We start from the raw sequence: 72,089 nt of genomic DNA, 5'->3' as shown, positions 1-72,089 counted from the left end.
TATATATATATATATATATATATATATATATATATATATATATATATATATATATATATATATATATATATATTTAGTAACACTTTACAATAAGATTTCATTTATAAACATTATGTTAACATGAACAATATTTATATAGCATTCATTCATGTCAGTTAATATTCCAAACTTAAACATTAAAACATTGTTTTGTGATTTTTTTCCAAGCACATTTTACCAATTCCAAACCATATCAATCTTAATAACTACCATTATTTTTTATTTAATCATTTATGAGTGTTATACAATAGTCCAGGAAAGCTGGAAGAGAAAAACTCCTTATTTTCATGTGCAGAATTATTAGGCATGTTTTCTTTTACAGATGAAATGCACTAAAAAAGAGATTTAACTCAAACTATTTTAACTCAAAGTCGAAAATTATGAAATACCCATGAGAAATATCAAACACAAATGCAATACAGAAATGGATAAGTTAAGACTTGACCATTGTACAAAAATGCTGACTGGGTCATGAGGTCAGAAAAGAAGAAGAAAAAAAAACAGGTCAAGAAGAACTGACAAAAAGAATTGCAAAATAATTAGGAATTAATGTGAAGATTAATTTTTAGTCAATTCTGCAAGACAGACTTTTCAGGAAAGGAGGTGGAATAAAAATGAGCTCCTAAATCTTAATCCCGGATTCTGGAAGATATATTCCTCAAACCATCGGACAAGAGGAGGTGGTGCTGGTCCTTCACGAGTCACTCTAATCGGTTCAGAAAGCCTATATATAGTCTTATATATATAAGTCTTAATATATAGTATTTCACAATACTTCATGGTATTCTAATTAAATAATTTTTTGGAATCTTAGATCTCTCAGAACCTGACACATTGTAATTCTGAGACTCCAGGAAAGTGGCAGTTCTGTAAAATGTTGGCGCTGGTAGTTTCACACCTAATTCACTTAACACACACACACACACACACACATACACACATTACCCACAGTGACAGAGGGACAGAGTGACATCAGATGTATGATACTTTTTTTAATTTTCTATCATCCATATAGTGTTGTATAGTCATGAAACTATGCATATTTCCTCAGAATGACTTGTCTTCTATGTGTACAATTTTTTTAAGTGTTTAGAAGCTGCACTTTAAAACAATAAAAGACATTTACTGGTTACTTTTTTACTGTTATTTCAAAAAATCACCACGACAAAACCATTCAAGCCATTCAAAATTCATCCGCACCTGTACTGTAAGATACATTCTTTAAACAGTGGTAAAAGAGGATGTGGTGCTGATCCTTCAAGAGTCACTCAAAACATATCTGTCCCTAAGCCTATAAAGAATTATTCTTAATATACAGTTCACAATACTTCAGCTTGATATTCTAATTAAGTGAGGGTCATTTTATCAGTAAAATACATAAAATTCATATTATTTTTCTTTGAAAGATTTCTATAAATGATTTAAATCATTATACTTGTTTCTACAATAATTATTTAAAAGTAATCCTATAGCTCCATCTGGTGGCCATTATTGGTACTAAGAATTGCAAGCTTGATTTATATGTTATGATAATTTTAATTTTATGCTGGCTCTTGAAAATGATAAAGCTATGAAACTTACTGTGCTTCCTTCAAATGATGACTTCTACGTATATAAAAAATTATGAAGAGTTGGAATTAAAAATGTTAAAGATATAGTAAAATAACTATTGTATTTTGTTTATGTTACTTTAATAAAGCGCTATGGCCACACCATTTAAGGTATCCTAAACCCTTTCGAAATTTAACATCTTCAGTATATGGTTTCATGTTAAAACAGTTTGGTGTGAACTACTTATGTCTTCTTAGAGGAGAATTAATTCATTTACAGGCTGATTTTATCATAAATCCACAGTAACATTTCTGAGTTCTGTATCAATCTGTGTTGTTGTTTGTTTATTTTTATTTTTCATAGGAAGATAACTGACCCTTTACTCTCCTTTTTAATAAATGTGCTTATAAACCAAGAACAAGCTATTTATAGCTGTATTTATAAACTGCTTACTACTGACTATTAATATTGGGACAAGGCTTTATGAAGCATGAACTGACTATTTACTAATGAGTGCAGTTATTATAAAGTGTTATCAATGCATTTGCTAATGTTAACAAATTAGACATTATTTTACAGTGTTATTAAATCCTTTCAATGATTTGTAAGTGTTTTGTAATGATTTTATTGACCTACAAGTATTTGTGAAAGTTCTGCTTGCATTACAGCTTAGTCTTGATCTGTGAGCTGAACAGATTTACTGTAACATCCATGAGATTATGTAAATTCAAATAAATATCATGTCACAGGATGTCAGAGGTCAGTATCAAATTAATTTGAAATTATTATTTGCAGCACAAATAAGGTTTTTTAGGATTTTTAAAAATCCCTAAAACTGTCAGAAAAGGATAAGGCCTAAGATGTCTATGTGAGTGGCTAAATTTATTTGTTTTTATAACTAAAATGCATAAACTATGAAATTATACAAAATGTATAAAAATGTACAACAGTTATTCTTTTCCAATGTTTTTTATTTTTTTATTTTTATTTTTTTATTTACATTTAAAAAAATTAGCCTACGCAATTATTCTAAACAGCTTGAATAAAACCTGTTAATATTTATTATAGACCACTATAACTGTGTATAATCTAACAAACGAGTTTATTATGAAAATAAAAGCGTGTACACCAGATAAATTGGAAGATAAAGAAATTGCTAACAATAGTATAATAGAGCATGTTTTAGGTTTTTAGGCGTTTAGATGCAGAAATGGACAAATCAAATGTAAAATAAAATGTAATTGATTTAATTAAATATAGATTAAGTCTTGTTAGAGCAAAATAATAAATAAATACCTACACACATTAAAAAAGCAGCCAAGATGAATGAGTTTAATTTTTTATATAGATTAAAATTGAAGACAGAAGCAGGTATATGCGGTCACTTAATATTAAAATCCAGTAGATCCACTTCAGACTTATTTCTCAACAGTTTATGTTCACGTGGCTGTTTTCGTTTATATTAGCCAAGCTATTATGTATTTTGAAATAATCTTGTCCTTGAAGTGTTCGTTCTTACGACGAAAGGCAGAATCCTGCAGCTCGAGAGATATATGTTATTCTGCCAGTCGCGCTTTCAAGTAGTCTTGCACACTTAAACGGGTCACAAACACCTATATTTAGCTCGTGTTGTGTTATAATGGATGTATTGTGTGCATTTATGGCAATAATTTATTTTAAAAAGCTCTTAAACAAGAATAAATTCGTTAGTTTTGAACTTGTGACACTGTACGCGCTGATCGGAGACAGTGATTTCATATAGGCAGCCGCGAATATTTCATTTTCACACAAACAGTTCAAAAACATCTTAATTTAGCTCTTGGTGTGTTCTAATTGGTGAATTGTGTGATATCGCTGCAATACTTTATTTTTAATAGCTATAAAACAAGAATAAACTCGTGTTTTCTGAGCTCATCATTCCACACGCTCCTGCTCAGAGCGGTGATTCATCTCTCGTGTTTCTCACGTATCACTGACCACAAATCAATTATTAAGCCCTGACCTAATAATAATCATATATGTTGGTTTAGCTTGTCAGTGTGAATTAAATCCAAGTATTTATTTGTATTTTAACCGATTTAAAAGTGAAACCATAAGACAGTCTCCTCCCTTTTTAAGTCCGGTAACTGCACCTGTAGGGGCGCATTTTCTCTCAGACAATGGAAGTCTAAGCACACACACTCAAACAGATGGACAGAGTGATATGAGATGTCTGACAGTTTTTTAATTTTCTGTTATTCATACAGTGTTGTAAAGTCATGAAACTATGCATATTTACTCAGAATAACTTTTTTTTCTGTATGAAAAAAGGTTTTGAAGTGTTTGGAATTTAAAAATGCAGGAAAATTAATAATTCCATCTTTACTGTCATTTAAAAAAATCACCACGACAAAACCATCCAAGCTATCCAAAATCCATTCACAATTTAAGTTCCTCAATGTTTTTTCAACATGTAGACAAAGTTTGGTGTGTATAGTGTTACTCTCCTCTGAGCAGTATGCATTAATTCACAGCTAAATGTAAAAAACAATCCACATTCAAATCAAAATAGCCGACTTCCTGTTGGTCGTAGCTGATGACTGTAAATTAGAAAGTTGTCCGTCTTGATAAGAAAAATTTTTGTACTGAGTTTGGTGTCTGTAGCTAAAACTAACCCCCCCACTTTTGACAAAAGGTGGCGCTATAGAGTGCCTCTTCCACGCCCTCTTATGAACTTTTGCCAGTGTCTAGCTGTCACTAATACTGATATGTGTTCTGAGTTTGATGAAATTCTAAGCATGTTATTTGCCTCAAAATCACCTGAGAAGTATTCCAGTTTGACATGTTGCCACGGCAACAATATTTTTAGATATCCAATTTCCCCCAGCAGATTCATATCGGCTGTGTTTTAACATTATTCTGATGAAGTTTGAAGCAAATCGAATAAAAATAAGATGCTGAATTCAAAGCATTTTGAAAATGACACACTTCCTGCTGCCAGTTGGTAGCGCTATAACTCTGACTCCTAATAGTCACATATATGTGATCGACATCATACAATGAATAATCTGATGAAGTTTGATTGAAATCAGGAAATGTATGTGGATGGTATTAGACACTTCCTGTTTCTCAATTCTCGCCATAATTTCAACGCCTCGCCACGAGCAAACCGTTCGAGATATCAAAAATCCCCTGGCAATTTTTCATCCCCAATGTCTTGATATCATGTTGACCGAGTTTGGTGGTAAACGAGTAAAAAACCTATGACAAGTATATCAAATTCCAGAGCATGCGCTTTTTACATAACTCTAAATAGCTGACTTCCTGTTGGGCGGAGCCTATGACATGCAATACGAAAATTGTTCGGCACAATGAGATCTATATGTGTACTGAGTTTCATATGAATATGTGCAAGTATGTGTGAGCTATACATCAACATTTATGACTGTGTTCCAGGGGGCGCCGTAGAGCCCCTGTGCCACGCCCGGGTCCCAGCCTCTGCAGGCTCCTAAAGGGCACAGATTCCAAAGTGTGTGCAAATTTTCAAGAGTTTTTGAGTATGTTAGGGACCCCAAAAGCCCCCACAACTTTGACCAAAAATATGAATAATAAACCCTAAATAGCCAACTTCCTGTTGGGCGGAGCCTATGACATGCAGTACGAAAGTTGTTTGGTTTAATGAGATCTACATGTGTACCGAGTTTCATGTGTCTACGTGCAAGTATGTATGATATATGGCCCTCAGTATTCCAGGGGGCGCTGTAGAGCCCTTGTGCCACGCCCGTGTATCAGTCTCTGCCCGACCCTAATGGCCGCAGGTTCCAATCTGTGTGCCAATTTTCAAGAGTTTTCGAGCATGTTAAGGACCCCAAAAGCCCCCGTAACGTTAGAAAAAAATAATAATAATAATAATAATAATAAAAAATAATCCTAAGGAAAACAATAGGGCTCTCGCCCTCCAGGCTTGAGCCCTAATAAATAATAATAATAATAATAATAAATATAGCTGCAAGCAGCGATGGCGGGCTCAAGCCACCAATGCCATCGCCACCCCGGTGGCATCAGGTAAACTGTGCCCAGCGGGCACATGCATTCACAATATCCCTCTGGCAGTGAGGTTTTAAAGGATATGGCGGTTAAAGGGTTAATCCGAATCATCTAGACTTTAAAATCACATTCACAGAACAATATATATATATATATATATTCCCCAAACATATATATATATATATATTTAGTAACACTTTACAATAAGATTTCATTTATAAACATTATGTTAACATGAACAATATTTATATAGCATTAATTTATGTCAGTTAATATTCCAAACTTAAACATGAAAACATTGTTTTATTGTGATTTTTTTCCAAGCACATTTTACCAATTCCAAACCATATCAATCTTAATAACTACCATTATTTTTTATTTAATCATTTATGAGTGCTATACAATAGTCCAGGAAAGCTGTAAGAGAAAAACTCCTTATATTCATGTGCAGAATTATTAGGCTGTTTTCTTTTACAGATGAAATGCGCTAAAAAAGAGTTTTAACTCAAACTGTTTTAACTCAAAGTCGAAAATTATGAAATACCCATGAGAAATATCAAACACAAATGCAATACAGAAATGGATAAGTTAAGACTTGACCATTGTACAAAAAATGCTGACTGGGTCATGAGGTCAGAAAAGAAGAAGAAAAAAAAAACAGGTCAAGAAGAACTGACAAAAATAATTGCAAAATAATTAGGAATTAATGTGAAGATTAATTTTTAGTCAATTCTGCAAGACAGACTTTCAGGAAAGGAGGTGGAATAAAAATGAGCTCCTAAATCTTAATCCCAGATTCTGGAAGATATATTCCTCAAACCATCGAACAAGAGGAGGTGGTGCTGGTCCTTCACGAGTCACTCTAATCTGTTCATAAAGCCTATATATAAAGTCTTAATATATAGTATTTCACAATACTTCATGGTATTCTAATCAAATCATTTTTTGGAATCTTAGATCTCTCAGAACCTGACACCGAGTAATTCTGAGACTCCAGGAAAGTGGCAGTTCTGTAAAATGTTGGCGCTGGAGACTAAATGCTCCCTGATAGTTTCACACCTAATTCACTTAACACACACACACACACATACACACACACACACACACACACACACATTACCCACAGTGACAGAGGGACAGAGTGACATCAGATGTATGATAGTTTTTTAATTTTCTATCATCCATATAGTGTTGTATAGTCATGAAACTATGCATATTTCCTCAGAATGACTTGTCTTCTATGTGTACATTTTTTTGAAGTGTTTAGAAGCTGCACTTAAAAAAATAAAAGACATTTACTGGTTACTTTTTTACAGTTATTTCAAAAAATCACCACGACAAAACCATTCAAGCTATTCAAAATTCATCCGCACCTGTACTGTAAGATACATTCTTTAAACAGTACTAAAAGAGGATGTGGTGCTGATCCTTCAAGAGTCTCTGAAAACGTATCTGTCCATAAAGCCTATAAAGAATTATTCTTAATATACAGTTCACAATACTTCAGCTTGATATTCTAATAAAGTGAGGGTCATTTTATCAGTAAAATACATAAAATTCATATTATTTTTCTTTGAAAGATTTCTATAAATGATTTAAATCATACTTGTTTCTTCAATAATTATTTAAAAGTAATCCTATAGCTCCATCTGGTGGCCATTATTGGTACTAAGAATTGCAAGCTTGATTTATATGTTATGATAGTTTTAATTTTATGCTGGCTCTTGAAAATGATAAAGCTATGAAACTTACTGTGCTTCCTTCAAATGATGACTTCTAGGTATATAAAAAATTATGAAGAGTTGGAATTAAAAATTTTAAAGATATAGTAAAATAACTATTGTATTTTTTTATGTTACTTTAATAAATCTCTATGGCCACACCATTTAAGGTATCCTAAACCCATTCGCAATTTAACATCTTCAGTATATGGCTTCATGTTAAAAAAGTTTGGTGTGAACTACTTGTGTCTTCTTGGAGGAGAATGAATTCATTTACAGGCTGAGTTTATCATAAATCCACAATAACATTTCTGAGTTCTGTATCAATCAGTGTTGTTGTTTGTTTATTTTTATTTTTTTATTTTTCATAGGAAGATAACTGACCCTTTACTCTCCTTTTTAATAAATGAGCTATTTATAGCTGTATTTATAAACTGCTTACTACTGACTATTAATATTGGGACAAGGCTTTATGAAGCATGAACTGACTATTTACTAATGAGTGCAGTTATTATAAAGTGTTATCAATGCATTTGCTAATGTTAACAAATTAGACATTATTTTACAGTGTTATCAAATCCCTTAAATGATTTGTAAGTGTTTTGTAATGATTTTATTGACCTAAAAGCATTTGTGAAAGTTCTGCTTACATTACAGCTTAGTCTTGATCTGTGAGCTGAACAGATTTACTGTTACATCCATGAGATTATGTAAATTCAAATAAATATCATGTCACAGGATGTCAGAGGTCAGTATCAAATTAGTTAGAAATTATTATTTGCAGCACAAATAAGGTTTTTTAGGATTTTTAAAAATCCCTAAAACTGTCAGAAAAGGATAAGGCCTAAGATTTCTATGTGAGTGGCTAAATTTGTTTGTTTTTATAACTATAATGCATAAACTATGAAACTATACAAAATGTATAAAAAAGTACAAGTTATTCTTTTCCAATGTTTTTTTATTTATTTACATTTTTTTTTTTTTTTTTTTGGGATTTACATTTTTAAAAATTAGCCTATGGCAATCATTCTAAACAGCTTGAATAAAACCTGTCAATATTTATTATAGACCACTATAACTGTGTATAATCTAACAAACGAGTTTATTATGAAAATAAAAGCGTGTACACCAGATAAATTGGACGATAAAGAAATTGCTAACAATAGTATAATAGAGCATGTTTTAGGTTTTTAGGCGTTTAGATGCAGAAATGGACAAATCAAATGTAAAATCAAATGTAATTGATTTAATTAAATATAGATTAAGTCTTGTTAGAGCAAAATAATAAATAAATACGTACACACATTAAAAAAGCAGCCAAGATGAATGAGTTTAATTTTTTCTATAGATTAAAATTGAAGACAGAAGCAGCTGGTATATGCGTCACTTAATATTAAAATCCAGTAGATCCACTTCTGATTTATTTCTCAACAGTTTATGTTCACGTGGCTGTTTTCGTTTATATTAGCCAAGCTATTATGTATTTCGAAATAATCTTGTCCGTGATGTGTTCGTTCTTACGACGAAAGGCAGAATCCTGCAGCTCGAGAGATATATGTTTCAAATAGTCTTGCACACATAAACGGGTCACAAACACCTGCATTTAGCTCGTGTAGTGTTATAATGGATGTATTGTGTGCATTTATGGCAATAATTTATTTTGAAAAGCTCTTAAACAAGAATAAATTCGTTTGTTTTGAACTTGTGACACTGTGCGCGCTGATCGGAGGCAGTGATTTCATATAGGCAGCCGCGAATATTTCATTTTCACACAAACAGTTCAAAAACATCTTAATTTAGCTCTTGGTGTGCTCTAATTGGTGAATTGTGTGATATCGCTGCAATACTTTATTTTTAATAGCTATAAAAAAAGAATAAACTCGTTTTTTTCTGAGCTCATCATTCCACACGCTCTTGCTCAGAGCGGTGATTCATCTCTCGTGTTTCTCACGTATCACTGACCACACATCAATTATTAATGAGCCCTGACCTTATAATAATCATATATGTTGGTTTAGCTTGTCAGTGTGAATTAAATCCAAGTATTTATTTGTATTTTAACCGATTTAAAATCGAAACCAAAAGACAGTCTCCTCCCTTTTTAATTCCGGTAACTGCACCTGTAGGGGCGCTATTTCTCTCAGACAATGGAAGTCTAAGCACACACACTCAAACAGATGGACAGAGTGAGATGAGATGTCTGACAGTTTTTTAATTTTCTGTTATCCATACAGTGTTGTAAAGTCATGAAACTATGCATATTTACTCAGAATAACTTTTTTTCTTTATGAAAAAAGGTTTTGAAGTGTTTGGAATTTAAAAATGCAGGAAAATTAATAATTCCATCTTTATTGTCATTTTAAAAAATCCCCACGACAAAACCATCCAAGCTATCCAAAACCCATTCACAATTTAAGTTCCTCAATGTTTTTTCAACATGTACACCAAGTTTGGTGTTTATAGTGTTACTCTCCTCTGAGCAGTATGCATTAATTCACAGCGAAATGTAAAAAACAATCCACATTCAAATCAAAATAGCCGACTTCCTGTTGGTCGTAGCTGATGACTGTGAATTAGAAAGTTGTCCGTCTTGATAAGAACAATTTTTGTACTGAGTTTGGTGTCTGTAGCTAAAACTAACCCCCCCACTTTTGACAAAAGGTGGCGCTATAGAGTGCCTCTTCCACGCCCTCTTATGAACTTTTGCCAGTGTCTAGCTGTCACTAATACTGATATGTGTTCTGAGTTTGATGAAATTCTAAGCATGTTATATGCCTCAAAATCACCTGAGAAGTATTACAGTTTGACATGTTGCCACGGCAACAATATTTTTAGATATCAATATCCCCCCAGCAGATTTATATCGGCTGTGTTTTAACATTATTCTGATGAAGTTTGAAGCAAATCGAGTAAAAATAAGATGCTGAATTCAAAGCATTTTGAAAATGACACACTTCCTGCTGCCACTTGGTGGCGCTATAACTTTGACTCCTAATAGTCACATATATGCGATCGACATCATATAATGAATAATCTGATGAAGTTTGATTAAAATTAGGAAATGTATGTGGATGGTATTAGACACTTCCTGTTTCTCATTTCTCGCCATAATTTCAAAGCCTCGCCACGAGCAAACCGTTTGAGATATCAAAAATCCCCTGGCAATTTTTCATCCCCAATGTCTTGAGATCATGTTGACCGAGTTTGGCGGCAATCGAGTAAAAAACCTATGACAAGTATTTCAAATTCCAGAGCATGCGCTTTTTACATAACTCTAAATAGCTGACTTCCTGTTGGGCGGAGCCTATGATATGCAATACGAAAGTTGTTCAGCACGATGAGATCTATATGTGTACTGAGTTTCATATTAATACGTGCAAGTATGTGTGAGCTATACATCAACATTTATGACTGTGTTCCAGGGGGCGCTGTAGAGCCCCTGTGCCACGCCCAGGTCCCAACCTCTGCAGGCTCCTTCAGGCCACAGATTCCAAAGTGTGCGCAAATTTTCAAGAGTTTTTGAGTATGTTAAGGACCCCAAAAGCCCCCACAACTTTGACGACAAATATGAATAATAAACCCCAAATAGCCAACTTCCTGTTGGGCGGAGCCTATGATATGCAATACGAAAGTTGTTTGTATTGATGAGTTCTATATGTGTACCGAGTTTCGTATGTCTATGTGCAAGTATGTATGATATATGGCCCTCCATATTCCAGGGGGCGCTGTAGAGCCCCTGTGCCACGCCCGTGTATCAGTCTCTGCCCGGCCCTAATGGCCGCAGGTTCCAATGTGTGTGCCAATTTTCAAGACTTTTTAAGCATGTTAAGGGCCCCAAAAGCCCCCGAAACCTTGAAGAAAAATAATAATAATAAATAATAATAATAATAATAATAATAATAATAACAAATAATCCTAAGGAAAACAATAGGGCTCTCGCCCTCCAGGCTTGAGCCCTAATAATAATAAACGGAGCAATTCCAAGAGGGTCCTCACACCATCGGTGCTCGGGCCCTAATAATAATAATAATAAATATAGCTGCAAGCAGCGATGGCGGGCTCAAGCCGTCAGTGCAACACCACCCCGGTGGCATCGGGAAAACTGTCATTTACAGTAACCCTCTGGCAATCAAGTTTTAAGGGATACGGCAGTTAAAGGGTTAATCCGACCCATCTAGACTTTGAAATCACATACACAGAACAATATATATAACTTTAGTAACACTTTATTTTAATATATATAAATGTATAAGGTGTGCATTGTAGCTGACACCTAAATGAACACATTACAATTGGTTTATGACTGCAAGTCTTTTTCCTCAAATGCTATTGAGCTTCAAATTAGCTTTTGAGCCCATGTGAAAAAGTAGCATAATGTACATATGACTTACAGTTTGTTTTAATAAATATCAAACATTTAATTTAATGGTGCATTATAGCTGTCACCTAGATGAACAATTACAGTTGTTTTTATGACTGTAAGTCATTCTCTTCAAATGCTACTGACGTTAGAAAAGTGTATAACAATATCACATGTAACTTTAGAGACGGTCCCTAAATTTGAGACTCTCGAATGTCCAATGTTAAGCCAACTTTATGCCTGTTTTTGTTTTGTTTTTTACTTTATTTTTCTTTTCTCTGTGCCGGATTGCTGATGTCTTTTACCCTGGCATAGATGTCCATCCATCAATTACGAACATTCATCCGCAAATGTCCGAGCGGTCGCGAGCGCGGATGGGAGAATGGCGCATGTTTTATTTTTTTTGAGCTACTGGGATGGTGCCCCCTCTGGGAGTTGGTGCCCTACGAAGACTGCGTATTCTGCATATAGGGAGCGGCGGTACTATCTGGAAGATATATTCCTCAAACCGTTGTACAAGAGGAGGTGATGCTAGTACTTCAAGAATCTCTCAAAACTTATCTGTTCATAAAGCCTATATATAAAGTCTTAATATAGTATTCCACAATATGTTGTGCTATTCTAATATTATTGTGGTTTTTTATTGACATTGTTATTTGCTGTTATTTTTTGTTTTAATATTGTTACTGTTGTTACTTGTTGTACGGTGACCTTGAGTGGTTTGAAAGGCGCCTTAAATAAAATGCATTATTATTATTGTTATTATTATTATTATTATTATTAGCTGTACACTTGATAAAAAAATTAAATATAAACTTATTCAATTGTGTGTGTATATATATATATATATATATTTATATATATATATATATATATATATATATATATAGTGTACAGTTTTCTTTTATTGCATCTTGAAATAAATGTTTCTGAGTTCTGTGTTTGTTTATTTTTTTTTATTTTATTTTTTTTATTTTTTTAGGAAGATTACAGCCTTTAATCTCCTCAAAATTAATGTGCATATAAACTATGAACAATTTAATTATAGCTGTATTTATAAAATGCTTACTAATGACTATTAATTTTGGGAGTAGGCTAGCAACAGTTGATGTTGAGGTCTAAGATATTTCTTAAGCTGTAATGATGAAAAAACAACAACAACACCAAATTGCTTTTTTTTCTGCTGGTGATTAAAGAGATGATTAAGTCCACCCCCCCCCCCCCCCTCTCTCTCTCTCTGACACCAAGCCCATCCCCTCTCCCACACATTCACACAAACTCAGCACACACACTTAACACACACACACTTAACACACAAACACACACACATTACCCAGAGGGACAATGACATCAGATGTATGATAGTTTTTTAATTTTCTATCATCCATATAGTGTTGTATAGTCATGAAACTATGCATATTTCCTCAGCATGACTTGTCTTCTATGTGTACATTTTGTTGAAGTGTTTAGAAGCTGCACTTAAAAAAATAAAAGACATTTACTGGTTCCTTTTTTACTGTTATTTCAAAAAATCACCACGACAAAACCATTCAAGCTATCCAAAATTCATTCGCACCTGTTCTGTAAGATAAATTCTTTAAACAGTGGTAAAAGAGGATGTGGTGCTGATCCTTCAAGAGTCACTCCAAACGTATCTGTCCATAAAGCCTATAAAGAATTATTCTTAATACACAGTTTTCACAATACTTCAGCATATTATTCTAATTAAGTGAGGGTCATTTTATCAGTAAAATACATATTATTTTTCTTTGAAAGATTTCTATAAATGATTTAAATCATACTTGTTTCTACAATAATTATTTAAAATTAATCCTATAGCGCCATCTGGTGGCCATTATTGGTACTAAGAATTGCAAGCTTGATTTATATGTTATGATAGTTTTAATTTTATGCTGGCTCTTGAAAATGATAAAGCTATGAAACTTACTGTGCTTCCTTCAAATGATGACTTCTACGTATATAAAAAATTATGAAGAGTTGGAATTAAATTTTTTTTAAAGATATAGTAAAATAACTATTGTATTTTGTTTATGTTACTTTAATAAATCGCTATGGCCACACCATTTAAGGTATCCTAAACCCATTCGAAATTGAACATCTTCAGTATATGGCTTCATGTTAAAACAGTAAAACAGGTGTGAACTACTTGTGTCTTCTTGGGGGAGAATGAATTCATTTACAGGCTGAGTTTATCATAAATCCACAATAACATTTCTGAGTTCTGTATCAATCTGTGTTGTTGTTTGTTTATTTTTATTTTTTTATTTTTCATAGGAAGATAACTGACCCTTTACTCTCCTTTTTAATAAATGTGCTTATAAACCAAGAACAAGCTATTTATAGCTGTATGGATTTACATTTAAAAAAATATCCTATGGCAATCATTCTAAACAGCTTGAATAAAACCTGTTAATATTTATTATAGACCACTGCAACTGTGTATAATCTAACAAAAAAGTTTATTATGAAAATAAAAGTGTGTACACCAGATAAATTGGACGATAAAGAAATTGCTAACAATAATATAATAGAGCATGTTTTAGGTTTTTAGGCGTTTAGATGCAGAAATGGACAAATCAAATGTAAAATAAAATGTAATTGATTTAATTAAATATAGATTAAGTCTTGTTAGAGCAAAATAATAAATAAATACATACACACATTAAAAAAGCAGCCAAGATTAATGAGTTTAATTTTTTATATAGATTAAAATTGAAGACAGAAGCAGCTGGTATATGCGGTCACTTAATATTAAAATCCAGTAGATCCACTTCAGATTTATTTCTCAACAGTTTATGTTCACTTGGCTGTTTTCGTTTATATTAGCCAAGCTATTATGTATTTTGAAATAATCTTGTCCGTGATGTGTTCGTTCTTACGACGAAAGGCAGAATCATGCAGCTCGAGAGATATGTTATTCTGCCAGTCGCGCTTTCAAATAGTCTTGCGGACATAAACGGGTCACAAACACCTGTATTTAGCTCGTGTTGTGTTATAATGGGTGTATAGTGTGCATTTATGGCAATAATTTATTTTAAAAAGCTCTTAAACAAGAATAAATTCGTTTGTTTTGAACTTGTGACACTGTGCGCGCTGATCGGAGGCAGTGATTTCAGATAGGCAGCCGCAAATATTTCATTATCACACAAACAGTTCAAAAACATCTTAATTTAGCTCTTGGTGTGTTCTAATTGGTGAATTGTGTGATATCGCTGCAATACTTTATTTTTAATAGCTATAAAACAAGAATAAACTCGTTTTTTCTGAGCTCATCATTCCACACGCTCTTGCTCAGAGCGGTGATTCATCTCTCGTGTTTCTCACGTATCACTGACCACACATCCATTATTAATGGGCCCTGACCTGATAATAATCATATATGTTGGTTTAGCTTGTCAGTGTGAATTAAATCCAAGTATTATTTTGTATTTTAACCGATTTAAAAGTGAAACCAAAAGAGAGTCTCCTCCCTTTTTTAGTTTAGGATATGCACCTGTAGGGGCGCTATTTCTCTCAGACAATGGAAGTCTAAGCACACACACTCAAACAGAGGGACAGAGTGAGATGAGATGTCTGAGAGTTTTTTAATTTTCTGTTATCCATACAGTGTTGTAAAGTCATGAAACGATGCATATTTACTCAGAATAACGTTCTTTTCTGTATGAAAAAATGTTTTGAAGTGTTTGGAATTTAAAAATGCAGGAAAATTAATAATTCCATTTTTACTGTCATTTAAAAAAATCACCACAACAAAACCATCCAAGCTATCCAAAACCCATTCACAATTTAAGTTCCTCAATGTTTTTTCAACAAAGTTTGGTGTTTATAGTGTTACTCTCCTCTGAGCAGTATGCATTAATTCACAGCTAAATGTAAAAAACAATCCACATTCAAATCAAAATAGCCGACTTCCTGTTGGTCGTAGCTAATGACTGTGAGTTAGAAAGTTGTCCGTCTTGATAAGAACAATTTTTGTACTGAGTTTGGTGTCTGTAGCTAAAACTAACCCCCCCACTTTTGACAAAAGGTGGCGCTATAGAGTGCCTCTTCCACGCCCTCTTATGAACTTTTGCCAGTGTCTAGCTGTCACTAATACTGATATGTGTTCTGAGTTTGATGAAATTCTAAGCATGTTATATGCCTCAAAATCACCTGAGAAGTATTCCAGTTTGACAGGTTGCCACGGCAACAATATTTTTAGATATAAATTTCCCCCCAGCAGATTTATATCGACTGTGTTTTAACATTATTCTGATGAAGTTTGAAGCAAATCGAGTAAAAATAAGATGCTGAATTCAAAGCATTTTGAAAATGACACACTTCCTGCTGCCAGTTGGTGGCGCTATAACTTTGACTCCTAATAGTCACATATATGCGATCGACATCATACAATGAATAATCTGATGAAGTTTTATAACAATTAGGAAATGTATGTGGATGGTATTAGACACTTCCTGTTTCTCAATTCTCGCCATAAATTCAACGCCTCACTACGAGCAAACCGTTTGAGATATCAAAAATCCCCTGGCAATTTTTCATCCCCAGTGTCTTGAGATCATGTTGACCGAGTTTGGTGTCAATCGGCAAAAAACCCTATGACAAGTATTTCAAATTCCAGAGCATGCGCTTTTTACATAACTCTAAATAGCTGACTTCCTGTTGGGCGGAGCCTATGACATGCAATACGAAAGTTGTTCAGCACGATGAGATCTATATGTGTACTGAGTTTGATATTAATATGTGCAAGTATGTGTGAGCTATGCATCAACATTTCTGACTGTGATCCAGGGGGCGCCGTAGAGCCCCTGTGCCACGCCCGGGTCCCAGCCTCTGCAGGCTCCTAAAGGGCACAGATTCTAAAGTGTGCGCAAATTTTCAAGAGTTTTTGAGTATCTTAAGGACCCCAAAAGCCCCCACAACTTTGACGAAAAATATGAATACTAAACGCTAAATATCCAACTTCCTGTTGGGCGGAGCCTATGACATGCAGTACGAAAGTTGTTTGGTTTGATGAGATCTACATGTGTACCGAGTTTCGTGCGTCTACGTGCAAGTATGTATGATATATGGCCCTCAGTATTCCAGGGGGCGCTGTAGAGCCCCTGTGCCACGCCCGTGTATCAGTCTCTGCCTGGCCCTAATGGCCGCAGGTTCCAATGTGTGTGCCAATTTTCAAGACTTTTTAAGCATGTTAAGGGCCCCAAAAGCCTCCGAAACCTTGAAGAAAAATAATAATAATAATAACAAAATATAGCTGCAAGCAGCGATGGCGGGCTCAAGCCACCAGTGCCATCGCCACCCCGGTGGCATCAGGTAAACTGTGCCCAGCGGGCACATGCATTCACAATATCCCTCTGGCAGTGAGGTTTTAAAGGATATGGCAGTTAAAGGGTTAATCCGAATCATCTAGACTTTAAAATCACATTCACAGAACAATATATATGTATAACTTTAGTAACACTTTACAATAAGATTTCATTTATAAACATTATGTTAACATGAACAATATTTATATAGCATTCATTCACGTCAGTTAATATTCCAAACTTAAACATTAAAACATTGTTTTATTGTGATTTTTTTCCAAGCACATTTTACCAATTCCTAACCATATAAATCTTAATAACTACCATTATTTTTTATTTAATCATTTATGAGTGCTATACAATAGTCCAGGAAAGCTGGAAGAGAAAAACTCCTTATATTCATGTGTGCAGAATTATTAGGCATGTTTTCTTTTACAGATGAAATGCGCTAAAATAGACTTTTAACTCAAACTGTAAGGTCGAAAATTATGAAATACCCATGAGAAATATCAAACACAAATGCAATACAGAAATGGATAAGTTAAGACTTGACCATTGTACAAAAAATACTGACTGGGTCATGAGGTCAGAAAAGAAGAAGAAAAAAGCAGGTCAAGAAGAACTGACAAAAAGAATTGCAAAATAATTAGTAATTAATGTGAAGATTAATTTTTAGTCAATTCTGCAAGACAGACTTTTCAGGAAAGGAGGTGGAATAAAAATGAGCTCCTAAATCTTAATCCTGGATTCTGGAAGATATATTCCTCAAACCATCGAACAAGAGGAGGTGGTGCTGGTCCTTCACGAGTCACTCTAATCTGTTCATAAAGCCTATATATAAAGACTTAATATATAGTATTTCACAATACTTCATGGTATTCTAATTAAATCATTTTTTGGAATCTTAAGTCTCTCAGAGCCTGACACCGAGTAATTCTGGAGACTCCAGGAAAGTGGCAGTTCTGTAAAATGTTGGCGCTGGAGACTAAATGCACCCTGATAGTTTCACACCTAATTCACTTAACACACACACACACACACACACACATTACCCACAGTGACAGTGGGACTGAGTGACATCAGATGTATGATAGTTTTTTTTAATTTTCTATCATCCATATAGTGTTGTATAGTCATGAAACTATGGTCATGAGACCTGTCATTCTGAGGAAATATGCCTCAGAATGACTGGTCTTCTATGTGTACATTTTTTTTTTTTTTTAAGTGTTTAGAAGCTGCACTTTAAAAAAATAAAAAGACATTTACTGGTTCCTTTTTTACTATTATTTCAAAAAATCATCACGGCAAAACCATTCAAGCTATCCAAAATTCATTCACACCTGTTCTGTAAGATTAGTTCTTTAAACAGTGGTAAAAGAGGATGTGGTGCTGAACCTTCAAGAGTCACTCAAAACGTATCTGTCCATAAAGCCTATAAAGAATTATTCTTAATATACAGTTCACAATACTTCAGCTTGTTATTCTAATTAAGTGAGGGTCATTTTATCAGTAAAATATATACAATTCATTTTTTTTTGAAAGATTTCTATAAATGATTTAAATCATACTCGTTTCTACAATAATTATTTAAAAGTAATCCTATAGCTCCCTCTGGTGGCCATTATAGGTACTAAGAATTGCAAGCTTGATTTATAAGTTATGATAGTTTAAATTTTATGCTGGCTCTTGAAAGTGATAAAGCTATGAAACTTACTGTGCTTCCTTCAAATGAGGACTTCTACTTATATAAAAAATTATGAAGATTTAGAATGAAAAATTGTAAAGATATAGTAAAATAACTATTGTATTTTTTATGTTACTTTAATAAATCTCTATGGCAACAGCATTTAAGCTATCCTAAACCCATTCACAATTTAACATCTCAGTATATAGGCATAATGTTGAAAAAGGAGTATGGAGTAGTATGAGTAGGAGTATGAATTCATTTGCAGGCTTTATCATAAATCCACAATAAAATTTCTGAGTTCTGTATCAATCTGTGTTGTTGTTTGTTTATTTTTATCTTTTATTTTTCATAGGAAGATAACTTACTCTCATTTTTAATAAATGTGCTTATAAACCAAGGACAAGCTATTTATAGCTGTATTTATAAACTGCTTACTACTGACTATTGATATTGGGACAAGGCTTTATAAAGCATGAACTGACTATTTACTAATGAGTGCAGTTATTATAAAGTGTTATCAATGAATTTGCTAATGTTAACAAATTAGACATTATTTTACAGTGTTATCAAATCCTTAAATGACTCATAAGCATTTGTGAAAGTTCTGCTTGCATTACAGCTTAGTATTGATCTGTGAGCTGAACAGATTTACTGTTACATCCATGAGATTATGTAAATTCAAATAAATATAATGTCACAGGATGTCATAGGTCAGTATCAAATGAGTTTGAAATTATTATTTGCAGCACAAATAAGGTTTTTTTAGGATTTTTAAAAATCCCTAAAACTGTCAGAAAAAGGTTAAGGCCTAAGCTATTTCTATGTGAGTGGCTAATTTTATTTTTGTTTTTATAATTGTAATACACAAACTATGAAATTATACAAAATGTATAAAAAGATAAATAAATAAATACGCACACATTAAAAAAGCAGCCAAGTCGAATGAGTTTCCTTTTTTATATAGATTAAAATTGAAGACAGAAACAAGTGGTAAATGTGGTCACTTTAATATTCAAACCCAGTAGATTCAGTTTATGTTCACGTGGCTGTTTTCGTTTATATTCGCCAAGCTATTATGTATTTTGAAATAATCTTGTCCGTTATGTGTTCGTTCGTACGACGAAAGGCAGAATCCTGCAGCTCGAGAGATATGTTATTCTGCCAGTCGCGCTTTCAAATAGTCTTGCACACTTAAACAGGTCACAAACACCTGCATTTAGCTCTTGTTGTGTTACAATGGGTTTATTGTGTGCATTTGTGGTAATATTTTATTTAAAAAAGCTCTTAAACAAGAATAAATTCGTTTGTTTTGAGCTCGACACTGTACGCGCTGATCGGAGGCGGTGATTTCAGATAGGCAGCCACAAATATTTCATTTTCACACAAACAGTTCAAAAACATCTGAATTTAGCTCTTGGTGTGTTCTAATTGGTTGATTGTGTGATATCGCTGTAATAATTTATTTTTAAAAGCTTTAAAACAGGAATAAATTCGTTTTCTCTGAGCTCTTTACTCCAGACGCTCGTGATCACAGCGGTGATTAATCTCTCCTATTTCTCACATATATCTGGCCAGAAATAATTTATCCATGAGCCCTGAACCGGTAATAATCAGATATGTTGGTTTAGCTTGTCAGTGTGAATTAAATCTAAGTATTTGTTTGTATTTTTAACCGATTTAAAAGTGAAAGTAAAAGTCCGGTAATTGCACCTGTAGGGGCGCTATTTCTCTCAGACAATGGAAGTCTGAAGCACATATACTCAAACAGAGGGACAGAGTGAGATGAGATGTCTGACAGTTTTTTAATTTTCTGTTATCCATACAGTGTTGTAAAGTCGTTAAACTATGCATATTTCCTCAGAATGACTTTTTCATCTGTATGAAAAAAATTCTTTGACGTGTTTGGAAGCTGCAATTTAAAAATACAATAATGATTCCCTTTGTAAGGTCATTTAAAAAAATCACCACGGCAAAACCATTCAAGCTATCCAAAATCCATTCACAATTTAAGTTCCTATCAGAAATACTGATGTGTGTTCAGAGTTTTGTGAAATTCTAAGTATGTTATTTGCCTCAAAATCACCTGAGAAGTATTCCAGTTTGACATGTTGCCACGCCAACAATTTTTTAGATATCAATATCCCCCTTGCAGATTTATATCGGCTGTGTTTTAACATTATTCTGATGAAGTTTGAAGCAAATCGAGTAATAATAAGATGCTGAATTCAAATCATTTTGAAAATGACACACTTCCTTCTGCCAGTTGGTGGCGCTATAACTTTGACTCCTAATAGTCACATATATGCGATCGACATCATACAACGAATAATCTGATGAAGTTTGATTAAAATCAGGAAATGTATGTGGACGGTATTAGACACTTCCTGTTTCTCATTTCTCGCCATAATTTCAACGCCTCGCCACGAGCAAACCTTTCGAGATATCAAAAATCCCCTGGCAATTTTTCATCCCCAGTGTCTTGAGATCATGTTGACCGAGTTTGGCGGCAATCGAGAAAAAATCCTATGACAAGTATTTCAAATTCCAGAGCATGCGCTTTTTACATAACTCTAAATAGCTGACTTCCTGTTGGGTGGAGCCTATGACATGCAATACGAAAGTTGTTTGGCACGATGAGATCTATATGTGTACTGAGTTTCATATGAATATGTGCAAGTATGTGTGAGCTATACATCAAAATTTTTGACTGTGTTCCAGGGGGCGCCGTAGAGCCCCTGTGCCACGCCCGGGTCCCAGCCTCTGCAGGCTCCTAAAGGCCACAGATTCCAAAGTGTGCGCAAATTTTCAAGAGTTTTTGAGTATGTTAAGGACCCCAAAAGCCCCCACAACTTTGACGAAAAATTTGAATACTAAACCCTAAATAGCCAACTTCCTGTTGGGCGGAGCCTATGATATGCAATACAAAAGTTGTTTGGATTGATGAGATTTATATGTGTACCGAGTTTCATACGTCTACGAGCAAGAATGTATGATATATGGCCCTCCATATTCCAGGGGGCGCTGTAGAGCCCCTGTGCCACGCCCGTGTATCAGTCTCTGCCCGGCCCTAATGGCCGCAGGTTCCAATCTGTGTGCCAATTTTCAAGACTTTTTAAGCACGTTAAGGGCCCCAAAAGCCCCCGAGACGTTGGAAAAAAATAATAATAATAATAATAATAATAATAATAATAATAATAATAAATATAGCTGCAAGCAGCGATGGCGGGCTCAAGCCACCAATGCCATCACCACCCCGGTGGCATCAGGTAAACTGTGCCCAGCAGGGCACATGCATTCACAATATCCCTCTGGCAGTGAGGTTTTAAAGGATAGAGGGGAGCGTAGAGGGGAGCGTGCATTTGCAGTGGCTGGGCCACGACTCTGGAATACCCTGCCTGTAGAGATCAGACTGGCCCCTTCCTTGTCTATTTTTAAATCTTTGCTAAAAACTTTTTTATTTTCCTTAGTGTACTGACTACTGTGTTATGCTACATTTTGAAATGGGTGGTTTTAAATTTTTTGTCTGGTCTATTTTTATGTATGTGTAATATTCTTGCTCTTATGTTAAAGCACTTTGGTCAGCCAGGAGGCTGTTGTAAATGCGCTATACAAATAAATTGAACTTGAACTAGAACTTGAACTTGATATGGCAGTTAAAGGGTTAATCCGAATCATCTAGACTTTAAAATCACATTCACAGAACAATATATATATATATATATATATAACTTTAGTAACACTTTACAATAAGATTTCATTTATAAACATTATGTTAACATGAACAATATTTATATAGCATTCATTCATGTCAGTTAATATTCCAAACTTAAACATTAAAACATTGTTTTATTGTGATTTTTTTCCAAGCACATTTTACCAATTCCAAACCATATCAATCTTAATAACTACCATTATTTTTTATTTAATCATTTATGAGTGCTATACAATAGTCCAGGAAAGCTGGAAGAGAAAAACAGGTCAAGAAGAACTGACAAAAGAATTGCAAAAGAATTAGGAATTAATGTGAAGATTAATTTTTAGTCAATTCTGCAAGACAGACTTTCAGGAAAGGAGGTGGAATAAAAATGAGCTCCTAAATCTTAATCCCAGATTCTGAAAGATATATTCCTCAAACCATCGGACAAGAGAAGGTGGTGCTGGTCCTTCACGAGTCACTCTAATCTGTTCATAAAGCCTATATATAAAGTCTTAATATATAGTATTTCACAATACTTCATGGTATTCTAATTAAATCATTTTTTGGAATCTTAGATCTCTCAGAACCTGACACATTGTAATTCTGAGACTCCAGGAAAGTGGCAGTTCTGTAAAATGTTGGCGCTGGAGACTAAATGCTCACTGATAGTTTCACACCTAATTCACTTAAAACACACACAAACACACACACACAGTGACAGAGGGACAGAGTGACATCAGATGTATGTTTTTTAATTTTCTGTCATCCATATAATGTTGTATAGTCATGAAACTATGCATATTTCCTCAGAATGACTTGTCTTCTATGTGTACATTTTTTTGAAGTGTTTAGAAGCTGCACTTTTTTTACTGGTTCCTTTTTTACTATTATTTCAAAAAATCACCACGACAAAACCATTCAAGCTATCCAAAATTCATTCACACCTGTTCTGTAAGATTAATTCTTTAAACAGTGGTAAAAGAGGATGTGGTGCTGAACCTTCAAGAGTCACTTAAAACGTATCTGTCCATAAAGCCTATTAAGAATTATTCTTAATATACAGTTCACAATACTTCAGCTTGTTATTCTAATTAAGTGAGGGTCATTTTATCAGTAAAATTCCTAAAATACATATTATTTTATTTGAAAGATTTCTATAAATTATTTAAATCATACTCGTTTCTACAATAATTATTTAAAAGTAATCCTATAGCTCCCTCTGGTGGCCATTATAGGTACTAAGAATTGCAAGCTTGATTTATAAGTTATGATAGTTTTAATTTTATGCTGGCTCTTGAAAATGATAAAGCTATGAAACTTACTGTGCTTCCTTCAAATGAGGACTTCTACTTATATAAAAAATTATTAAGAGTTAGAATGAAAAATTTTAAAGATATAGTAAAATAAATATTGTATTTTTTATGTTACTTTAATAAATCTCTATGGCAACACCATTTAAGCTATCCTAAACCCATTCACAATTTAACATCTCAGTATATAGGCATAATGTTGAAAAAGGAGTATGGAGTAGTATGAGGAGGAGTATGAATTCATTTACAGGCTGATTTTATCATAAATCCACAATAAAATTTCTGAGTTCTGTATCAATCTGTGTTGTTGTTTGTTTATTTTTATCTTTTATTTTTCATAGGAAGATAACTGATCCTTTACTCTCCTTTTTAATAAATGTGCTTATAAACCAAGGACAAGCTATTTATAGCTGTATTTATAAACTGCTTACTACTGACTATTAATATTGGGACAAGGCTTTATAAAGCATGAACTGACTATTTACTAATGAGTGCAGTTATTATAAAGTGTTATCAATGAATTTGCTAATGTTAACAAATTAGACATTATTTTACAGTGTTATCAAATCCTTAAATGACTCATAAGCATTTGTGAAAGTTCTGCTTGCATTACAGCTTAGTATTGATCTGTGAGCTGAACAGATTTACTGTTACATCTATGAGATTATGTAAATTCAAATAAATATAATGTCACAGGATGTCATAGGTCAGTATCAAATGAGTTTGAAATTATTATTTGCAGCACAAATAAGTTTTTTTTAGGATTTTTAAAAATCCCTAAAACTGACAGAAAAAGGTTAAGGCCTAAGCTATTTCTATGTGAGTGGCTAAATTTATTTTTGTTTTCATAATTGTAATACACAAACTATGAAATTATACAAAATGTATAAAAAGGTAAATAAATAAATACACACACATTAAAAAAGCAGCCAAGTCGAATGAGTTTCCTTTTTTATATAGATTAAAATTGAAGACAGAAGCAAGTGGTAAATGTGGTCACTTTAATATTCAAATCCAGTAGATCCAGTTTATGTTCACGTGGCTGTTTTCGTTTATATTCGCCAAGCTATTATGTATTTTGAAATAATCTTGTCTGTGATGTGTTCGTTCGTACGACGAAAGCCAGAATCCTGCAGCTCGAGAGATATGTTATTCTGCCAGTCGCGCTTTCAAATAGTCTTGCACACTTAAACTGGTCACAAACACCTGCATTTAGCTCTTGTAGTGTTACAGTGGGTTTATTGTGTGCATTTGTGGTAATATTTTATTTAAAAAAGCTCTTAAACAAGAATAAATTCGTTTGTTTTGAGCTCGACACTGTACGCGCTGATCGGAGCGGTGATTTCAGATAGGCAGCTGCAAATATTTCATTTTCACACAAACAGTTCAAAAACATCTTAATTTAGCTCTTGGTGTGTTCTAATTGGTTGATTGTGTGATATCGCTGTAATAATTTATTTTTAAAAGCTTTAAAACAGGAATAAATTCGTTTTCTCTGAGCTCTTTACTCCAGACGCTCGTGATCACAGCGGTGATTCATCTCTCCTATTTCTCACGTATCTCTGGCCAGAAATAATTTATCCATGAGCCCTGAACCGGTAATAATCAGATATGTTGGTTTAGCTTGTCAGTGTGAATTAAATCTAAGTATTTGTTTGTATTTTTAACCGATTTAAAAGTGAAAGTAAAAGTCCGGTAATTGCACCTGTAGGGGCGCAATTTCTCTCAGACAATGGAAGTCTAAGCACACACACTCAAACAGAGGGACAGAGTGAGATGAGATGTCTGACAGTTTTTTAATTCTCTGTTATCCATACAGTGTTGTAAAGTCATGAAACTATGCATATTTACTCAGAATAACTTTTTTTCTGTATGAAAAAAGGTTTTGAAGTGTTTGGAATTTAAAAATGCAGGAAAATTAATAATTCCATCTTTATTGTCATTTAAAAAAATCACCACGACAAAACCATTCAAGCTATCCAAAATCCATTCACAATTTAAGTTCCTATCAGAAATACTGATGTGTGTTCAGAGTTTTGTGAAATTCTAAGTATGTTATTTGCCTCAAAATCACCTGAGAAGTATTCCAGTTTGACATGTTGCCACGCCAACAATTTTTTAGATATCAATATCCCCCTTGCAGATTTATATCGGCTGTGTTTTAACATTATTCTGATGAAGTTTGAAGCAAATCGAGTAATAATAAGATGCTGAATTCAAATCATTTTGAAAATGACACACTTCCTTCTGCCAGTTGGTGGCGCTATAACTTTGACTCCTAATAGTCACATATATGCGATCAACATCATACAACGAATAATCTGATGAAGTTTGATTAAAATCAGGAAATGTATGTGGATGGTATTAGACACTTCCTGTTTCTCTTTTCTCGCCATAATTTCAACGCCTCGCCACGAGCAAACCGTTCGAGATATCAAAAATCCCCTGGCAATTTTTCATCCCCAGTGTCTTGAGATCATGTTGACCGAGTTTGGCGGCAATCGAGAAAAAAACCTATGACAAGTATTTCAAATTCCAGAGCATGCGCTTTTTACATAACTCTAAATAGCTGACTTCCTGTTGGGTGGAGCCTATGACATGCAATACGAAAGTTGCTCGGCACGATGAGATCTATATGTGTACTGAGTTTCATATGAATATGTGCAAGTATGTGTGAGCTATACATCAACATTTCTGACTGTGTTCCAGGGGGCGCCGTAGAGCCCCTGTGCCACGCCCGGGTCCCAGCCTCTGCAGGCTCCTAAAGGCCACAGATTCCAAAGTGTGCGCAAATTTTCAAGAGTTTTTGAGTATGTTAAGGACCCCAAAAGCCCCCACAACTTTGATGAAAAATTTGAATACTAAACCCTAAATAGCCAACTTCCTGTTGGGCGGAGCCTATGATATGCAATACAAAAGTTGTTTGGATTGATGAGATTTATATGTGTACCAAGTTTCATACGTCTACGAGCAAGAATGTATGATATATGGCCCTCCATATTCCAGGGGGCGCTGTAGAGCCCCTGTGCCACGCCCGTGTATCAGTCTCTGCCCGGCCCTAATGGCCGCAGGTTCCAATCTGTGTGCCAATTTTCAAGACTTTTTAAGCACGTTAAGGGCCCCAAAAGCCCCCGAGACGTTGGAAAATAATAATAATAATAATAATAATAATAATAAATATAGCTGCAAGCAGCGATGTCGGGCTCAAGCCACCAATGCCATCGCCACCCCGGTGGCATCAGGTAAACTGTGCCCAGCGGGCACATGCATTCACAATATCCCTCTGGCAGTGAGGTTTTAAAGGATATGGCAATTAAAGGGTTAATCCGAATCATCTAGACTTTAAAATCACATTCACAGAACAATATATATGTATAACTTTAGTAACACTTTACAATAAGATTCCATTCATAAACATTATGTTAACATGAACAATATTTATATAGCATTCATTCACGTCAGTTAATATTCCAAACTTAAACATTAAAACATTGTTTTATTGTGATTTTTTTCCAAGCACATTTTACCAATTCCTAACCATATCAATCTTAATAACTACCATTATTTTTTTATTTAATCATTTATGAGTGCTATACAATAGTCCAGGAAAGCTGGAAGAGAAAAACAGGTCAAGAAGAACTGACAAAAAGAATTGCAAAATAATTAGGAAATAATGTGAAGATTAATGTTTAGTCAATTCTGCAAGACAGACTTTCAGGAAAGGAGGTGGAATAAAAATGAGCTCCTAAATCTTAATCCTGGATTCTGGAAGATATACTCCTCAAACCATCGAACAAGAGGAGGTGGTGCTGGTCCTTCACGAGTCACTCTAATCTGTTCATAAAGCATATATATAAAGACTTAATATATAGTATTTCACAATACTTCATGGTATTCTAATTAAATCATTTTTTGGAATCTTAAGTCTCTGAGAGCCTGACACCGAGTAATTCTGGAGACTCCAGGAAAGTGGCAGTTCTGTAAAATGTTGGCGCTGGAGACTAAATGCTCTCTGATAGTTTCACACCTAATTCACTTAACACACACACACACACACACACACACATTACCCACAGTGACAGTGGGACTGAGTGACATCAGATGTATGATAGTTTTTTAATTTTCTATCATCCATATAGTGTTGTATAGTCATGAAACTATTGTCATGAGACCAGTCATTCTGAGGAAATATGCCTCAGAATGACTTGTCTTTTATGTGTACATTTTTTTTTAAGTGTTTAGAAGCTGCACTTTAAAAAAATAAAAATACATTTACTGGTTCCTTTTTTACTATTATTTAAAAAAATCACCACGACAAAACCCTTCAAGCTATCCAAAATTCATTCACACCTGTTCTGTAAGATTAATTCTTTAAACAGTGGTAAAAGAGGATGTGGGGCTGAACCTTCAAGAGTCACTCCAAACGTATCTGTCCATAAAGCCTATAAAGAATTATTCTTAATATACAGTTCACAATACTTCAGCTTGTTATTCTAATTATGTGAGGGTCATTTTATCAGTAAAATACATAAAATACATATTATTTTATTTGAAAGATTTCTATAAATTATTTAAATCATACTCGTTTCTCCAATAATTATTTAAAAGTAATCCTATAGCTCCCTCAGGTGGCCATTATAGGTACTAAGAATTGCAAGCTTGATTTATAAGTTATGATAGTTTAAATTTTATGCTGGCTCTTGAAAATGATAAAGCTATGAAACTTACTGTGCTTCCTTCAAATGAGGACTTCTACTTATATAAAAAATTATGAAGAGTTAGAATGAAAAATTGTAAAGATATAGTAAAATAACTATTGTATTTTTTTATGTTACTTTAATAAATCTCTGTGGCAACACCATTTAAGCTATCCTAAACCCATTCACAATTTAACATCTCAGTATTTTGGCATAATGTTGAAAAAGGAGTATGGAGTAGTATGAGGAGGAGTATGAATTCATTTACAGGCTGATTTTATCATAAATCCACAATAAAATTTCTGAGTTCTGTATCAATCTGTGTTGTTGTTAGTTTATTTTTATCTTTTATTTTTCATAGGAAGATAACTTACTCTCCTTTTTAATAAATGTGCTTATAAACCAAGGACAAGCTATTTATAGCTGTATTTATAAACTGCTTACTACTGACTATTCATATTGGGACAAGGCTTTATAAAGCATGAACTGACTATTTACTAATGAGTGCAGTTATTATAAAGTGTTATCAATGCATTTGCTAATGTTAACAAATTAGACATTATTTTACAGTGTTATCAAATCCTTAAATGACTCATAAGCATTTGTGAAAGTTCTGCTTGCATTACAGCTTAGTATTTGATCTGTGAGCTGAACAGATTTACTGTTACATCCATGAGATTATGTAAGTTAAAATAAATATAATGTCACAGGATGTCATAGGTCAGTATCAAATGAGTTTGAAATTATTATTTGCAGCACAAATAAGGTTTTTTTAGGATTTTTAAAAATCCCTAAAACTGTCAGAAAAAGGTTAAGGCCTAAGCTATTTCTATGTGAGTGGCTAAATTTATTTTTGTTTTTATAATTGTAATACACAAACTATGAAATTATACAAAATGTATAAAAAGGTAAATAAATAAATACGCACACATTAAAAAAGCAGCCAAGTCGAATGAGTTTCCTTTTTTATATAGATTAAAATTGAAGACAGAAGCAAGTGGTAAATGTGGTCACTTTAATATTCAAATCCAGTAGATCCAGTTTATGTTCACGTGGCTGTTTTCGTTTATATTAGCCAAGCTATTATGTGTTTTGAAATAATCTTGTCCGTTATGTGTTCGTTCGTACGACGAAAGGCAGAATCCTGCAGCTCGAGAGATACGTTATTCTGCCAGTCGCGCTTTCAAATAGTCTTGCACACTTAAACAGGTCACAAACACCTGCATTTACCTCTTGTTGTGTTACAGTGGGTTTATTGTGTGCATTTGTGGTAATATTTTATTTAAAAAAGCTCTTAAACAAGAATAAATTCGTTTGTTTTGAGCTCGACACTGTACGCGCTGATCGGAGGCGGTGATTTCAGTTAGGCAGCCACAAATATTTCATTTTCACACAAACAGTTCAAAAACATCTTAATTTAGCTCTTGGTGTGTTCTAATTGGTTGATAGTGTGATATCGCTGTAATAATTTATTTTTAAAAGCTTTAAAACAGGAATAAATTCGTTTTCTCTGAGCTCTTTACTCCAGACGCTCGTGATCACAGCGGTGATTCATCTCTCCTATTTCTCACATATCTCTGGCCAGAAATAATTTATCCATGAGCCCTGAACCGGTAATAATCAGATATGTTGGTTTAGCTTGTCAGTGTGAATTAAATCTAAGTATTTATTTGTATTTTTAACGGATTTAAAAGTGAAAGTAAAAGTTCGGGAATTGAACCTGTAGGGGCGCAATTTCTCTCAGACAATGGAAGTCTAAGCACACACACTCAAACAGAGGGACAGAGTGAGATGAGATGTCTGACAGTTTTTTAATTTTCTGTTATCCATACAGTGTTGTAAAGTCGTGAAACTATGCATATTTCCTCAGAATGACTTTTTCATCTGTATGAAAAAATTATTTGACGTCTTTGGAAGCTGCAACTTAAAAATACAATAATGATTCCCTTTGTAAGGTCATTTAAAAAAATCACCACGGCAAAACCATTCAAGCTATCCAAAATCCATTCACAATTTAAGTTCCTATCAGAAATACTGATGTGTGTTCAGAGTTTTGTGAAATTCTAAGTATGTTATTTGCCTCAAAATCACCTGAGAAGTATTCCAGTTTGACATGTTGCCACGGCAACAATTTTTTAGATATCAATATCCCCCTTGCAGATTTATATCGGCTGTGTTTTAACATTATTCTGATGAAGTTTGAAGCAAATCGAGTAATAATAAGATGCTGAATTCAAATCATTTTGAAAATGACACACTTCCTTCTGCCAGTTGGTGGCGCTATAACTTTGACTCCTAATAGTCACATATATGCGATCGACATCATACAACGAATAATCTGATGAAGTTTGATTAAAATCAGGAAATGTATGTGGACGGTATTAGACACTTCCTGTTTCTCATTTCTCGCCATAATTTCAACGCCTCGCCACGAGCAAACCGTTCGAGATATCAAAAATCCCCTGGCAATTTTTCATCCCCAGTGTCTTGAGATCATGTTGACCGAGTTTGGCGACAATCGAGAAAAAAACCTATGACAAGTATTTCAAATTCCAGAGCATGCGCTTTTTACATAACTCTAAATAGCTGACTTCCTGTTGGGTGGAGCCTATGACATGCAATACGAAAGTTGTTCGGCACGATGAGATCTATATGTGTACTGAGTTTCTTATGAATATGTGCATGTATGTGTGAGCTATACATCAACATTTCTGACTGTGTTCCAGGGGGCGCCGTAGAGCCCCTGTGCCACGCCCGGGTCCCAGCCTCTGCAGGCTCCTAAAGGCCACCAATTCCAAAGTGTGCGCAAATTTTCAAGAGTTTTTGAGTATGTTAAGGACCCCAAAAGCCCCCACAACTTTGACGAAAAATTTGAATACTAAACCCTAAATAGCCAACTTCCTGTTGGGCGGAGCCTATGATATGCAATACAAAAGTTGTTTGGATTGATGAGATTTATATGTGTACCGAGTTTCATACGTCTATGAGCAAGAATGTATGATATATGGCCCTCCATATTCCAGGGGGCGCTGTAGAGCCCCTGTGCCACGCCCGTGTATCAGTCTCTGCCCGGCCCTAATGGCCGCAGGTTCCAATCTGTGTGCCAATTTTCAAGACTTTTTAAGCACGTTAAGGGCCCCAAAAGCCCCCGAGACGTTGGAAAAAAATAATAATAATAATAATAATAATAATAATAATAATAATAAAAAATAATCCTAAGGAAAACAATAGGCCTCTCGCCCTTTGGGCTTGAGCCCTAATAATAATAATAATAATAAAAAATAATCCTAAGGAAAACAATAGGCCTCTCGCCCTTTGGGCTTGAGCCCTAATAATCCTAAGGAAAACAATAGGGCTCTCGCCCTCCAGGCTTGAGCCCTAATAATAACAAATAATCCTAAGGAAAACAATAGGGCTCTCGCCCTCCAGGCTTGAGCCCTAATAATAACAAATAATCCTAAGGAAAACAATAGGGCTCTCGCCCTCCAGGCTTGAGCCCTAAATAATCCTAAGGAAAACAATAGGGCTCTCGCCCTCCAGGCTTGAGCCCTAATAATCCTAAGGAAAACAATAGGGCTCTCGCCCTCCAGGCTTGAGCCCTAATAATAATAATAATAATAATAAAAAATAATCCTAAGGAAAACAATAGGCCTCTCGCCCTTTGGGCTTGAGCCCTAAAAATAATCCTAAGGAAAACAATAGGGCTCTCGCCCTCCAGGCTTGAGCCCTAAAAATAATCCTAAGTAAAACAATAGGGCTCTCGCCCTAATAATAATAAAAAATAATCCTAAGGAAAACAATAGGGCTCTCGCCCTCCAGGCTTGAGCCCTAATAATAAAAAATAATTCTAAGGAAAACAATAGGGCTCTCGCCCTCCAGGCTTGAGCCCTAATAAACAAAGCAGATACAAGAGGGTCCTCGCACCTCGGTGCTCGGGCCCTAATAATACTTTTAACCAGAAATTACGCGTCAAGCCTTCCTCAGCTCTATCTGAGTTGACGCTTCCCCCCTGCTTTTCTCAAACTTCGGTGCTCGCGGGCCCGCTGCGCTTTACTGCGCGCTGATTGCTCAAGTGCCTTGTTCTTCTGCTTTCTCATTGGCTGTCAAAATGGGTTTCTGTGAACCAATGCGCGCAGACAGGGGCTTGATATTGTGCCGGAACGATCTTGGCTTTTGCAGTACAGCTGGACAGCGAAGGGGGCGTGCCGCTGCAAGCACGGTTCGTCAGTGGGTTTTTAGTTATCATGGTCGACAAGTTAAGTGAAGTTTAAAAGCAAGAAGGAAAAAAAAACTATACTTGTTCGAACTATAATAGAGCAAACTGTGTCTGCCGTTTAGGAAGCAAACCTCTGGTTTCAATGAATTGCACCAGGTAGGAATACAGAGTGCGTCACAGTGCATCGAGTGGGTTTGTCACTGCTAACTACATGCTGGAAAAGTGTAAAGATGACTTTTGAACATGACTAATGATTAAGATTCTATTTAAAACAATACTGGCATGTTTATAGTATTGTTTGAACACTGGGACTGTCAAGCTGTTTAAACTTCTATTAGTGTATCTGTTTATGTTACTAGTAGCCTACTCACTTTTCTATAGCTGGTTAATTAGTCCAAACTGCGACAGTTGGTTGACATTTAATTCAATGTTTGTTTATTTGTTGTTTTTTGCCAATGTAATCTATAGGGGCCTGTGGTTTAGATTTAGCTATAGTACATACTCCAGTTTTACTGGTACTATTCATTGAAATAATCTAGTTACTTGTCTCTGTTATAGATTTGCTGTTATTCTTGTATTAGATAATAGTTTCTATTTTTGAGACGCTACTATGCTGTTATTAGTAATATTGCATATCTCACTAGTTACAATAACATTTTTACATTTAACAACACTGTATGTTTGTAATGACTAGTAAGGCATTACATAGTCTATATACGTACTGCCTACTTTAAAGGTAAAATCTTAAAAGTAGTAACTACTGTTACTACAAAATTTTTAAAAAAAAATAAATACTAGGAAGAACTGAAATGCACAGTAGTGTCTAATGACACAGTATTATGCTAAAAGACTGAAATAGATATTTTATCAATTTATATTTTATAATGTGTTGCTTTTGGACTTATCACGGTCCTTAATTCTGTCATGTATTAAAGTAATAATAAATATAGTATGGAAGTATAAATATTCCTTATAAAAACTGATTATTATTCTATTGTGAAAAACTTAAATCATCAGCTTTTGGTCTATAATTGTATTGTAAAATAGCTCAAACTAGCTGCAAATATAGTTTTGTTCACCACTTTAATCTCTTAATTCTGAGGAAATTATTTCACATCTCTTGCTTAATTGGTCACTGCAGTGTTCTTCATTATTGTCTTCATGACAGGGTTCTGCAGATACTGAACCCCAGGCCAATGCCAAGTCCAATTATGCCTGTGGATGTAGCAATGAGAATTTGTCTGGCACATTCACCGCCTCTTTGCAGTTTCCTCAGTTCATATGAGGACTGCAAGTCCAGGATCCTAGTCAACCAGTACAAACCTCTGAGATCCTGCATCAGTAACAAGACAGATGTCGACACAGATAACATAGGATGGAAGAGACCTGAGATCAAAAACAAAAAGAAAGTAGTTTTTGCTGACTCCAGAGGCATGTCTCTGACAGCAGTCCATGTATTCAAGGAACTTGAGGAAGACCCCATGTTAGACCTGCAGTTCGAATTATCAGACTTGGAGGATGCCATTGTGGGCCTGAGAGGGGAGAAGGAGAATAATTTGATTTTGGATTTCACTCAGCCTGCTGCAGACTATTTGGACTTTCGGAACCGTCTAAAGAAGAGTCTGGTATGCTTGGAAAACTGTATAATTCAAGAGAGATCCCTCACCGGCACAGTCAAAGTGAGCAGCGTAAGCTTTGAGAAAATGGTCCATGTGCGAATAACATTTAATTCATGGAAAAGTTATGCTGATATTCCTTGTACATACATGAATAATGTTTATGGTTGTGAGGACGTTGACACTTTCTCGTTTTCCATCGAACTTCCGAGTTTTGTGCCCCCACATGAGCAGGTAGAGTTCTGCATATCCTACAAAACTAATGATACCACATACTGGGACAATAACGATGGAAAAAATTACAAGCTGGGCCATGCAGAGAACGACCTCAATCAGACCAGTGTAACCCAACAGAGGGCAACAGATTTCAAGAATCAAGGGAAACGTCCAGAGATGGAATTTGATCAATTTGGGAGCCCGAGAACGTCTAGTGGATTCTTCCCCGAGTGGCAGAGTTGGGGTCATATTGAGAACAACACCCCCTACTGGTGAAAGTTCAAGAACCCAGATAAACTTGAAGTAAATGTTGTAACAAGGACAAATGCAAATGGTTTTAGAATTGACTTTTGAAAAATCTGAATAATTGATATTAGCAATGATTTCCTCAAAAGAAAACCTTTTGGCCATGTGTGACCATCTTTCATACTTTCCAAAATAATTCAATGTTGGTTCTGAGATGCACATTTAGTTTAAAATGAGAAGTTTGGACTCTATGCAAGTTTGAGACTAACCACGTTAACCAAATGGCAGTTACTGAGAATGAAAAATGTTGGTTTATGTAATTTTCAAATTTTTTAGCACACTATATACACTATTTTGTAGATCTTACATGGGGTAAACCAATAATTTTCATGACATAGATGCCTTCCTTTGTGTTATTCTGTGATTAGTAATAATCTGTTTTACTACAAGCAACAACACCAATAAATACAGTAAAGATAAAAGATACAAATACAATAAACAGTGATTTTCAGGTTTTTTTTAAGTTAGGTCTAACCGTTTTAGGTACATAAATGTAATAAAGTAGTCAAATGTAAAATAGCATTGAATATTTTACTGTATAAATTAAAGATTAATCTGTATTAATGTTATAAAAGCTATTCGATCATGAGCAGTGAGTGATTTCCTTGTTTTTGCTGTATGATTAATATTAAGAAAGTGCTGTCATTTTAAGATAATGCACTAATCCAGTGCACTGAAACAGTACGTTCAGCTGGTTATGTCTGCTATAGTATATTTTCCAAGACGTGCATTTTGGCATATTTTTTGTGTGAATTTGTCTATTCAAACACAATACTTTAGAGAGAGATTAATATTTGCACACGTTCTAAGTGCACTTACAAATCTTCTCTTCTGGCTCTTAAATGTTTAAACTGGCAAAGTTTAAATGAGTTTAGTTTAAACACAGATAGCAACGTGTGCTGTTCAGGTCTCACCTGTGCACGTGCGCTATCAGCACGATGGAATACATGACTGCTCCTCATATTCCAGCATACGGCACTCGCGTTGAACAAGAGTGAATGGCTTGTCCGCAGTTTGTTGTTTTTTTTATCACTTTTGTTTTAATGTACTGGGAAGCCACAATGCACATCCATTAACAGAAACATACATTAGCTGAACACTGTTTTATGCGTTGTTGTCAGATTCAAGTTAAACCGCGTTCCTAGTGTGTGCCGAACCATGTGAGGAAAACCGCACGGCTCAATTTTTTACAGAGAACTGCTCCATCCCTATCATTCTATCTAAAGTCATTGAATTTTTGGAAGTCCTCTTTAAAGAGACAGTTTAACCCAAAATGAAAGTTTTGTAATTGATTCAACCTCCAAACGTATGCATTTATTTTATGTTAACACAAAATGTATCAGTGTTTTTATTTATTTATTTTATTTTATTTTTTGCCATATAATGAAAGTAAATGTTGTTAAGGACCCCACTGACTTTCATTGTATGGACAAAACAATTATTCAAATGATGTTCTCTAGTGTTCCACTGAATAATAAGTTGTTTAAGTTTAATACCGTGTGAAGGTGATTAAAAGATAACAGAATTTTCCATTTTGAGTGAATTGTCCCATTAACAGTAGTGAACAAAGCGTGTGTAATTTTAATATTATGGAAAAATCTGGTACAATGTGAGATTGCTTCATATTGAAGTTTTTGCATCTCATTTGATAGTACCAGTGTATCTGTCACTTTCTAGTGAATGCACTAAGCAAGCATGACGCATTATAAAGAAGTCCATGAGAGATAATAATGTCCATTAAGTGCTAAATATCTGCTGTTGCACTTCCCTTTTTTCCTACGCCTGTTCTACTTTTTTAAAGATGCACTTTCCTAAAACAATGCTGCATTGTGATTTATTACCCATGTGTGGAAACTCTCCAGTGTTATTTGGAGGAAAGAAGATGAGGGATTTGGATGCAACTTTATGAAGGTCATAGTCAGTAAAGGAGAGTTGCTAAGAGTGATAATATTGAATGAGATTGTTGCTTTTTTTCCTGATTGTTTTTTTCCTCTTCAATTTCAATAGAAAAACAAGTTGAGGCCTTGAAAATGGTGGTTGTGGACTGTGATGAACCGCGAGCTGCTGTAATTGCGAAGAGGGATCATGTTTGAATGTAAAAAGGAGCCTACACAAGCCATAGTGTATGCCTACATATTTTTCTACTGCAAAGAAAGATGTTTGTTTGAAAGAATCTTGTACTATACTCTTTCTTCCTGGTATAAATAAAGCCTAATGTTTCTATGATTAGTGGACTTGTGTTTTATTATGTATGAATGTCATGTTTTACGTCAGCTGGTTCTCATTAATGTCATGACTTCAATATCAGAGTGCACAATGAGATGACCCCAGGCCTCTGTTATGTACTAATTAAGGAAAATGAATGTTTTGCTTAAGAAGATGTATCTACTTGTTTACAAGCTTTCATCGAGAAGAAAAATACCTGTTAAAAGATAAAAATGTGTCTAGTGTGCAGACAACCAACAAGCATAAATGTTTAAAACAAAAGAGTGTATTTCTAATAACAGAATGAGTGCTGTTAAGATTGCTGACAAATATTTATTCCCAGAGGAAGCTCAGTTGGAAATAAACACATTTACCAGATGTTTTATAAGTTAGTGATGTGTTTTTGTGGGAAAATTTTGTCAGAATATCCTATGTTTAGCTGAATGTTTTTGTTCAGTTTTGCTGTTAGTGTCCACTACCTCGATTTGCTTACTAATTTGTTTACTAACTGAAACCTGTGAAGTTTTTAGGCTTGTCCTCATCCTGAACATTTAAAAATGATATACAAAATGGACATTTATTGCTAACTTATCAAATAAGTGAATTTGTGATATTTATTAGGTTAATCTTTGTACAGACGGTCAGATGTTCTTCTGAAGCTGAAACTTTGGGTCATTCTCGAGTCATGCTGAAGAAAATAATCATCTGGTTTTACACAATTTTTGGAGTACAGCTTGGGTGCTGCTGTCATAAATGCAAAAGAGGGATAATACAAATAACAGTTTAACATTTCACCTAAATTGTAATCCAGAAAATATAATTTCTAATATATACACACACACACACACACACACACACACACACACATATATATATATATATATATATATATATATATATATATATGTTTTAAATTGGAAATGAGCAAAATCTTCCACATGCATCACCTCTAGCAAATATATAAGCACAGTCTAAGATGTCAGAATGTATACTCACTCTGATAAGAATTATTGTCAATTGTATTATCATTCTTGGAATCCAAAAAAGGTTGCAGAGTTTTATAATCAGAGTGTAATTCAAAATGATGTGAAGTCGCATTCCTAAAGGGTTATGGTTCCAAAACTGGATTGAACCAAATTGCAAACGAGCAGGAAAACATTTTTCCACAATCATAGTATTGTGTTCAGAGTAATGAAGGTGATGCAGTAATTCAAATCGTGTTTTACAAGGAAAAGAACATTAAAGAGAGGCAGTCTGTGTGGAAAAAGGGCTGGCGCTGTGCTGGATTACAGGCTTCTTCCATAAGAAAAACCAGAGCAAACCAGTCTTCAGCCATTAATCCAGAGCAGCTGAATCTCCTTGTGCAAAATCATGACATTTTTTTCACAAGGTGGAACAATAATATTTCTCTTATAATGTACACAAATAGTGGGTATAAATTATTAACATTTAAACGGTATTGTGGTGTGGTGGTTAAAGCACAGGGCTAATAACCAAAAGGTTACTAGTCATGAACCCTTGGGCAGGATTATCCTCATAATAAGTCTATTGTAAAATGCTTTAGATAAAAGCGACTGCTAAATGCTAGGGATCACTACTGCATAAACTAAAGTCACAATTGTTTCTAAAAAAAAAATTCACTGCAGCCGCTATGTTGTTTGTAATTACTTTTACACAAAAGGCACTAATCAAATGATTGATGTGAACTGTGACTGTGATTAATAATTCGCTCTCCACATTATCTTGATACCCTTATATAATCTTCTTGCCAATTTGCAGAGCACTTCAGATCAGTCAGATGGTTAAATAGTGATAGCGAGATAACATTATTAGCATCTATATGTAGCTGAGCCTCTATAACGCATGTTTGGTTTATAAGTGCAATAACAATTCATATAATGTATGACAAATAATGCTATGGTACATTAACATGCTAATATGTGTCTGTAGTCAAACTAACTAAAGTGTCAACCTCTTTCACAGTCTCTTCTATCTGTAATAGTTTTTCAACTTAACATAGCAAGCTTTCAGAAGTATGCCTGCAAAACCAACAGCACTGTGACTCTGATTAGACAAGACACACTAGCAAACAAGTGGCTGATTAAAATTCAGGCTTTTCATCATACTGTTTACCACAAATAATTTTGAAGTAAACATGTCCATTTTTTCACTGAATGCATAAAAATGATCATTAGAGACAGCTTTTCTTCTTCTTTTTTTTTTTTTTTTTTTTTGGTCAGGAGCAATGCACAACGTCTAGCCATTTTGCTACTTTTGATGAGTTCATTACAGCTATGCTAATGTTACATGGTAACTGAGAATAATATGAAATGAGGCTGAATAAATTTCGACCAAAAAAATAAAACAGAAGCATAATTGCAAAAGCAATGAAAAAAAAGTTTTCTGCCATTTTATCTTTTTTCCCCCTTCATGTAATATTCCTCCATGGTTCAGTACTAGTAAATAAATTAATAAAAACCAAGAGGAAATGGGCACATTTAGCACCAAATAGGCAAGTTAGTCAAGTACAGTAATTGGCTGAATCTTGAGTAATCTTGCATATTCTAGTCTTAAGTGTTGCACTGAACATCATCAACATTAGGTAATATACAACATTTTGGGAGTGCTCCAGAATTTTCCTCTCCCCTTTATGACATCAAGGGTCAAGCTCAGGCTTAAAAGACCAGTTGAGGACACTGAACCCAATTTTACTCAGCACTTGAAATACCAAGCATATTGTGTCACTGATTGGCCTGCTGGGCAAGTGTTTGTGTATGAAGAGCTGGAAACCATTGCTCTCTGTATGTATTTTTAGCTCCTAAGCTCATACCTCTTAGTCTTGACATGCTGGCAACTGAGCTAAATGTCAAACATCTTTCATGATATACTACAGTATATCATTTAAACAGAAATATTTTCAATGAATGCAGGTCTCTATATATACCAACCAAATGAATTAAAGGTTGGGAGGTGACATACATGTCCTAGATTTTTCTATGGAACTCAGGTGGTACAAGATTTGTAAAAATTTCAAAGAAAAGAGGGCACATTGTTTACCCAATAGTAGATGCTGAGATTTAACACACATCCAAAAGCAAAATTTGATTTTGTGTCTAAAAAAATGATTACCTTGTTTATCTAATAATAATCTTTGCTTAAGCTGATTTAAAATGAACTCAAATAGAAGATGTTTGAGACAAATTATATTTTTAAACTTCTTAAAAAATAATACCATATTGCTATGTAAATATATGTAATGTGTAACAAGGACAATGTAAAAAAATAAAAGGGTATTGCCAACTTTTGTAATTTATTATATATTAAGTATTTCTAGTTCAAACATTACAGATGCTAAATGCATTAACATACATCTCTGAATTTTTATGGTCAGCGCATGCGCTGAAAAATTGGTATATTTAGCTATAAATATATTCAATTCATTTTGTAGTTATTTAAAGATGATTGAAGTGAATAAAGGGAGGTGCTGACCATAGTGGAATATGCCATAACTATTAATGTACTTGACTTTAAAAGAGATGACAGGCATGAACTGACATGTCTGCTTGAATACAGAGTCAGACATTTCTACATACACATACCAATAATTTCAAACATACAACACATTAGCTGGAATTCTCTTTCTCAAAAAAAAAAAAAAGTTTTATTTAATGAGATTAGAAATTAATATTTTAAATTCTAAAGTTGATTTAGATGTTTTAGCAAATTTCTGTGTTTTAAGATTTGTCAGTATTAAATGCAATTTTGAAAATAACCTTTCTGACACCTCATCATTTGTAATCATAAAAGGTTACTCTAGAGTAAAAAATATAAAGTGAAGTGAAGTGAAGTGACATTCAGCCAAGTATGGTGACCCATACTCAGAATTTGTGCTCTGCATTTAACCCATCCGAAATGCACACACCCAGAGCAGTGAACACACACACACACACTGTGAGCACACACCCAGAGCAGTGGGCAGCCATTTATGCTGCGGCGCCCGGGGAGCAGTTTGGGGTTCGATGCCTTGCTCAAGGGCACCTAAGTCGTGGTATTGAAGGTGGAGAGAGAGCTGTTCATGCACTACCCCCACCCACAATTCCGTCCGGCCCGAGACTAGAACCCACAACCCTTCAATTGGGAGTCCAACCCTCTAACCATTAGGCCACGACTTAAATCAAATGCCAGCCAATGTTTTTTATTTAATCAGTGATGATCCACATTTAAATCAATTAAATCAACATAACAGCATATATTTCTTGCATTTTATAATTACAAAAGGAGAATCTGTTCTTGTGAAATCAGTGTTAATTTCGTTGACGAAGACTATGACGAAAAATATTCGTCAACTAACCTTTTTCACGGACGAAAACTAAATAAAAACTAAATAAAAAGTCAGATATGATGACGAAAAACGTGACGAAATATAACTGACACTTTAGTCAACGAATAAAAATGAGACGAAAATATATGGGAGGGACGAATGGAGAAGAGATCCAATCAGAGCGAATCTTTGAGGGTAGGTTGATCTATGCAGAAGCAGCCGAGCCATTTTAAAAAGCCGCGGCAAATGCAAGCGCCACAGCTAAACAAACGCAGCAGCAGTTACACAGAAAAGAGAACAAAGATGAGTTTGCAGAAATTCACAGTTTCGAGGACGTTTTCATAACAGTTAAGTTGTTTACACAGGGAACTACACTGCGACCTTTTGAAATGCCATTTGGACCCAAATTTTTATGGGGTCGTAAATGTATCACTGATTATTTTTGTACCTACTTATGTGTAATGCTATGTTTTAATATGAGCATTTATTAAAACAGAAATGTGTATTTTAAGAATACGTTTTATAACGTGCTCCGAGCATTCAACGCATCAAGTTGGCTTCAGCCCCGCGCTGCGGGAACGCTGAACTGAGCAGATGGTTACGCGCAACACTGAACCGAGATCTCCTTCAGGACATTTGCGTCCTCCTGCACCTGAACGAACAAATACAAATCGCATTTTAAATAAACATAAGAAAAAGAGCGAAAAGTGAAAGAGCTCAATTCAGCAGCGCGGTGTTCTGGTGTTCAGGGAGCAAGCAGAGACGCGTCTCAAAGTCTTCTTGCTTTTGTACCGACAACAAATACATACTAAATATGTCGAAATACCCGTCTTGGAAAGTGTGTTCGAAAAAGTCTGTAGTTATGTCTTCAGTGAAAGTAAAGAGTTGGAAAGAAATCGGATGCGTATCTTTATAATGGATGCATTTGTCTCTTAAAGTGACCGCGCCTAATTTACTAGCTCTGCTGTCAGTGTCTTTAATGTATGAAAATGAAAGTAAATCACTCACTGCTCTTGATTTAATTACTTTGTAGTTTTAACAAGAATTTATCCAAAGTCAATCCAAAAATCAGATAGAATAGATTATATTGTTTTACTAGTGACTAAAAAATAAAAATAATAGGGACCTGACCATGTTTTGCTTAAGTGTTTCTTTCTTTAATTGCTAATGCAACCTTTTCACACCACAGACTGAACCAAATTAAGCATTGCATCCGACATTATCAAGATGAATTTGTTGTTCTGACACAGTTTAATCCTGAGTTATTGTCATATTTTATTACCAATTTCTAAACTACAGCAAATAAACTGTGATATTGTAAGAAACGTTGAAGGTGTCTGAATACATTTTGGTTTGATTGTGTATTTTATTTTACAGTGAAGACTATGCAGTGCTATTTTAAATGAACAAAAACAAACTTAAAAAAAATGTAAACTTTGTGTAAATAGCACAAATAAAGAAATTGAATGAACAAACAATACAAATATAATATATGTGGTTGTCTATTTCAATAATACTGTACTTCATCTTGAAAGAATGTCATATGCATTGCATATCATTCAGGACGAATGCATATCTTTTTCAGAGAGCATGTATATTTTTCATTGAGAGCAGGCCTTATGTTTATTTTATAAATACCATTCCATAACAGACTGATGGAAACATTTAGTCAAGTCAACTAAGTTGACTTTGTTCTACTAAAAAAAAAAACTAGACTAAGACTAAAAGACTTAAGACTAGACTAAGACTAAAACTCTTATGATATTTAGTCGACTAAAACTAGACTAAGACTAAAACATTTCAGATGACTAAAATGTGACTAAAACTAAATGGTGTGTTATTCAAAAGACTAAGACTAAGACTAAATCCGAATTCGCTGTCAAAATTAACACTGTGTGAAATCAAGAGATCATCTGCCCTCCTGTATAGGAAGAGATTAAATATAACACATGACAGTGGCCGGGCCTCTAAAGTAGGACACATGGATTATTATGGCCAATTTTTATCTCCCTAGTTTATCTCCCTTTATGCTCTGACCACCGTCACAGACAATATACTATTTTAACATATACAGTATATGTTTTGTTTTTTTCAACATTTAATATAGACTGACCTAAAGGATTATTAGGAACACCATACTAATACTGTGTTTGGCCCCATTTCGCCTTCAGAACTGCCTTAATTCTACGTGGCATTGATTCAACAAGGTGCTGAAAGCATTCTTTAGAAATGTTGGCCCATATTGATCAGATAGCATATTGGTGGGCTATGGAGATTTGTGGGATGCACATCCAGGGCACGAAGCTCCCGTTCAACCACATCCCAAAGATGCTCTAATTGGGTTGAGATCTGGTGGCTGTGGGGGCCAATTTAGTACAGTTATCATGTTCAAGAAACCAATGTGAAATTATTCAAGCTTTGTGACATGGTGAATTATCCCGCTGGAAGTAGCCATCAGAGGATGGGTACATGGTGGTCATAAAGGGATGGACATGGTCAGAAACAATGCTCAGGTAGGCTGTGGCATTTAAACGATGCCCAATTGGCACTAAGGGGCCTAAAGTGTGTCAAGAAAGCATCCCCACACCATTACACCTCCATCACCAGCCTGCACAGTGGTAACAAGGCAAGATGGATCCATGTTCTCATTCTGTTTACAACAAATTCTGACTCTTCCATCTGATTGTCTCAACAGAAATCGAGACTCATCAGACCAGGCAACATTTTCCCAGTCTTCAACTGTCCAATTTTGGTGAGCTTGTGCAAATTGTAGCTTCTTTTTCCTATTTGTAGTGGAGATGAGTGGTACCCAGTAGGGTCTTCTGCTGTTGTAGCCCATCCGCCTCAAGGTTGTGCGTGTTGTGGCTTCACAAATGCTTTGCTGCATAGCTCGGTTGTAACGAGTGGTTATTTCAGTCAAAGTTCCTCTTCTATCAGCTTGAATCAGTCGGCCCATTCTCATGTGACCTCTAGCATCAACAAGGCATTTTCGCCCACAGGACTGCCGCATATTGGATGTTTTTCCTTTTTCACACCATTCTTTGTAAACCCTAGAAATGGTTGTGCGTGAAAATCCCAGTAACTGAGCAGATTGTGAAATACTCGACCAGCCCGACACCAACAACCATGCCGTGCTCAAAATTGCTTAATCACCTTTCTTTCCCATTCTGACATTCAGTTTGGAGTTCAGGAGATTGTATTGACCAGGACCACACCCCTAAATGCATTGAAGCAACTGCCATGTGATTGGTTGATTAGATAATTGCATTAATGAGAAATTAAACAGGTGTTCCTAATAATCCTTTAGGTGAGTGTATATATATACCTTTGAAGTAAATGTATTTTCCTTACACCAATGGTAAAAAAATCTATATATAAATAACATTTATTAAAATTGTAAGGGTAGACCTTACTATATTTTATTACATTTGTGATTAAAACAAGAAGAAAAAAGCAAATGTGGCAAGAAAAATAAATAAGTAATTTTTCATAAATAATTTACTGAATAAATTCCTGTAAAGTATTTATTTTACAAATAATATACTATATACTATCTATAAACCATTAATACACATTGTTTCTGAAATTATTTTACATTTAACTGGAAAACAAAACAAAATAGCTTAATACCTTTGTATGTACATTATAATCTGCAATGCATTTTTGTTATAGAATTTGAGACTAGGATATTAAAACTATTCATTTTACACACTGCACTTCATTACCTCATGTGCTCTTTGATCTTGTATGTGACTGAGATTCAATTAAAACCAGTATATATCTGCACTTGCAGTGAAGACCCCCTCAGGGTTGATCTTATACCACAAAATACTGTGCAACCAAACTATGGTGATACAATCAGAGAGCAATGAGAAGAACAAATCCCTGAAACTTAACATGCATTACTTGCTTTTGAAAGATCTAGCGAAACCTGCATGAAATTGGACTTCAACAGAATGAAATGCTCTGAGCGTTTATATATATATATATATATATATATATATATATATATATATATATATATATATATATATATATATATATATATATATATATACTTTCCCTATTGGATCCTTTCTAGTGTGTTTCAAATGTAATATACTTTTCTACTTTAACACTGAGGTTACTCCAGCATCCAACCAAAGTTCATAACAATAACAGCATGGACTTTATAAGAAAACACATAATTCCTATACAAACACAAACTTTTGAAGATCTTGAAAATAGCCAGCCACTGTAATCTTTTGGAGATGAGACGGAAATTGAAAAGTTCAGCAGTGAAAGTCTTTCCTGAATTCTTGTCTTTTTAGTGGCACGCTCCACAGAGGCTTCCAAAATCCTTACTTTAAGGTATAATTTCCCTCCATCACCCTTAGTATTTTACACACAGGGCAACACAAAGCCGTGCCAAAGAAAAGCACCTGATGATGGCAGGGCATACAGAGGTCAAAACTTTCAACACCTGCCCCGAATTTTGTTGTGATTGTAAACTAACCAAAAAATTTGATAACTGAAACCTGTCTCAAAACATACTCCACAAAGAGCATTCTACAATATCCTTTTGTTTTCTCAAGCAAACCAAGGACACTGTGATCTAGCCAGGACTTGACCAAAACAAAATAAAAGCTTCTTTATTTTGAACTGGAGCACAAGGCAAACTCTCTTTTCATACCTCCTTAATATAGCACAGGGATGGTGTTGAAAAGCAGACCTGTATCACATGACACATGCCATGTTTTGACATCTGGATGATTTGTCTGATCACGCTTGTCCTGTGTTTTCAGAGGTGTCAAGTCCACCCAAAAGGTCAGGGTATTTTTTTCCAGGACAACATATTTTAGCCCAGCAACTAGCACTCACTATACCAGACTTTCTAAGATTTAAACAAAAGAAAGAATGTTACATTGCAGATTAACTAAGCATGCACTGTATTATTCTTATATATATACTGTATTTTTTTTTTTTACAATAACTTATAGCTGCACATGGTTTTAATTCCTGCACATAGTATTCCATCCATCAGACACATCCTGACATGAAGAGTGTTATTTATAAAGTGTAATTCAAGATTTGCATTCATTTAAATGTATGACAAATTCTGCCCCCATACTCATGCCATTGGTTTTTTGGCTGTGTTGAGCAGTTTAAACCCCTAGGTGTGTTCATGGGAGAATTACTAATTAATTAAGATATTCTGACTTCTTTAAATTATTTACATCCTCACAATTATATCTTGTAAACTCATAACTGGAGTTTTCTGAGAACTCTGAGTACCTGGACATACAACGTAGTTTGATGCAGAGTTGACCTAATAAACAAACTGTATAAACTTTAACTTTAATAAAGCATTTGCACAAGTATTGTTATTTGTCTTATAGTTTTGTCTAGTGATTGCTCAAGTAACACAAATTAATAGTGGTGCCACAGAAACACATAATTTATAAACTAAAGATGGCAAACAGTTCTGAGGCCAGGGTTGTATATAAGGAGCATGAAGCAACCTATTTTTGGGAAGGTTTGGCCTGCTGCACTGGCACGGCCAAAATGTGCTGCTCCATCAAGCACCAGTACATGATCGATTCTGACTGTAGCACTGAACTCAAAAGAGCTGATGAATGAGGAATGACAACACCATCAACACAGATACCTCCTGACAAATCGGTTTGTTTACAAGACACGGTACATAAGAATAAAATAATGTTTTACAGAACCAGGGTAAGTTAAATAATCACGAGACAATGTCCATCTGCCCCGGTATATATATCATAGTTTAACATGCAGCATTAACCTAGTTTTCAGGTTATTATCATACCGTGAGAACTATGCTTTGGGAATCATTGTTGTCTAAAGCATGAAACACACGATAAGGATGCAAACTTATGAAATGGCTTTGTTCCAGCGCTTAGAGTCTTAAGGTCTGTATGTACTTTAACTTGACACTAACCTCTCAAAACCTCGACCCTAAGTTCTTTACCCTGCACTATATTTGATATACACTATACATGTTACAGTCACTGATCATGAAGCAAGAATGAGTAACAATAATGCATTTACAAACTTGCTGTTAGCGGTTTGCATCTTTCAGTCCTGTTGATTTTACCAATGTAAAGCTTTTGGACAAATTTCATATGATCTCACAGGAAATCATTCACCCTACCACAGGCAAATGACAAAGATGTTTTGTGAAGAATGCTTTGAAGGAATTCATAGTTAATGCATGAATTTATTTTGAAACGCATCTATTATAGTATGGATCATGGCTTTCAAAGCATTTGCTGATCTAACGCTAACCATGTGAAAAAGAAGTTTGCAAAATTTGACTGAATGTGCATGTGTAATGTAATTTAAATCAGAACTTTATAAAAATAAATGTACCTGCACATAATATAATATAAATTAAATTAAAGACCATTTAAGTGTATTTAGAGTACATAGTAATTCCAGATTATAAATCTTGTGGAGTTGATCATTTGGATGATAATTTGCTGAAAATAGTAGCTAATCAGATCTCTCAACCAATCTGTCACACATTTAATAGATGTTTCATTAGTGGTGTATAGCCGAATCTTTGGAAATAATCTAAAATTATAATGTTTCTATTTCTAACTGTAGGCCAATTAATATACTTCATATTCTGAGCAAGCTCTTGGAGAAGATCATTTAAAAGGAAATTTGACAGTATTTTACAGTTAATGGATTACTTAGTAACGCACAGCATTCTTAGGCCAGACACTCTAAAAGTACCGCTCTTACACACATGACAGATGAATGGTAGGCATGTCTAGATTGAAATTGATAAGTGCTGTTTTAATAGACTATACAGCAGCTTTTGATGTTATTGACCATGATATTCGTTGCTAAACTAAAATGTTATGGCTTTTTACTCACAGCTCTTGACTGGATCGAAAGTTGTCTTTCTCATAGAAGACAGAGAGTGTTTTATAATGGATCATTCTTAGAGGCTAAAAATACCTACATATTGTGGTGTTCCACAAGGTAGCTGTTTAGGTAAATTATTGTTCTCTATTTTTATAAACGATTTATCATATGTTGTTGATAAAGCAAATATAGTTATGTATGCTGATGATTCTACAATATTTTCTTAGGCACATACATTAACTGTGCTTTAGGAAAATTTAATTGATTGGCTGTTCACATTTATGAAGTGGGTTCAAATTAAAAAACTAATTTTAAATTGAAATAATAATAATAATAATGATAATAAAAATAATAATAATAATAATGTATTGTTATTAGTTATGCAAATAATAGGACTAAGGCTGCTGATTTAAATTTATTTATCAATGTTAAGTTGCTGGGTGTGACACTAGACATTGTCCTGGTCCAAACATATAAATTATACAGTAAGCATGGGAAAAGGTACAGCGGTACTGCCCAATTGTATGGTCAAGTGCATCTGAGAAATATCTAAATAAAAATTTCAGATGGTTCAGAATAGAGCTGCCAGACTAGTGCTCCATTATCCATTTCGGGCTAATGTTTGTGACGTGCATAGAAAGTAATCATGGCTGCCGTGAATGTTAAATTACATTTACGATTGTTGGTATATTATCATAAGGTAATCAAGTATCATAAGCCTTTTTTTTTTTTTTTTGAAATGCTTGTTTATGTGGGACTTAGACATGATTATAAAACATGGCAAATGAGTAAGTCTCAACTTTTTTTACTGTGTCCACAAACTAATTTGATGAAAAAGACTTTATCTTATCGAAGCTTTGTTGCTCTTGCTGCGTCCTCTAAGAGTCGCTATGGAGGATGCCTCGTCATGACCCCTAGTCTTATGTCAGACAGCCCATGACATCACTATAGTATAAATAGGAGTTAAGGAGTGCATGTTTCTCATAAGGCTTTGCTCTGATATCTGCCGTTCACACGGCTCGCGTGCTGTGAGTGTAGTGAAGAGCAAGCGCATTCAGCTCTCGAGGGAGTTGGATGCTCTCTGTTGCACTCATTGTGATGCATTCGCCAGACTACTAAAGGGGATGTGAGTATTTCACCCGAGTTTGTAGACAATGTTTGCATGAGTGCATTCGCCTCTCGCATGAATAGCGATGCATTTTTGCCAGCAGTTTTACTTGCGCTTGATTTCTGTGGTAATCTAGGTTGGAAAGAGCGTGTTTAGCTTCCGTGGAAGCTGAATGCATGCTGTGAGTTGCGTCGCGGTGAGAACATGGAAAATATCTGACGAGAAATTTCTCTCTAGCAGTAATTTCCTTCTCAGAAAACCTCATTATGCTGCACTCCGGCTTGAAAAAATAAAAATATTTTTTTAAAAATAAAATCCATTCTCATCCTGCATCCACAGATTCAAGCATAATAGTTATGCCAACATTGAGGGCATGCGTGAGAATGGTTATGAAAAGACGCCACCTGTTGAAGAGAAGCTGCCCTGCTACCTTTTCATGGGGGAGGTATCTTCTCTAAGGATTGTGAGCCTTTTAAGATACATCTCGCTTTTCAAACTTTTCGATACCTCTGTTAAGACAGAAGTTCAGGGTGTTGAAGGCATGCTCAGCAGCCTTCAAATCCTTTATTCCACGAATGTCCAGGTCTAAGCCCGTACAATCCAGGGGTCCTGGCCCATTTCGATCTGACAATCAGAAACAGGCACAGAAGGCTAGTGTCACGGCTCGCACTCTTCCCCCACATGCGGGTCAAAGGAAGGTAGGCAAGACCTATGCATACCTATAAATACCTATACATACCTACAAGACCTACAATATATATATATATATACACACAGTACAGACCAAAAGTTTGGAAACATTACTATTTTTAATGTTTTTGAAAGAAGTTTCTTCTGCTCATCAAGCCTGCATTTATTTGCTCAAAAATACAGAAAAAAACTGTAATATTGTGAAATATTATTACAACTTAAAATAATTGTTTTTAAATTTATTATACTTGGTAACACTTTAGAATACTGTTTCTTACTTACGCAACTAATAAGGAATTATTGAAGAACTGACAGGTGTTAACTTCTAAGGAAGATGTGTTAATTAATTAGCAACTTTGTTACAGCCCACTTATTAGCCTATAATGGAAATTAAATGTGGATTTTGTTTGCTTCTAAATGTGTAACTTTTGATTATGAAATGTTTGTTAAATTAATTAAAATGTGGGCAGTATACATGTTAAAATGGAATACAATATGCTGTATTAAGAAATGTTCTCATCTGAAATAAACAGATGAGAGTATTTTACAAAGTTTATGATTACTTTTATAGGTTGTTTTTAGTCAAAATGATGTAGTTTATTATTATTTACAAATAGGTTCACTTTAGAATTCTGTAAGTCCTGCAAAATTATCTGATAATTCTTAATTAATGACTTCCCTATGTTTTCACTTTAGAATACTGTTTCAGATTCTAGATAATTCTTGAGGAATTGTCTAATAATTCAGCCTGATCTCACAATCAAAACGTACAAATTTAGACATAAATTAAAACTGTCCAATACGTATGTGCCTTTACATATTTAGAGTGTCGTTTACGTATTATCTGGACTTAATTACAGGTTCGATACGTAACTAAATTTATGTAAAAACAACCTCAAATACATACAGATAGAACGTGTTCTCTGACCAGTCAGTTATCCATAGAAATTTGCTCATGAAGCTGCTTTTCAATGCGTATCGGATTATTTTATATATATATATATATATGTATATGTATGTGTGTATTTTCCCTTTTTATATATTTTTTTTTGATAAATGTAAGATCCCTAAACCCCACCCGAACCTAAACCTAAACCTACCCATTTTATACAAAATGTTAAAAGAATAAAACATAATAAAACACAATTTTAGTAAAAATATAACATTAAAACGTTATTTTGAGCCACTAACGTTAATCCTACACCTACCCCTAGACCTACCCATACCCATTTCTTAAAACTACAAAACGTTACTGTTATAAATAAACAAATAACAGACAAACAAACGTAACATTAATCATTTATTTTTTGCGAAAATATCAAAAGTGGTACCAAAAGTAGTTCAAATGATAATGAGTTCCAGTCGCAGTCCTCTCTGGAGGTAATAATTTTTATAAGGCGCACTGGCGCAGTACTACAGATTTCAAATGTCTATCAACTGAAACACGGCATGTCGCAATCTGTGACGAATTAGGTGAGAACCAATGAGCGTTCGATATCAGTGTCGTAAACCATGTCGGAACGTTTCTCGGGGGTGGCGCACTGGCGCTATTTTCAAATTCGAATCATAACAAGCGCGGGCTTTGACTGTGACGGTTGCTGTTGCTGAGAATGAAGATGAAGATCGATTGATAAAGGGCTGAATATGGATATGTTCCTTGCAAACATCTGGATTCCAAAGATATGGAGTACAGCAAACAAATAAAATGGATGTGATTTGTAATTTTATGCTGTGCTTTTGTGTATCTCTGGTTGTAATGCCAGTCATTGGATAGGAGAAAATCGCACAGCAAAATATTACAAAATGGTTAAACAATTACATAAATTTTATTCATTTTAAGGTTTCAAAGTGTAGTCTCGTTTAACATTATGAAATCCCCGAAACGAGTTTGCAGCATGCACAGAAATGTTATTTCGTATTAAGTAGAGTATTGAACTGCTTTCAATAAATTCACTAAAAACATGTATTGATATGACAAATACAACAGATTTAAATAATTAAAGCAACAATTTTATATTTATAAATATATATAGATATTTGATAATTAATTATTAATTACTAATGGGTTCCCTATGTTTTCACTTTAGAATACTGTTTCAGATTCTAAGTAATTCTTCAGGAATTATCTAATAATTTTTTTATTAATTACTAATGGGTTCCCAACATTTCCACTTTAGAATAGGCTTAATGTTTCAGGTTCAAAATAAGTCCTGCAGAATTAATTGATAATTAATTATTAATTACTAATGGGTTCCCTATGTTTTCACTTTAGAATACTGTTTCAGATTCTAAGTAATTCTTCAGGAATTATCTAATAATTCTTTATTAATTACTTATGGGTTCCCAATATTTTCACTTTAGAATAGGCCTAATGTTTCAGGTTCAAAATAAGTCCTGCATAATTATTTTATAATTCTTTATTATTTACAAATTGGATACCTGTATTTTCACTTTTCCTCAGTTTTTTACGGAAGTTCTAAGCGGCCATGCATTATAATTTTTTTTCCTTTTTGTTTTCTCGTTATAACGACTTAATTTTCTCGTTATCTCGATATAACGAAAGTCGTTTTCTCGTTATAACGACTTATTTTTCTTGTTATCTCAACATAACGAAGTTCGTTTTCTCGTTATAACGACTTATTTTTCTCGTTATCTCAACATAACGAAAGTTTATTTTATGACACAGAACACGTTGGTGAAACTCATGCATCTAGCAGGAACTTAATACACAAAATATTCATATTGATTCAAGCATTTAACATTTATGAATTAATTAAATGTCAGTAATTATAGCGATCATGAGGAAGGTCCGCGTACAGTAAAGTGGATAGTGTACAACGCCCCATCAGTTATATTCAGGTCTATAGTGCCACCTGCTGGCGCAGTTTTGTAACTTCTTAGAGAAAATTAATTAGTTATAACGAGAAAACGAACTTCGTTATGTCGAGAAAACGAGAAAATGAAGTCATTATAACGAGAAAACGAACTACGTTATGTCGAGAAAACGAGAAAATTAAGTCGTTGTAACGAGAAAACAAGAAGAAAAAATATTATAATGCATGGCCGCTTAGAACTTCCGTAGTTTTTGCCTTACATACCAAAATTTCATTAATGATAATGTGGTATATGCTGAGGAGGCACACATACAGTACTGTATATAAAATATAAAAACTAAGGTAAGTTATCACAAGGCACTGGAGTCATAGTGGGGTTCCTATTGGAAGCTGATTTCTTACAAAACACACTCACAAAACAATTTACTACATAGGCAAAACCTCTATAAAATGTATTGCATTTATTAATATTGCATTTTCATACTACTACTACTATTGCTAATAACATTTATATGAAAGGGTCACAATTCAATGTAATTGTGTAAAACTGTTCATTAGTAGTTACTTCATAGTTATTTTTCTTGAACCTTAACTAGTAGATAATTAATAGTAGTTCTTCAGGAGGTATGACAGAATACATTAATTATTGATTAGTTAACTGGATGGGAAAAGTCACCCTGAGGGGCTTTCTGGTCATCAGGATATTCCCTCTTGCTGAAACATCGAGCGAGCGGCATATAAGATATGAGTGGCATTTGTGAGAATCTTCTTGTGTAATGCTGTCTCGGGCAGTGCTCCCCTCACCTTAGAGGGTTGTATTGAGCTTTGGTTTTGGTTTTTGGGTAGCTCGCAGTACGTTTAACCTTCTGATTCTAATGATCATGCTGTAGGTCAAGCCCCCTCTCTCATTGAGAGCTGGTTTTATGCTCTCTCAGCTATGTCTGACCTTAACAGGTAAGTTTGGGTATGTAGCATAGGCCTTTGGGGCTACAAGGGATAATATCACGAACAGCCGTCTAACATCCCAGGGGCAACTGGAAATGGTAGAGCTGGTACTTAGTGCTCGCCATGGTTCTGGCCTGCACTCCCCTCAGAATGGTGGCATGGATATTCCACTCCCCATAGCCACCCCTAGAGGATGCAGTTCGAAGTTCCCTTGAAGGGAACATCTCAGGTTACATATGTAACCATGGTTGTCTGAGTATGTTTCTTGCCATGCTTCGGACGCAAGCTTCAGATGAAGAAGTGAATGATGTGTTATCCCAGTGCCTATTTATACTATAGTATACAGGTAGTGACATCATGGGCTGTAGCAGGCCAACATTTTGTTTGTGTTTTTTCAATATATGCTACAGACACAGGTCACGATGAGTTGTCCCCCATAGCAACCCCTAGAGGACACAGTGTCTCGTTCCCTACTCAGGGAACGTCTCGGTTACATACATAACCCTCATTCCCTGATGGAGGGAGCGGAGACGTTATGTCGAACAACATATGGGGTCTCACTTGGGAAACCAAGTTTAGGAGTTTAGGAGTCTCTGAGTTTAGGAGAAAATGCCAATGAAAATTGGCTAGTGGATTTAACATACCTGAGCCACTCCCCATGCCAACAGGTATAAATAGGGCAACAGGTGCATCCACTCATTATGTTTTATGCTGAGGAGCCGAGAACGGGATTTCAACCTTCGGAGAAAGATTGCTTCAAATCTTACCCTATTTGTTCTTACAGCTTGGCAAGACGATGGGGAAGCGAGCCTTAGGAAAAGGTCGCTACGGAGACCACATCCTACCTGTAGGGAGGTGACATGTGGAGATACTGATATGGACTGGCCCGGGGGGCAATACTACATATGGAATGGGTCTCTGAGGCAGGTCTTACCTTAGAGTAGGGATGGAACAGCTGCCAGAAGAGACTAACAGAGCGGGTCTGTCAAGGGAAGACATGGGTTTGCTCCAGGGGCAGCACTTACAGGCACATATCCCGGCAGGGGTCTCAGGACAACATGAGAGTAGGCCAGCCCGAACACAAGGTACTCTTCAATTACCGAAAATGCTTGGAGGTCCCGACCCTTTTGATGGAAGTAATCTTTCCCCGGGAAAGGTGGAAGTTGTGAGAGCACGTCGGCTGCACGATTGAGCTCCCCCGGGATATGGATAGCGCGCAGCGACTTGAGCCGCGTCTGACTCCAGAGACCAAATGACCAAGATGGTGGTGCGTACACATCGCGAGGCTCAGCGTCTCTCCAGTTTTTGCAATTTTGCAGTTTTATTCCTGCTCATCTCGGGTCTGTTCGTACTGAACAGTTTTGCTTTAACATCCTACACCCGACAGGAGCTTTTGGATATAGGTGAGGACTTTTCCAACAGTTGTATCACCAATATTCAACTCATCCCTGAGATCGTCAGAACACCTGAGGCTAAGCACTCTACCCGGCCGGGCGGAAGTGCTCGCAGGCGGCGTCGAGATCGTAAACAAAGGCGGGGGAAGCGCGGAGGTCTAAGAGCTAAGCTAAAGCTAACACTGCTCTGGCTCTCTTTACCCAGCATTTTCCTTGCTAATGTGCAGTCACTGGTGAACAAAATGGATGAGTTACGACTTCGCATCACCAACAGTAAGAGACTTTTGGACTGCAATGTCATGGTTTTCACAGAAACATGGCTACACAGCGACGTACCCAATAATGCTATTGAGCTAGCCGGGCGCTACACGCTCTGGGCAGATAGAACGGCAGATGACTCCGGTAAGACAAGAGGTGGTGGATTGTGCATTTAAGTCAACAAAGCTTGGTGTACGAACACTGATATTGTTGGGAGACACTGCTCAGCTAACCTAGAGTTTCTCATGGTTAAATGTAGACCTTTTTATCTGCCGCGGGAGTTCACTTCCACCATAATAACCGCAGTTTATATTCCACCGGATGCTAATGCCAAGCTTGCTTTGAACGAACTTCATGCAGCCATTAGTAAACAACAGACTGCTCACCCAGAAGCTGATTTTATTGTCGCGGGTGATTTTAATCACTGCAAATTAAAGACAGTGCTCAGTCCCCAAATTCCACCAGCATGTTTCCTGCCACACCAGAGGAGACAAAACTTTGGATCATGTATACACAAACATTAATGGAGCTTACATCGCGACCCCCCTCCCCCACCTCGGACAGTCTGATCACCTTTCTTTGTTTTTCACCCCTAAGTATTCACCCCTCATCAATCGTGTGAAGCCATCAGTGAGGACCATCAAAGTGTGGCCAACTGGAGCAGACTCTTTACTTCAGGACAGGTTTCAACACACTGACTGGAGTATGTTTGCTTCTCAGGCTGCCTGCTTCCTGGGAACCACCATCTCGGAGGAACTGTCCTGGACCACAAACACGTCCAGCCTGGTCAAGAAGGCTCAACAGCGCCTCTTCTTCCTCAGGACACTGAAGAAGAACCAGCTATCTTCAGCCATCCTGGTGAACTTCTACTGGTGTGCGATTGTGAGCATCCTGACCAGTTGCATCAAAGTCTGGTATGGAAACTGCTCAGTGGCTGACCGAAAAGCACTGCAGAGGGTGGTGAAAACTGCCCAGCGCATCACAGGGACACCACTTCCTGCTATTGAGGACATCCACAGGAAACGCTGTCTACGTCGAGCTCGCAGCATTCTTAAGGACTCCTCTCACCCTGACCATAGACTGTTTAACCCCCTGCCCTGTGGGAGGCGCTTCAGGAGCCTCCGGACAAGGACCACAAGATTCAGGAACAGCTTTTTCCCTACAGCTGTCTCCTGAATGAACTCTGCCCTCTGACACCACCACACACACAGACTCCTCCCCCACATCACCACTGCGTCTGACTGATTTATTTATTTATTTACAACAAGCAAAAAACAGTAAACTTGTTATTACTTGCACTGCTGTCTGTTCATCCAGAAACACTGAGTAATCAATTTGCACACTGTAATATTTTCTATGCACTGTACTGTCCATTGCACTAGTGTAAATTATGTTCATATGTTCATAGTTCTGCCTATAGTGTACATACACTTTTACATAATCCATCTGTATAGTGTGTTCATAGTACACCTACCTCTATATCATGCTTATAGTATTTATAATCTGTAAATTATGTCCATAATACTTATCTGTATAGTTAGTGTACATATTATAGACCTTGTATATTATGTACTTACTGCTTATTGCACTTCTGGTTAGATGCTAACTGCATTTCGTTGCCTTGTACCTTACATGTGCAGTGACAATAAAGTTGAATCTAATCTAATCTAATGCGACGTGACCTTAGACTGCCCAGTCGGTTGATGTACGAAACAGCCGCAGTGTTGTCCGAAACTGCTGTAAGGCTAGATGCACTGCCAGGAACTCCAGACAGTTGATGTGTCAAAGCAGTCGAGGTCCTGTCCAGGACCCTGAAGCTGCCTGCCCATTGCATGTCGCGCCCCAGCCCGTGTTGGAGGCATCTGTTGTGACAACAACATGCCGGGACACTTGTTCTAAGGGTAGAAAGGCAAGGTCTGACCAGGCGCTGAATTGGCAGCGACACATCAGTGTGATTGTGACACAATGTGTACCGCGGCGCCATGCCAATCTCGGGACCCGGGAGTGCAACCAGTGCTGAAGTGGCCTCATATGGAGCAACCCGAGCAGCGTGGGTGCGGCTGAGGATGCCATATGCCCCAGGAGCCTCTGACTGGGCACGCTCGCTGGTGAGCCATGCCATCATACTCACCGAGTCTAACTCCATACCGAGATAAGAGATTCTCTGCACAGGTGAGAGCTTGCTCTTCTCTCGGTTGACCTGAAGCCCCAACTGACTGAGGTGCCGGAGCACCAAGTCCCTGTGATCACACAACTGCTCTCGGGACCGGGCCATAATGATCCAGTCGTTGAGATAGTTGAGGATCCTGATGAGTGGGGCAAGGGCACCCCCCCAGAGTGGGGCAAGGGCACCCTCCGCGACCTTCGTGAAGACACGGGGGGACAGGGAGAGCCCGAAGGGGAGGACCTTGTACTGCCATCAGTGATGCGCGGGTCAATTTATTAATAACCCGCACCCGACCAACGTTTTCAACTAACCTGCCCGCAACTCGGACCGCAAACAAATAACAATAAAATATTGTAACCAACCCGCTTCCTGACCCGCATTTTTGAAAAAAAAAAAAAAAAATGCTCATCGCAAGCGTCATTGGGCCATAGGAACGTAGGCAAAACTAACTAGGCAAAAAAAAAAAAAAAAAAATTTAGCTAATATAATTGTCAAGAATTATAAAAAATCGTCAGTAAGCTCATAATTTGTACTAAAATAGTCTAGTCTGGCTATGTCTATTTTTATGTTTCTGCAAGGTCAGCAGACATTAAGGCCTTGAGACATTTCAAGCTGTCTGTAATATAAAGCCTATATTTCTCAAATCTGTGAGGCACACGCCGAGTTTCGTTCACATGCAATGCAAGTGATCGTGCCGGCGCCTTATTACATTATCTGCGAGGCTATATATTTGCTTCTTATTTATTAAATACGGGCAACTGATTGATAAAACATTGATCAAAATTAAGATACAATTTATAAAAAACTAAAATCTTTTAAAAATAGTTTTCTATAAAACAAAACGTAATGAAGTCGTCAAATTCATGTTTTACCAAAAACAGTGACGTTGCTCCCCATGCAGTCTTCTTTGCCGCCTCCATCTCTACGTGCAGACTGAGCCTGTGCGTCATCTTCATGCCAGTTTTTCAGCCAATAAAGTGTAGGCCTATGTATTTCAAAAATGCTAGTACTAGGACCCGGCCGACCGCGACCCGAATATCATTAAAAATATTTTTGAATGACTCATAACCGCGGGTAACCGCGGGCGACCGCAGGCACCTAGGGGCGTAGCACCAAATTCTGGGCCCTGTATACTCTCAATGTCAGTGGGCCCCCTACACATGCCATTGTACTATGCGGGTTAGCAAAATGAAAATTCAATTTTTTATGATTTTTTTTTTTTCAATCAATTATTTGAATATAAACAAGTATAAATAGTGTTTAAATCTATTTGGCATACTTGTGCTCAAATACCTTTAAACCTTAGGCTACATTGGGTTTCTGTACTAACATTTTGATCCATGATACTGATGAACGTTTTAAATTATAAAAAAACTATTATTGCTGAACAGGAGAACAAGAGACAACTTTACCCTCAGAAACCAATATTTAAGTTCCTTGTTAAAGGAATAACCTTTCAGTTTTGTAAATTCCCATTAATTCCCTTATATTCCTGTAAACTCCAACTTTTCAAAGTTTGTTTCCAACTTGGAAAATTCCCAGAATTTTGCAGCCCTATTCATTGGCTTTGATAACATCATGAATTTATTGAGCATTGACTATAGCTTTTAAGCACAGCACTGTGCTGCAATTTTAGGGCTTTTCACCAAACAAAAATGATAATTGGCTTTATTGCTCAAATCAATATTACCTGTGTGCACTTGAGAACACAGTGATATTGGTAGGCACATCTACATGTGCAGAAATATATGCAGATAATTTATTAAGGAGTTTGAGAATATATCTCACATTATAAGCAATAGTAGGGCTAGTAACTTTACACTGTGCTGCCACTCTTTCCACCACTCCAATAGCACTAGGCAATAGCACACACATTGAATCAAAAGGCTTACTTATTTAAGGTAAATAAGCATACATTAGCATACATACATTAGCAGCAGCTGTCTGGAGTTGACTATGTTAACTTTAATTGGATGTAGGTGCATAACAAGCAAACTCAGTTCACCTTTTGGAAAGAAAGCAGTCATCAGCTGCTTCCCCTCATTCTGCCTCCTTTCTTTTTCCTTCCTGTTTTTTCTTTTTTTGAAAGCCCAATTTGGGCTTTTTGCACAGCATGATCAGGCTCCAAGGCTCTAGACTCACTGCGTTACTTGTTTGCCACCGGCTGCCGTCTGTGGGCGGGCTAAACCATTTTTGGGGGGGGAGTTGGGTCCAGAGTGTCTTGCACTGAGTTAATTCTCTCAGTTGGTGTTATCAGTATATTTTAAAATGAATAATGACATCAATTGGAGGGCCCAATTAATTCAATTTAGGCAAAAAAAATAAAAAATTACAAAAAAAAAAATTGATGGGATTTCTAAGGGCCCTCTCTCTAGACGGGGCCCTGGGTAGTCAGGTCCACTTTTGCCCCCACTACCACGCCCATCCGCTCATTTTGGATCAACCCGCGCATCACTGACTGCCATGCCTGACCCTCGAATGCAAACCACAGAAACGGTCTGTGGCGAGGGAGGATCGAGACATGAAAGTACGCGTCTTTCAGGTCGATCGCTGCAAATCAGTCCTGGGGCTGAATGCATTTGAGAATGCGTTCGGCTGGAGGAACCGGCTTGATTGCATCCTTCGCCAGCAGGACAGCAATCTCCTCGCGCAAGACAGAGGCATCCCGGGCTTAAATTAATAACATTTTGTTGTTCAGCTTCATGACGTGAAGTTTACTTCCGATGGAGAGCTTCTGGGACATTGACAGACGTCCCAGCAAATTCATTTGGAGTTCTTAACTTTTTTTTCATTAATTTATTTAGTCAAACTTGCATTCACTAATGCTGGAGTAAGATTTTAGAAGAACATTTTCAGTCCTGTTTAATGTTGGTGCTAGTAAAGGTTTGAGAACTAATGGCCTGGTTTCACATTAATTAAATTTAAGTCATTTTCCTTAACATGCGTTAGAAAAAACATTACTGGTGTGCATCTTGAGAAAAAACAAAGACACTGGTATTTTTAAAGATCAGTAAGTGCAAGTTTCTATCAGCTGAAACAGCTCAGAATTATATTTTAGTCTTGGGCTGGTCTTAAGCCTTGTCTGTGTGGCGGAGGGGAATATGCCACCGCCTTGTGGGGGAAATATTCAGCACTATACTAAGGATGACTGAGTGAGCAACAGGATCCTAGTCCCCCCACCCAATGCTTTTAGTCTTTGTACAACTGTTAGACTAGTTGTATGTAGTGTCTATCGTGTTGCAATGTGTAATGCTCAAGAATCAGCGAGGTGGGCTTCAGGATTTACTCAATACACGGCAGCCACCTGAAGTGTGTGTATGTAGAAAACTCAGGAGGTAAACCTAGTTAACTGCAAAACCCGCCCTCCCCTGAATCTAACAGGATAGGTAAGACGCCCCCACTCCTTAGTATAAGTGACTCAAAATTAGCATAAACAGTTTTCAGTTAACAAACAAATTTTACATTTATTTGTACTGCAAGATTTTAAATGATTACGTTTTCCTTGTTTTCACAAAGTTTACAAAACAATTTCAAGTGTAAACAAATCAAAGTGAAATAAAAGAAATGTGGAAAATAATAGAGATGAAAAATCAACAGATTTGTGTCATTTACAGTTCAATCTGAGGAAAGTAAGAATCAGTGTCACTTATTGTAAGTAACCTTAAACAAAACGTTTCACAGTTAACTCAACCTTTCAAACAAAGTACACTTTGAAGTTCACTTCAATTCGGCTCAAAAATCCAAGATCCAATTCAAAAATCCAGGAAAAAAAAGGTGAAAAGTTATACTCTATCCATATATGGAGTTCACAGTCCCAAAAAGTTCAGTTATGTACACAAAAGAAAGACTATGAATCCCTTCGCAGGAAAATTCACTGATCACAGTTCCATCAAAATATCTGTATGATTTAACAGTTCAGATGACTCACTTACAGAAAATGGCAGTTTGCTTACCAGTTTTCAGAAGGAAAAGAGGAAAATAATTTTTATCACCACTCTTGGTTCATGAATGAGGTGCTGAAAGATGTCCAATGGATGGCAGGGTACTGTTTCTTCACTCACTAACCCTCAGCGATTGTCCTCGCGATCCTGACGACGGCAGCTTGATTCAACGAGGCCGCAATCCCAGCTGATGGAGGCACAATGAGAAGACAAACAACGCACGACCCTATCCGATGACTCAGCGAACCTTAATTCACACGATCAGTAACAGCAATCACTGTTTCTAGTTCGTTTGAACAAATGAAACAAAAACAGTTTGAAGCAAAGAAAACACGAGACTGTTTAACTCCTACGTGACTGAGACTTAATAGCCGTGTTTCCACTATCGAGCTAGGACCGGGCGTGCTAGTGCGTGCCAGGGCCAGTCGCGTTTCCACTGTCACTTCCGGGGCTTGATCGTGCCTCGCCGGGGCTTCCTCGGGGCCAACGGCCAGGTTTTTCGGCCCGACGAAAACCTTGGGCCAAAGCGGGCCAGCTGGGGCTAGAGGAGGGGTTACGAACAAAGGCGGAGTTTCTCAGCGTCTGGAGAGCGTCAGCGCGGATCATTTGAGAAAGATAACAGCTTTAACACCAGCATTAAAGACGTTTTAAAATAAGTTGAGCTTAAAACTCACTCTTAGTAAGCAGCAAGTGTTTGAAATAACTTCATCCGATGTGGATTATAATCATTAAACAAGGCAAAAATATTTATAAGCGATGTAAAAGACTATGCACGCCAAACATTAACGTTATATAGTAAACATGTTAAATGACCGCTTGAATAAATCAGACGTCAGCATCTTATTCTCTATCACATTTATTAAGTAACATTGTATCTGTCGTTTCGTGAGTTTAGCTCTACGTTGCATATCATCAAAATATAATAATGATTTTTGTTTGGGAGCTTTTATAAAAATAGAGAGTCTGCGCTGAGGATCATTTCAAAAAGATAACCGCTTTAACATCAGCATTTAACACTTTTTTTAAATAAGTCGAGCTCAAAACTCTCTTTCAGTCAGCAGTGAGTGTTTGAAATAACTTGATCCAATGTGGATTACAATCACTAAACAAGGCAGAAATATTTATAAGTGATGAAAAAGATATGCACGCTAAACATGTTACCATAGTAAACATTTTAAAATATGACCGCTTGAAGAAATTAGACGTCAGCTTCTTATTCTCTATCACAATCGTGTATTTATTAAGTAACTTATATTATCTGTCACAAGCCTCGTCTCGAGAGTTTTTCTCACGTTGCCTATCATAAAAGAATATAGCCAAACAATGTGTTTTTTTCGGGAGCTTCATTCTAAATGTGACGGCTGTGGCTAATAAGCAGAAACAGACTCGACTGAATAAGCAGGCTATTTTCATGAGCGTTAAAAATAAATAAATAAAATAGAAATAAGTGTATTTATGTGTGAATTATTTTGAGTCCTGATAAATTAAAACAATATGATCAATGTATCACTTATTCTATAGTTAAAACATCGATGCTTTTGAATTTGAATATATAACAAAGCATTCAAACAAACTGCCGCTTTTATCATCTTCGTTTTGTGATCGCGCATGTTCCAGTGACTTATTTCTTAGTTTTCTGATAACTTCTCTTTGTTGGTGAAATAATGAGGTTGCATGACGTTGTTCTGAGAGGCGTGTAAAGGGCGTGTTTTAGTGACGTGCAGCGGTGCTTCAAGCTCCACTGTGGAAACCCTGCGCTATTCTGGCCTCGGTGCTACTGGCCCGGGGCTATGAGCCCCGCCCGGCCCGCTTTAAGCCCTGGCTCGCACTGGCCCGACAGTGGAAATGCGGCTAATGAAACTAACAGGCCTTTTGTCCAGCTTCATGCATGAACACGGCAGAAAACTCATTTTAACGCTTACTTCGTTAAACTTGTTCATATACACGAAGACTCAGAAGCAACGTCATGCAGCTCTTATATATGTCGCGAATCTAAACGGGACTTTTTCCCGCGATTGACTACCCGAGATCAACATTCAATTTCAGCTCACCGCTGCTCTTCTCCGCTCTCTCGCTCTCTCCGCGCAACTCGTCAAAACCTACAAAATGGCGGCGCCCACGACAAACATCAAAATAAAAGTCTCCACATATTAGAAAAATGTAAATCCCCTACATTCCCCCCTGCTAAACCCTGCCATGCCACCGGATTTCCATTCAGCAACTCAGTCCTGAAAAATAAATGACAGAGAATAGCAGGTAAATATTCTTTCCACACAAGAAAACATCAAGTACAGCAATTAAACACTTTCAATTAGCAAGATTGAAAAACCTTCATATTAAAAGAAACATACAAACCTTCAGGTTGACATAAGCTTATTTCAAGACATAGTCAGTCCTATACCTAACGGGTAAAGTACCTCTGTTCAAACGCTGTGAACGTCTAGGTTCAGTAATACTTTCATTTTCACTTTCAGCTTCGGAGCCACCTGAACTCATAGACTCAAGTACAGACTGTTCTACTGAATCATCAGCTGACATTTCATCGACATGGTCCCTGATACCTATCTCTGATTCATCCCCACCTGCCCTTCTACCTTGTGTGTCTGTGAGTGTAGCGGGTGCAAATGTAACAACAGGGACTGGAAGAACATCAGAATCTTCTGAATCAGTGTGTGCCTGACCTATGTGTGCTCTAGATTCACGTCTAGATGTGCAAGGTGGTAGTGATGACTGAAAAGTGCAAGGCTTGAGTTGATCCCTATGTACAACTTTACATGGGCCCCCTTTCTCTGGGCGAATGGTGTAAACTGGAGTGTCTGCGTGATTCTGTTTCACTACAGTGTAAGGCAAGGGTTCCCAATGGTCTTGTATCTTATTCCTTCCCCTATGTGAATGATTCCGTAACAGAACACGGTCACCAGGTCTCATAAGTGCGGCATGCGATTTCCGATCATAAGCTCTTTTTCTTCGCCTTGAAGCTTCCTGTGCTGCTGAGTTGGCTACTTCAACAGCGGTCTTTAATCTATCATGATGGTTTTTCACCCAATCATCAAGATTGTCAGCTCTACTGTCCTCCAAGTCTCTCCCATTAAGGATATCCATCGGCATTCTGGCATCCCTCCCAAACATTAAATAGAATGGCGAATAGCCAGTTGAAGTGTGGATTCGGCTATTGTATGCCATCGCCAACTCGGGCAGATACTGTTTCCAATTCCTTTTCTTTTCCGGGGGTAACGTCCTTAGCATATCATGCATGGTTCTATTAAATCTTTCGCACTGGGAGTTACCCTGTGGATGATACGGAGTGGTGCGACTCTTTCCGATTCCATAGACTTTACACAGTTCTTTGATGACATTTGCTTCAAAACATCGACCTTGGTCGGAATGTAGTCGTGCAGGACAGCCGTAGTGGACAAACCAATGCTGCACAAGGGCTTTTGCAGTGGTATGAGCGGTCTGATTTCTGGTTGGCACTGCTACCGTGAAACGAGTAAACATGTCAGTTAGGACGAGGACATTTTCATATCCTCCCAAAGATTCCTCCAAGACTGTATAATCCATAGCAAGGACTTCCAGCGGGGCAGATACATTAGTACATGTCATTGGGGCTCGTATTTTAGGAAAAACGTCTTTAGCAAGGGCACATCTCTTGCATTCCTGAATCCAGTTTTGAATATCCTTACTCATTGTCGGCCAGTAATAGCTCCGCCTCATGCGCTCCAGCGTGCTTCTTTCTCCAAAATGGCCACAATGATCATGCTGACTCTCGTACACTTTGTAACGCAAGGGTTCTGGAACCACTAATTGACAAATTTCTTCTCCGTCCCGGGGATCAAAGATGGAACGGAACATCACTCCTTTTTTAAGCTTGAGTCGTGTGAATTGTCTAGAAAGCTTTTTTAACTCAACATCCATATTGCGTTGCTCAACTGGACTCAGGTTCTTGTTGGTTAGTACAGCACGGTATATAGGAGCTATATGAGGGTCGATCTTTTGTTGCTCTTCTATATCACTCCAGCTATATCCGGGGACTTTCCTTGTCACTGATACCTGAACCGATGCTTGTACTATCTGATGCTTGTTGGCAACTGGCCATAAACATGCACGCACTTCATCTGAATTCATCCTAATGAAGTCTTTAGCAGAGTCCTCTTGCTCAGGCTCCTCACTGGATGGAATCCGTGATAACACATCGGCATTTGTGTTTTGCCGTCCTGGTTTGTAGTAGACTTCAAAATCAAATTCTGACAACTGAGCTATCCACCGTTGTTCAACAGCTCCTAAATTAGCGGTCGCCAAGTAGCGCAAAGGGTTGTGATCAGTTATCACAGAGAACTTGGAGTAGATCAAGTATTCTTTGAACTTTTCAGTTACAGCCCATTTCAAGGCAAGTAGCTCTAGCTTGAAAGCACTGTAATTTCTATCATTCTTTTCTGATCCACGAAGACCCCGACTTGCATACGCAATCACACGCTCAACCCCTCCTTGTCGTTGACTTAACACAGCTCCAAGACCATGCAGGCTTCCATCAGTTGTGAGTACAAAAGACTGACTGAAATCTGGGTACGCGAGAACTGGCGGAGACATTAAACACTGCTTGAGTTTGTCAAATGCAGTTTGACATTCTGTTGTCCAGTTAAGGGGTTCAATGATTTTCTCTTTCCCTCCTTTACCAACCAGGGCATGAAGGGGCCGGGCTAACTGAGCAAAACCAGGAACAAACCTCCTGTAGTAACTCATGAATCCAAGGATCTGTCTTAACTCTCTGACATTCGTGGGTGCAGGCCAGGATTCCAAAACCTGAGTTTTCTCTCCATCCACCTTTATTCCCTGGGAAGAAATAAGGTGACCCAAGAATTTCACTTCGGGTTTCAAAAGGAAACACTTGCTGGGTTTCAGTTTCAAACCATGCTGTCTCAATCGATTGAATACTATTTCCAGTCTTTGACAATGGGTTTCGAAGTCTTTCGAAAAAACAATGATGTCATCAAGGTAGATGAGCAGTATGTCAAACGTTAGATCACCGAGCACCACCCCCATCAGACGCTGGAATGTTGCAGGTGCATTGCAAAGTCCAAATGGCATCCTGGTCCATTCAAACAGTCCAAAGGGAGTGGTGACCGCCGTCTTTGTTCTATCCTCCTCACTCATCGCTACTTGGAAATACCCGGAGGTAAGATCAAGTGTGGAGAACAGCTGTGCATTTCCCAAGGCATCCAACGATTCCTCCACACGAGGGAGAGGATAAGCATCTTTGCAGGTCACTTTATTCAACCTTCTGTAATCACAGCAAAAGCGTACGCTGCCATCCTTCTTGATCACAATCACAGCTGGAGATGCCCATGGGCTACAGCTTTCTCTGAGAATACCTTGAGATACTAAATCTTGAACATGTTTTTTCACTTCCTGAAAAACCTGAGGTGGGATTCTGCGATGTCTTTGCTTAATGGGAGGAGCATCTCCTGTTGGAACACTATGTGTGACAGCAGTTGTATAACCGAAGTCACAATCGTTCTTTGAAAACACATCACTGTGCTTAGCCAGTAAGTTTTGGAGTTTGCAACGTTGTGTTTCTGTGAGGTTCTCTAGATTAATTTGCACTGGAACTGGCAGCTGTTCTGAAGTGCTTATCTCTGCCTTCACCTTATGTTGCTGCACAGCTTTAACATGCAAAGCATTCTCTTTTTCCTCAAACTCGACGAGCACCCTTGGCACAACTTCCTGGGGCTTGGACAGTGCTGCGATCCTACATCGTGGTGGGAGCTTTACAGGCTTTTCACTAGAATTTAACACTCTGACTGGAACTTTACCATCGGCAGTCTTAGCAAGCACATTAGCAATCAGAACACTCTTAGGCAAACTGACATTTGACGAGGCCTCAACCAACACTTGACAGCTCACTTTCGGTGGTATCCTGCAGCGGCCTTCTAAAACACGTTCACTGAATGGTGGAATAGTTACTGATTGCTTCCCAGCAACCTTCACAAAGCCAATCTTGTCACCACAACTCAGTGCCTCAGTCTGCATCTTTATGTTAGCTAAAACTCGCTGGACTTTTGCCTCCCTAAAACCATGGCTATACCTGTCCATCTTCTTCATGTCTTTAGTAGTCATGAATAGATCATTAACTTCACTCAACACATTCATCCCAATAATGCCAGGCAATCCTTTCAATTCTGTCCCATTAGAATCGCTCTCTTTGATCACAAACACGCACTTTTCATGCAACGTCTTCCCAAAACACTCTATGTCTGCTTCCAGACATCCAATGATGGGAATGTCTAGGCCATTTGCTGCTGTAAGTCGGACCCAGTTGGCAGACGACAGAACAACTTCTCCAAAGTGATTCTTAAAATGTGACTCGGTGATAGTAGTCACTTCTGACCCTGTGTCCAAGAGACAGATTGTTCTGATTCCCGCAATTTTCACCTCAATGGTTATACAATCACCAAAAGCACTTTCACAAAGTGACTTGGAAACGTTCTCTGTATCACAGTCTGCAGTATGACTTCTTATAACGGATGGACCTGGACTCTCTAGCACTGAAGTGTCTCTGTCAGCTGTCTTTTCTATCTCTGCTGTGTTAGGTTGCACTCTACTAGAGTTTTCTCTGCTCTGAAGACAACGTCGGCTTGTGTGTCCTGGCTTACCACACGTATAACAGATGTACCTTCCTTCACTATCTTTCAAAGGTGCACTTTTTGCCTTGTTTTCCTTCACTGCAGGTTTCAATTTTTCTTTGCTGTTTACCATCTGAAACAGTTCTTCTTGTCGGGCAGCTATCTGTTGAATGGCTTCATGGAGTGACTCCAGGGTGAGAGGGGCTGAAGAGCTCTCTGTTGCAGTGGTAGCATGAACGACACCACGTGGACGAGTACTCGTTCTCGGATTGCTTGGAACCTGCACCTCCTCTTCTTCAGACCAAGTAATAGCTTCCTGCATAAGCTGGATGAATGTCAGGTCCTTCTCAGTTTTAACTCTCCTCTTCATTTCACGCCGTAGCAAATCGTCTTTCAGGCCCAACACAAGCTGTTCCTTCAAAACTCCATCAGCATCAGGAACTCTAGACGGCTCTCGACTCTGGATGATACTTAGCTTCTCCTGCAAGTCATAAGCATAAGAACGGATTGTTTCTCCAGGCATTTGTTTGCGGTCATAAAACTCTTTCAGTCTGCTGCCAATGGGAAGTTTGTCCCCATAAGTCTGATCCAAAGCATCGAAAATCTCATCCACTGACTTCTCCTTTCCGTTGAGTGTGATCTTGACTGTCATCTTAGCCTCATCTTTTAAATACTGCTTAACAAACTCAATTCTGTCTTCTTCAGGAATTTTCATCACCTTGAAGGCGGACTTCATTGAACTTATCCATTCTTCTATACTCAACTCACCAGGCTTGGAACGACATCCGGTGAACTCTGGAAGCTTACGATCCCTAGGGATGTAAACAGTAGATGGTGCTCTCTGAGCGGCAGCCTGTTGTTCAATAACAGTTTTAGCGAGGGAAAGCGCCTCTCTCTGTTCGGCTCTGGCTTGCTCTAACATGCATGTCTGCTCACCGAAACGCCTTTGCATCTCTTCAAACTGTTTCTTTAACTCGTCCAGTTCAGCCATAGTGTCGGCTCTAGGACCATGAACTTACACTGAATCAGGAACCAGGAATTGATCCTGTTCGTGACGCCAATATGTGGCGGAGGGGAATATGCCACCGCCTTGTGGGGGAAATATTCAGCACTATACTAAGGATGACTGAGTGAGCAACAGGATCCTAGTCCCCCCACCCAATGCTTTTAGTCTTTGTACAACTGTTAGACTAGTTGTATGTAGTGTCTATCGTGTTGCAATGTGTAATGCTCAAGAATCAGCGAGGTGGGCTTCAGGATTTACTCAATACACGGCAGCCACCTGAAGTGTGTGTATGTAGAAAACTCAGGAGGTAAACCTAGTTAACTGCAAAACCCGCCCTCCCCTGAATCTAACAGGATAGGTAAGACGCCCCCACTCCTTAGTATAAGTGACTCAAAATTAGCATAAACAGTTTTCAGTTAACAAACAAATTTTACTGCAAGATTTTAAATGATTACGTTTTCCTTGTTTTCACAAAGTTTTACAAAACAATTTCAAGTGTAAACAAATCAAAGTGAAATAAAAGAAATGTGGAAAATAATAGAGATGAAAAATCAACAGATTTGTGTCAGTTACAGTTCAATCTGAGGAAAGTAAGAATCAGTGTCACTTATTGTAAGTAACCTTAAACAAAACGTTTCACAGTTAACTCAACCTTTCAAACAAAGTACACTTTGAAGTTCACTTCAATCCGGCTCAAAAATCCAAGATCCAATTCAAAAATCCAGGAAAAAAAAGGTGAAAAGTTATACTCTATCCATATATGGAGTTCACAGTCCCAAAAAGTTCAGTTATGTACACAAAAGAAAGACTATGAATCCCTTCGCAGGAAAATTCACTGATCACAGTTCCATCAAAATATCTGTATGATTTCACAGTTCAGATGACTCACTTACAGAAAATGGCAGTTTGCTTACCAGTTTTCAGAAGGAAAAGAGGAAAATAATTTTTATCACCACTCTTGGTTCATGAATGAGGTGCTGAAAGATGTCCAATGGATGGCAGGGTACTGTTTCTTCACTCACTAACCCTCAGCGATTGTCCTCGCGATCCTGACGACGGCAGCTTGATTCAACGAGGCCGCAATCCCAGCTGATGGAGGCACAATGAGAAGACAAACAACGCACGACCCTATCCGATGACTCAGCGAACCTTAATTCACACGATCAGTAACAGAATCAGAATCAGAATCAGAATCAGAAAGAATCAGAATCAGAAAGAGCTTTATTGCCAAGTATGTTTGCGCATACAAGGAATTTGTTTTAGTGACATAAGCTTCCAGTACACAGAGACACCAACACACAGACAAAAAAAAAAAAAAAAAAAAAAAAAAAAAAAAAAAAAAAAAAAAAAAAAAAAAAGGTAGTCAAATAAATAAGTGTATAAACAATTGTGCTATAAATGATAATGGAATAGGATTGAAAAAGATGCAGGGATGTACTAGGATGGAGGGGTAACAAATAAATATAAGGATGTTGCACTTTTGTTTGCATAAGCATAAGTGGGGAACATTTAACTGTTCATGAGGTAGATTGCCTGGGGGAAGAAACTGTTTTTGTGCCTTGCTGTTCTGGTATTTGCGGCTCTGAGACGCCGACCAGATGGCAAAAGTTCAAAAATGGGGTGACTTGGATGTGAGGGATCCAGAGTGATTTTATGAGCCCTTTTCCTCACTCTGGATGTATACAGTTCTTGAAGGGTGGGCAGGGGAGCACCAATAATCCTTTCAGCAGTCCGAACAGTTCTCTGTAGTCTTCTGATGTCTGATTTTGTTGCTGAGCCAAACCAGACAGTTATAGAAGTACACAGTACAGACTCAATGATGGCTGAGTAGAACTGTTTCAGCAGCTCCTGTGGCAAGTTAAACTTCCTCAGCTGGCGAAGGAAATACAACCTTTGTTGGGCCTTTTTTACAATGGAGTCAATGTGATTGTCCCACTTCAGGTCCTGAGAGATGGTGGTTCCCAGGAATCTGAATGACTCCACTGCAGCCACAGGGCTGTTCATGATGGTGAGTGGGGAAAGTGCAGGGGGGTTTCTCCTGAAGTCCACGATCATCTCCACTGTTTTGAGCGTGTTCAGCTCCAGGTTGTTAAGACTGCACCAGACAGCCAGCTGCTCAACCTCTTGTCTGTAAGCAGACTCATCACCGTCCTGAATGAGGCCGATGACTGTAGTGTCATCTGCAAACTTCAGGAGCTTGACAGAGGGGTCTTTAGAGGTGCAGTCGTTGGTGTACAGGGAGAAGAGCAGAGGGGAGAGAACACATCCCTGAGGGGCACCAGTGTTGGTGGAGCAGCTGTTTGATGTGAATTTCCCCAGTCTCACTAACTGTTGCCTATCTGTCAGAAAGCTGGTGATCCACTGACAGATAGAGCTAGGAACAGAGAGCTGGATCAGTTTGGTCTGGAGGGTTGTTGGGATGATGGTGTTGAAAGCCGAACTAAAGTCCACAAACAGGATCCTCACATAAGTCCCTGTTTTGTCCAGATGTTGCAGGATGAAGTGCAATCCTATGTTGATTGCATCATCCACGGACCTGTTTGCTCGGTAAGCAAACTGCAGGGGGTCCAGTAAGGGTCCAGTGATGTCCTTCAGATAACCCAGAACCAGTTTTTCAAACGACTTCATGACGACAGACGTTAGAGCCACAGGTCTGTAGTCGTTAAGTCCTGTTATCTTGGGTTTCTTTGGGATGGGGATGATGGTGGAGCGTTTGAAGCAGGAAGGTACTTCACACAACTCCAGGGATCTGTTGAAGATCTGTGAAAAGATGGGGGCCAGCTGGTCAGCACAGATTTTCAGACAGGCTGGTGTAACACCATCTGGGCCTGGTGCTTTTCTTCTTTTGTTCTTCTTGAAGACCTGGCGCACATCATCTTCACAGATTTGAAGAGCAGTAGGTGTGGAACGGGTGATTGCAGGAGGTGTTAATGGTTGTGCAGGGAGATGGTC

At 36.8% G+C, this 72,089-nt stretch overlaps 2 protein-coding genes across 3 annotated transcripts; one reads left to right on the top strand and one right to left on the bottom strand.

Annotated features, from left to right (window-relative positions):
• The first annotated feature begins 32,600 nt into the window (after positions 1-32,600).
• LOC127968887 (protein phosphatase 1 regulatory subunit 3C-B) lies at positions 32,601-36,995 on the top strand. Of its 2 annotated transcripts, none has more exons than XM_052570283.1 (3): positions 32,601-32,787; positions 33,800-34,310; positions 36,777-36,995. In XM_052570283.1, exons 1-3 carry the CDS (start codon positions 32,774-32,776, stop codon positions 36,795-36,797), a joined length of 546 nt encoding a protein of 181 aa, XP_052426243.1. In that variant the 5' UTR covers positions 32,601-32,773; the 3' UTR covers positions 36,798-36,995. The 2 variants fall into 2 exon arrangements, with proteins under 2 accessions (XP_052426243.1, XP_052426242.1); XM_052570282.1 differs by having other exon boundaries at positions 33,800-34,766.
• A 25,462-nt stretch (positions 36,996-62,457) lies between these two features.
• On the bottom strand, positions 62,458-70,304 carry LOC127968886 (uncharacterized). Its single transcript, XM_052570281.1, has one exon. It carries the CDS (start codon positions 69,120-69,122, stop codon positions 63,885-63,887), a length of 5,238 nt encoding a protein of 1,745 aa, XP_052426241.1. The 5' UTR covers positions 69,123-70,304; the 3' UTR covers positions 62,458-63,884.
• Positions 70,305-72,089: the final 1,785 nt, after the last annotated feature.

Source organism: Carassius gibelio, chromosome B12, assembly GCF_023724105.1.
Source record: "Carassius gibelio isolate Cgi1373 ecotype wild population from Czech Republic chromosome B12, carGib1.2-hapl.c, whole genome shotgun sequence".
Classification (NCBI taxonomy): domain Eukaryota; kingdom Metazoa; phylum Chordata; class Actinopteri; order Cypriniformes; family Cyprinidae; genus Carassius; species Carassius gibelio.
Note: the sequence above shows the minus strand (reverse complement) of the source record. Positions and strands in the feature narration are given on the sequence as shown.

What these genes read in the sequence shown, in the direction of transcription:
- LOC127968886 (XM_052570281.1), bottom strand. Translation starts at nt 69,122, where the DNA reads ATGGCTGAACTGGACGAGTTAAAGAAACAGTTTGAAGAGATGCAAAGG.